Source organism: Equus przewalskii, chromosome 27, assembly GCF_037783145.1.
Source record: "Equus przewalskii isolate Varuska chromosome 27, EquPr2, whole genome shotgun sequence".
NCBI lineage: Eukaryota > Metazoa > Chordata > Mammalia > Perissodactyla > Equidae > Equus > Equus przewalskii.
The window spans coordinates 38,991,658-39,060,139 of NC_091857.1; the positions used below are offsets into that span (position 1 = coordinate 38,991,658).

General features: G+C 53.6%; 2 protein-coding genes across 5 annotated transcripts; one reads left to right on the forward strand and one right to left on the reverse strand.

Annotated features, from left to right (window-relative positions):
* Positions 1-402: 402 nt before the first annotated feature.
* On the reverse strand, positions 403-4,301 carry LOC103545246 (cystatin-B). The gene is made up of 3 exons (XM_070597481.1): positions 3,895-4,301; positions 1,181-1,282; positions 403-733 (listed from the first exon to the last, which is right to left on the reverse strand). Exons 1-3 carry the CDS (start codon positions 3,958-3,960, stop codon positions 605-607), a joined length of 297 nt encoding a protein of 98 aa, XP_070453582.1. The 5' UTR covers positions 3,961-4,301; the 3' UTR covers positions 403-604.
* Positions 4,302-10,876: 6,575 nt separating this feature from the next.
* RRP1 (ribosomal RNA processing 1) lies at positions 10,877-59,554 on the forward strand. Of its 4 annotated transcripts, none has more exons than XM_070597467.1 (14): positions 10,877-12,719; positions 13,907-13,989; positions 15,444-15,501; positions 17,051-17,136; positions 18,944-19,005; positions 21,350-21,479; positions 21,570-21,634; positions 21,865-22,058; positions 24,897-24,976; positions 25,700-25,797; positions 26,054-26,073; positions 51,117-51,190; positions 55,014-55,184; positions 55,270-59,554. In XM_070597467.1, the coding sequence occupies exons 1-14, from the start codon at positions 12,587-12,589 to the stop codon at positions 55,270-55,272; spliced, it is 1,257 nt and encodes a 418-aa protein (XP_070453568.1). In that variant the 5' UTR covers positions 10,877-12,586; the 3' UTR covers positions 55,273-59,554. The 4 variants fall into 4 exon arrangements, with proteins under 4 accessions (XP_070453568.1, XP_070453565.1, XP_070453564.1 ...); XM_070597464.1 differs by having other exon boundaries at positions 55,273-59,554; XM_070597463.1 differs by lacking the exons at positions 55,014-55,184; positions 55,270-59,554 and adding an exon at positions 51,469-53,172.
* The last annotated feature ends 8,928 nt before the right edge of the window (positions 59,555-68,482 follow it).

Sequence of the window (68,482 nt, forward strand, 5' to 3'; positions counted from 1 at the left end):
TGAAACTGATGCTCCAGAATCACAGCTGCTCAGATCCTTTCATTTTATGGGGGAAACCGAGGCCTGGAGACACGACACAGAGGCAAGAGGACAGCATGTGGAGCCACAGTTAGAACACAGGCTCCTGGAATCCTGGGTCTACCGCCCACTTGCTATGACCCTGGGCAGACCCCTGGGCTCAGCTCCTCAGGTGGAAGGGTCTCGGCCAGCTCAGGTCAGCACACGGCCCAGGAGGGGCTCCAACCGGACAGCTGTCACCTGCCTCTGAAAGCCCTTTTACAGATGTCACCCTCACCTCTGGACTCCTCTATACTGTGATTATGCTTTTAGATGAAGAAAAAAAACCCAAAACAGGAAACTTGTAAACATTAAAATATATAGAATTGAGAACAATAAGCACTCTTTGAAAGTAATGTGGTTAAGATTATTGATTGAAAGGACAAAAATCAACACAATGAAATTTAGAAATACAGACAGAGGGCACATAGCACCCGCTCAACCCCATGTGGCACAGCGTAGAGACAACACTCATTTATGATCCCAGACACACGTCCTCAGAGGATGGAGACCCACATGGAACACGGGATCTGTTCAAGCTCAGGAGCTAGAAATACGACAGCTCGTCGTGCCTGGCTTTGTTGGTCTGATAGCTGGACAAGGCCAGGGGCTTGTTTTCGTGTGGGAGGCTTTTAAACACTCGAATGTGCACGAAGTCGTCATCGCCAACCTGAACCTGGAAGGAGAGAGTGGAGTGAGGGGGCAGGTGCAGCCTCTGACCCCAGCTCCCCTCTTGGACGCGACAGTCTGCGAAAGGCCTGGATGTGGGGGAGCCATGTCCCTTCAGGTCATCAGTGACGGGGCTGATGACATTCCCCTCTCCTTCCTTCAAGTGCACCAGACGCCCTGGTTACCCCAGCGACACCCTCGCACCCCACACTCACTCCATCAGAGCCATCACTTCCCCAAGAGGCTCGGTCCTCTCCTCCAAGGAGGCTGGCGTGTGCACACACAGGCACACACACACGTAGACACATTCGTTTTAGAGGCCACAAACCCCTGAAGCAGGGGCTGGCCAGGATCCCCCTTTAAGCACCCCTGAGATGGCACCTATGAGCCCATGCCACCCACTTCTGCACGAGCACCCATCAGGCCAGACCCCCCCACGGGGCAGACACCCCACCTTGATGAAGTGGTTTGTCCCCGCGACCACCTGGCTCCGGAACTCCACAGCCTTAAAAATAGGGAACTTCTTATTTTCCTTCTCCTCCAGCTGTGACTTCACCTGGGGAAGGGGAGAGAATGGAAAAATCGAGATGCCGCTGCTCCTGCCACAGCAACTCACACAAGACCTCGTGTCTGACGTTTGTCTTACAAACCGCATTCAGACACTGCCCTACACAGACGTTCTGTGACGCGACGCGTCTCTATCACGGAGGGGACGCAGTACACTCAGCCCCGACACCGACATTCAGGAAGCGACGCCTCACTTCTCCCCAGGTTCAGCAACACCACCGCTGCACCTCCTTGCCCTCCCTTTTCTAGGCCTGGGAGATCTTTCTATTTTCATCGTCACAACGCCATGTAGAACTTTATGCTCTGTTCTTCTTTCTACCTGACATGCCAACGGTTCATGGATGGTTATCATTTTCAAATTACTGTTTTAAAGTTGAAAACTAGGAAATGCTAAAATTTAAACTAAACGTAGTCTTCCATCTTACGGACGTGCCTTAATTCCCTGCACTGTCCCCTCTGCCCGCTCCGGGCGGTCCTCTCTTCCCCTCCAGCAGATAAGGCTGCAGACCTGTGCGTGCAGGTGGAAGGGCTTCGCTGCACTGGGAGGGGTTTCTTTGGGATGCAGGCCCTTGGGCAGAGGCTGCGCCTGATCTTTGGTGTCAGTCACTTTACTTTTGGTTCAGTGCTATTTTCCAGGGTCTTGGCCTTTCAGGAACAGAGCATCTTTATGGGGGAAGGAGAGACCAAGTGTGTCTCTTTTTTCATTTAAAATCTCACCTGATTTGAAAGAGTTCTGCCTGCTATCTAGACGAACTAGGGGGCACTGGTGTACGCTGACTCTGTGCTGGAGGGATCAGATGGGTGCCAGAGGGTTCCAGGATTTAGTTAAACCAGCTGCAGAAAGATGCCCGTTGCTGGCAGACAAGGGGGCTCTCCCTCCTTACATGCACTGAGTCCCGGCTGCATGGCCTTCCAGTGGCCTCAGGGAGGGCCCTTGCTGGGGGTAAGGATGGAGAGAAGACTGGAGTGTGGGCAGTGAGGGCCAGGAGGGCCGTCAGGCGGGGAGAAGGCGGCCACAGTCCAGAGGCTCCCCTGCTCTGTCCACGCGGCTGGAAGGTTCTCACTGTGGTGTGTGCATCTCCCTGGGGCAGCACCCACCCGGGCCTGGGCACTTACCTGTACTTGTCCATGCAGAGTGCCTGCTGGGTCTGCAGGGAACTGACCCCGCAGACGGTCTACAAGCCCAGGCGGGGCGAGTGACACCCACAGACCTGCCCGGGGGCTGGGAAGGAATGGCCTGTCTCTTTGCCTGTTCCAGGAGTGGAGGCAGGAAAGCCACGGCAGTGTGCAAGGACAGCTGAGACGGAGGCCTGGAATGCCAGCCCAGGGCACTGCCTGTGGGATGACAGTTCACTGACTCCCTTGTTGACCGGGAGTAAGATGGGCTGGGCTGTACCAAGGGAGCACAGAGGGCCCCAGGTCAGTTAGGAAGCTGCCTGTTCCTGGCCCTCAGGGGTCCAGGGTGGGGCAGACAGCCAGGGAAGGCACAAGGACATGGCTGGCGGGCACTTCTCCAGGAGGCGGGTACAGAATGCACGACTCTGAAGCCAGTGCCCAGCTCCCCCACAGCTGCCCCACAGTCTCTCCCAGCAGCAGTGACACTGCCACTTACATGTCACCCTTAAGTGATCAACACCAAGGTACGGGGCCCTTTGAGATGGCAACTCTCTCTGCTGAATGAGCTCACTCACATGCAATGTCCATGGGACAGTGGGGAATTTCTGGGGCCTGGAAAACCAAGAAACATAAGGAAGGGCGGGGCTGTGGAGCAGCTGTGGGGGAAGAGCAGGAACCATGCCCAGGGGAGGCTCACACACAGAGTTCCTGCAAAGTCCCCATTTTCAAAGGTCTCGTGGGACTGACTCACCCCCTTCCCGCCGTCATGTGGTCAAGCCTGGAGCAGGACCCTGGGCTGACCGGCCCTGGCTTCCAGGGGCAGAAGCAGGAGAGGAGGTCACAAGGGAACAAGTCTGTCTTACTTTCCTCTCCAGACTCAGACCTCCAGCCTTCCTGGCCTGCACCTTGTCTTGCTGGTAAAGACTCACCTTGCTGACACGTGAGGATGGGTGGGGCAGCCCCCTCACCCACCCTCACCAGAACCTCCCCTGCAGGTGCCTTCCCCACGCCCAGGCTACCGATGAGGAAACCGAGGGCGGGGTCAGCCAGCCGCCCAGGGTCGGACCAGGCTCTGCCTCTGCCCCCAGCCGGTTAGCTCCCTTTGCATTCCGTTTTCAAATCCTTTTACCTGGAGAGGATTTCACACTTGTGCACACAGTGTTGCAACAACAGCATAGTGAACATCCTGTACTCACTTTCCCGGATTCACCGACCCCACCTGCGGCATGCTCTGCTCTCTCTCTACACGATTTTTCCCAACTACCCGAGGGTGTTCATAGTAGGGCCCTGCCCCTCCGCGCCCCGCCGTGCGCATCCCCAGGGCAGGAGGGCGCTCTCCCGTGACCCAGCCGGGGCGCGGGCCCCGAACCCAGCGCTCGCCTGCACTCCAGCCGCCATCTCAGCGTCCTGGGCGGCGGGTCCCCAGGACCCGGGCAGGACCCCGACCCCATCCCGGCTCGGCAGCCCCGCCGCGGCCCGGCCTACCTGGTCGGCGATGGCCTGGGTCTCGGCAGTGGCGGGCTGAGTGACGGAGGGCGCGCCGCACATCATCCTGGCGGTGGGCGGGGGTGGGAACGGAGAGCGAGTGTGGACACGGAGAGCGGCCGGTGACCGTGGACCCTGAGAGCCACATGAAGTGCGGACCTGGGCCCCTCCCTCTGCGAGCCGGCGCGGCGTCACGTGACACGCGGGCGGGACCACGCCGCCCGGCGCGGAGGGGGTTTGCGTCTGGGTCGAGCTTGGCGCGGGGTCGCAGACCCGTTGAGATGGGCGCTGGGCACGCTCACGGCCGCAGCCCGAGTGCTCCCGCCCCCTCTGTGGGCACAGTCTCGGGACCACGGATCCTGCGCTGCTGGGTCCCCCCGCCCGGGGCTTGGTGTCGTCCTTCCCGCGGCGACGGAGTCACGAGAACGCGGGTGGGGGTGTGACCCTGCGGGGCAGGGGTGGTGGTGAGGGTGACAGTATGGGCTGCGCTGGGTGGGCGCGGTCGGGGGTCCTGGGGAACCGTCGGGGGCGTCGGGAGACGCCAGGCGTCGTGGAGGATGCGCAGGGTACATGGTCCTTGCGTGCAGGTCGCAGAATGCGGATGGTCCAGTCCCTCCAGACCCCACTGTCCTGCCCTGGTCTCCATGTCCCCACAGCCTGAAGCACTGTCCCGTGCGTGCCATGGACAGCGGTGGGTTCTGAAATGGCCGAGACTTTTAGGGCCTGAAGATGAGTGGGAAGAGTGGGGAGCTGGACCCGAGAATTGCCAGGGGCAGGGTCCAGAGAAGCCGCGCCCAGCCCAGCCCGGACCTGCAGGAGCTGGGGAGAGGGGCAGGGGGCTGCCAGGGCGTCCCGGAGCCCAGAGTCAGGCCCTGCCCACCTTGCTCCTCAGCTGCAAGGCGTGGGCCAGCGCCCCACTGTGCCGGCCTGTGGTGTGGGCTGTTGGGGACATCAGAAGCTTGTGACGGGGGGACACAGTAAAGGGCTGATGTGGGTGGCCAGAAGGGCGCAAAGGGGTCCAGCGGTGGGGGTGAGCCTGAGGCTGGGGTGGGGGTAGCGGTGGGATCAAGGACATGAGCAAAGGACTTGTTTCTGGCGGGATTTGTTTTAGGATTTAGAATAGACACAGCCACCTGGGCAGGGAAGGGTCGGTGTCCTACGTGGGGCAGGGTGGGGCCTGTGCCGGGAGCTTTCTGGACAGGACTGGCCTTTGAGAAAGATCCAGCCCCCACCGCTGCCCAAGACTGTGCCTCAGTGGATGCTCGCTGTGCCCTGGGCAGGCTGGGGGCGGCTCTCTACATGCAGGGCGTCCTGTGTGACCAGCTTCAGGGGCATATGTGGCTTTCTCTGGTTGTCCTGAGTCAGAGGCGCGAGAGGCAAAAATGAGGGAGCTGTCTGTCATGGCCAGGCGCTGACCTTCTGGGCCCGTGGCTGCAGCCTGTGGTTTGGCTTCTGGATGGTTGTTACGGGGGTTGAGGGTCAGAGCTCTCTTGTCAGCTGTACATGGTCTGACCATTGTCCGCATGTGGAGTCAGCCTCTCACGCCGCTCGTGGCATCGGCGTTGCTTTATGGCTGCAGGTCTGCGTCCAGACAGATGTTTTCAGGCTGCCATGGAGGGTGAGCTCTGGGGGCCAAATGCTTGAGTGGGGATCCAGCCCTTCCTTGTACCTGCTCTGTGGTGTAGGAGTCACTGCTGAACCTCTCTGGGGGAATAATACTCATAACAAATCTCGGTGCTTTTTTTAAGCACTAAATGTGTTAAAAGTGTAAGTTGTTTGGGACAGTGTGTGAGCCCCAGGGTGAGCGGACAGAGTCATTACTGCTGTCTATAATTAGTTTACTCACATGAGTCTTACCTCCAATTAGCATTGCTTTTTCTATCCAAAGGCCCTGGAAAACCTGACATTTCTCTCTCATTCCGTGATGCCACAGCTCTTGATTTTCCTGGAGCTGAGGAACGTATCCGGTCTCCCCACCCAGAGTCCTGGGGTTGCCTCAGGGGCCTTGAATCACTTCACTTCAAAGTCTGTATTCAGAGGATCAAATGTGAAATTCCAGCAATTTTGAAATCTCACTGGTGTGATCTCTGATTTTCCCAGGGTGAGTAGAAGTCAGGGGTTCTGTCTTTTCTCAGTGTCTCAGGATCCCTTCTTCCCAGTGGGACGAGCCTGCTGTGTTGCTCTCCTGGTCACGCTCTCAGGCAGGTGAGTCACTCACCGGATCCCGGTGCTAATCCGCTGCTTGTGTCTCTGAAGCAATGATGTCCTCATCAGAGTTTGTTGCTAATTAAATACTAGCCAGAGAAAGCTTTTGGAAAAAAAGAAAAAAAAATATGAAACATTTAAACAATTAAGCATGTATCAGATTGACCAATCATCTCCAATAGGTAGGCCATAATAGTGGCAGTAACTGAAAGTGGGTCCCCCAGTGGGCAAGCACTGCCCTGCCTCTGCCCTGGGAGCCAGCACAGGCTTGGCTGCCGGGAATGGAGCCGACAACAGAGGGGACAGTGGGTGTGCCTCTGAGCCTTGGCCCCTAGAAGCCAAGGAGCGTGAGCAGAGACAGCCTGAGCCCTCTCTGGAAAGAGGGAGGAGGCACAGAAATCGGGACGAGACAAGGGAGGGACCAGATGTACAATCTTAAAGGCCATTACTGTAAACTAATGGGGCAAAGGGTTTCCTGAGCTCAGAAGCATCGGAAGCATCAGAAGGGAGAGCCTGCGGCCAGCCAGGTGGCGCAGCGGTTAAGTTCACACGTTCCGATTCTCAGCGGCCCGGGGTTCACTGGTTCGGATCCCGGGTGCAGATCTGGCACCGCTTAGCAAATGCCATGCTGTGGTAGTCATCCCACGTATAAAATAGAGAAAGATGGGCTTGGATGTTAGCTCAGGGCCAGTCTTCCTCAGCAAAAAAAGGGAGATTGGCAGTAGTTAGCTCAGGGCTAATCTTCCTTCAAAAAAAGAAGGGAGAGCCTGGGACCCACATGGGGCAGTGGACACTCTGGGTGCACCTGTTGCACCTGTCCTGGGCAGTCCACCTGTTCTCTCAGTTTCTCCTGGGGACCTGAGTCCTTGTCGGGGTCCCCAGCAGACAGACAGGTGGCATTTTGGCCTGTAACGTAGGAGGCACTCAATACATATTTCACTCCTTACACACTGATCTGAAACACAAATAAAACTTCACAGTTAAAGAAGTCGCTGCCAGTAAATTATCATAAGGAAAATTAATGGACGGACAGAAGATTTGTGTATAGAAAACTGCATTCCAGCAGTGAGAAGCCATCTCAGTGCCCAGCCCGTCCACACAAGGGCAGCATGCAGCTGGGAATAAGCGGCATAGGACAGTGTGTCCTCAGGAACCCCAAGGGGTGCCCCCGAGTGCTTGTTCCAATGCCGACTTCCAGGGTCTGGTCTCTGGAAATGCGATTCCCGGAGCTCGGCGGGTCCAGGCGCCGCGGGATGGACAGACATGCGCTGGGATGGAACGGTGGCCCTCGTGGGGGTGATGTAGGTATCTAATGCCTTTCTTCTCTGAGATGCTCCGTATCTTTCCAAAAGTTACGTGAAGGACTTTTTTAGAAACAACAGTGGTTTTACGTTGGAATACTGCATACTCTTGAGAAGTTAACGATATCATGGAAAATGCTAGGTACGATATAGAAAAACAGCTTCAAAATTGTCAACATAGGGGCTGGCCCCTGGCTGAGTGGTTAAATTTGCGTGCTCCGCTTCAACGGCCCAGGGTTTGGCCAGTTTGGATCCAGGGCACGGACATGGCACCACTCATCAGGCCACGCTGAGGGGGCGTCCCACATGCCACAACTAGAAGGACCCACAACTAAAAGTACACAGCTATGTACCAGGGGGCTTTGGGGAGAAAAAGGAAAAAAAATCTTAAAAAAGAAATTGTCAACATAGTGTGATTAGTGTAATTAATAAAAGATAGCAATATATTAATATATAATTCATGAAACTCCTATGCACAGAAAATGAAGAATAGATATTTCAGAAGTTGTTCCTTTGGGCCCTGAAACTGACTGGTTCCCTTTTCTCCCTTTTCTTACTTCCCTAATTTTCTTTAATAAAAGACTGAGGAAGTAAATATGGGGAGAGAAGCACACAGCACGGAAGTGAGTGAGATGGAGTCTGAAGAGCGGCTCTGGGAGCAGAGGGCAGGGGGCACGGGGACAGGGTGGGGGCAGAGGAGGAGGCCTGACAATGACCAGAACCGGTGCGGGCTGCCTCATTTGCTGGGCCCAGTGCCCAGTGGGTCTGTGGGCCCCTTGATCAGAAAGCATCAGGGATTTCTGGATGGCTGCAGCACAGCCGCCCTAGGTGCAGCCCGTTTGAGCCCGGCCCCATGCTGCCACCTGCACCCGTGGAGCCCTGGGGGGCGGTCCTGGCTGGGAGGCAGGTGCTCCCACTCCGCACCAGGCTCCAGGGCCGGCCTGGGCGCATCCTCCCCTTGTCCCTACAGGCTCTGGGTGAGAGTGTAGCCTGAAGCCTCTTCGCTCACCTGCAGAAGGGTGAAGACCGTCCCTCCCTGGCAGGGTTGTTGGCGGTTTACAAAGGTGTGTGAGTCCCAGGCACACAGTAGGCACTCAGGGGATGCAGTGACTGTTACTTATTTGTCTTCTTTACGCCTCTGTAGTGTGTTCAGTATTGTCCCCCATAGTTGTGTCGCCCTGGAACCTCAGAGTGTGACCTTAATTGGGAAATAGGGTCTTTGCGGAAGCCATTAGTTAAGATGAGGTTCCTAGTGATTAGGGTGGGCCCTCAGTGCAGTGCCTGGCGTCCTCGTAGAAAACAGAGGGCACAGAGAGGCAGGAAGAACCGCACGTGAGGACAGAGCTACACAGGGGAGGAGGCCGTGTGAAGATGGAGGCAGAGCCTGGAGCGATGCTGCCAGAAGCCAAGGGGGGCCAGGGGCCCCGGAAGCTGGGAGAGGCAGGAAGGCTCCTCCCCTGGAGCCTTCGCAGGGAGCAGGACCCTCTCCTTGCCACCTTGACTTCAGACTGCTGGCCCCGAGACCTGTGGGACGACCCTGTCTGCTGTTCTAAGCCACACAGTGTGTGGGGCCCAAGGAAGCTGGTCCCTCCTCTGCACGTCTCACACGCTTCCTGCGTCGGACACAGCACGATGCTTCACGGATGCCACACACATTGGGCCCACCTGTTTCATCACGTTGAGCCTGGAGTTGAAAGACCAAGACTTAGGAAAACACACAGGATCTGTGAACACGGACTTTTCTACATTCTAGAAAACAAAACAGAAACAGGACCGCCTCAGGATGAGAAGAGGCCCCACATGATCCTGTAGGTACATGAGAGATGCTGGTCTTTATCATTTGTGGAGTGAATGAGCGCCTTTCTCTTGCTGGTTTGTACCTAGTGAGCTCTTCACAGCTCTTGTGCACGCTGTCACCACCTAGGCGCTGTCCTGGGGGCAGGGCGAACAAGACAGACCAACCCCTGCCCTCGTGGGGTGAGCATTACAGGGGGCGATGTGTGTAAAGTTGGAAAATACCTTCATTCCCCAAATTCCCATCAGAATTTCTTATTTTGCTTTTCTAATTTTTAAAACTTTTTACTTTGAAATAATTTTCGGTTGCAAAAATAGTGTAGAGATTCTGTAAACTCTTCATCGAGTTTCCCTAATGTTAACCTCATCCACAAGCTCAGGCGTAGCGTCGTTATCAAGACAGGAAATGAGCTTTGAGGTGCAATCCAACGAGCTCCTCTACGGAACTGCCTGTGTCTCACTGTTGTCCCAGTAAAGGCCCCTTTCTGGTCCAGGCTCCCCCTACATCGCGGTCCCCGCTCATGTCTCCTTAGGCAGTGGCGTCTGCCAGGTTGCTCCCTTGTGAAGTTTTCCTACTGTAATGAATACGTACCTTTGAGAGTCTAAAAGTATCATGTTTCTCATCATACTTTTGCCACTCATTTTCGTATCCATTGGTCGTTCTTGGCTTCAACACACAGCAGACTTTGAAAAGGTTACTAAAGAGGGATAACTTTGCATTTAGAATAAAGCACGTTTGTATTTCAATTATGTTGAACAATCTTTCATTAGTGTCGGCATCTACCAGCTGTAGATACTGTCAAGTATATTTCTGAAGTCTATGTTGGTGCATTTCATTGAGTTATTTTGTTGAAGTTTTGTGTCAAGAATTCACTACATGTCTGTGAAAATTGCTCTTTTCTTTGGCCTCGTTGTCTCCTTTCCCTCCTCTCAGCTTTTCCACAGCACGGAGTGCCGGCCTCCCTGTAGTGCGTGTATCTGTTATTTTATAGTTCAGCATTGTCACTGAAATGTGCGCTCCAAGAGGTGGGACCTTGTCTTGTTCACAGCATCAGTGTTGCCTAGAGTGGAGCCTGGCATATAAATGGTATTTAAATAGTCAGTGAAAGAACTAATCTAATTCTAAAACCAGTTTCTAAACTATTTCCCAACTTTTTGTTATGAAATTTTCAAACATAGAAAATGTTGGAAGAACAGGGCAATGCAATGCCTGTGTTCCTGCCACCAGATTCAATCATTGTTAACATTTTGCCATATTTGCTTATGTACTATGTGTGTGTGTGTGATTATCAGTTTATTTTCATCATGACACTTCACCCCCACCATGCACTGCACAGTTATTTCCTAAAGTGAGGACACTCTTCTCCATCACGTATTGGCAAACTGTAGTCCGTGGGCTGAATCTGGCTCACCACCTGTTTTTGAAAATAGGGTTTTACTGGAACACAGCTGTACCCATTCATTTACATATTGTCCGTAGCTGCTTTTGTGTTACAATAGCAGCTGTTTGGCCCACAAAGCAGAAAATATTCCCTGTGTTCCCTGTGCAGAAGAGAGTTAACACAAACCCCGACTGCTCTCCTGAGAAAGTCCTGCTCACGAGGCTGGCCGTTGGCTGGTGTCGGGGAACATGGATTTGGGGAGGGTTCCCATCTCCCTCACTGTGATAGGAGTGCCTCACTGGGTGTACACCCTTTGTACAAACTATATGGCTTGTGCTAACACTGGCTTTCCCTCTGGCAATCTGGAATTTTGGTGCCCATGTGACCAGCCCCAATAAAAACCTTTGCTGTCCATCTCTGACAAGCTCCCTGGTAGATGGCATCTCGAATGCCTTGTCACAGCTCCTTGCTGGAGAATTAAGTGAGTCCTGTGTAACTTCATCGGGAGAGGATTCTGGAAGTTTCCTCCTGGTTTCCCTGGATTTCTCTCTTTTCCCTGTGCTGATTTTGCTCTGTATCCTTTGTATTCACAATACATCATAGCCGTCAGTACTCCTAGGAAATCAGCACACCTGGGGGTGGTCTTGGGCTTCCCTGACACATGGCCCTTTACAAAAAAAGTCTATTGAGCCCATTTTACATAAAATCATTGTTTCACCTAATAAACAATTATCTTGCACTGTAACCTAACATATAGACTAGTGTCAGCTTAAAAACAAATTCATATGTAAGTTTATCCTCAAAATGAGTTTATTCGGAAATAGCACAAAGATTTGCAACTTGGGACGCACCTGCTGCAGGGAACCATAGGCAAACCCAGAGAACAAAGAAAGGGAGCTGCCTTTATAGAGAAAAGGGGGAGAGGGAGGGGCTGTTCTAAAGGAAAGTTCATTGAGGCTCAGGAGCAGCTCGCCAGGGCTGCAGCGTTTCTCATTGGCTGAGGTGCGGTGTTCTGATTGGCTGGGCTGTTGTTTGATTGGGAGAGAAATCTTCCTTCAGTGTAAACTAGTTGTACTTCTTGTCGGAGATGAATGCGCCTGTCTCTTCCTGTTTGGTGTACCTGACCGTGTGTGATGAGGGTGAGAGCTCCTGCTACAGGTCTTCCCGACTCCAGTTTACTTAGGGTTTCTTTTATTAATTTCCACACTATATGCAAGCTTTCCCAGTTGTCCCCAAAAGGACGTTTATAGCTTTCTCTTTGATCCAGGATCCAATCAATATTTGTATGTTGCATTCCTCCTCTTTTATGTAGTCATTCCTTCATTCACGACGTTAACTCTGTGAAGAGTTCAGGACAGTTGTCATGCGGACTGTCCCAGGTCTGGGGTTGTGGCTGTTTCCTCGTCCACGTGGACGACCATCCTTAAGTCCTGACAGCGGCGGTAGAGCTCCAAAGGCTGGACCAGGGTTGGGTAGAGGTGATGCTGCCGCGCAGGTGGGGGCGCCTGCCGGAAGCGGTATGCCTTACGGGGCGGGGACTGGTACTCATGCAATACCCCGGCCCTGACCACCTTTCTCTGGCCCTTGGGACGATTTCTGATAACCTTCGCCTGAATCAACGATTCACTGGGGGCGGCACAGGGCTTTCTCCAATTCTACTATTCCTTCTTCCTGTGCTCGCTGTCATTCTTTGGTAAAGAAGAGCCTTTTCCCAGCAATCGGGGTGCACTACAACCCCCTAAAAGTCGGCCATACGGTTAACGACCTCCCTTTAATAGTTACAAGCGTCCAGAATGAATGTCCGCTCAGACGAGGGCCAGGGGGGGACGCTGTCTTTGCACCTCCTGGCCACTGCGAGGCGGTGGCGTGCGGCTCGGGAGAGGCCGGCGCTGACCTGTGACGTCACGCCACGCGCCCGGGGTCGACCGGCTCTGTCGTGTTTCGTCACGCCGTACGTCTACGCTAAGCGGCGCGGTCGCGGGAGCCTGGGGGGTCCCGGTGGCGGTCGCCATGGTTTCGCACGTGCAGCTCCCGCCCGAGATCCAGCTGGCGCAGCGCCTGGCGGGGAACGAGCAGGTGACCCGGGACCGGGCGGTGAAGAAGCTCCGGAAATACATCGTCGCCAGGACTCAGCGGGCCTCAGGTTGGCGCGGGGCTGAGGCTGTGGGCGGGGGTCGCCTCGGGGGCCGAGCCGGGCTGGGCGGGGGGCGGAGGGCGGCCAGGGGCGGCGGCAGCAGAGGCTAGGGGGTCCTGCAAACCGCGTGGAGCCTCCACGTGGCCGGGCGGTGCTTCCCACGGTCCCCGCCCCCGGAGCGCTCGGCCTTGCGCCCCTGCCCACACCCAGGCGGCTCTGCAGCTGCTCGGCCCACACCTCGCGGGACCGTGACCCCGTGTCCCTCTGCCTGGACACCCCATCCTCAGCCCCGTATTTCTTTTTCCCACCTCAGACCTCCCTCCCTCTGGGAACCAGTCCCCCTCTCAGACCATATACACCGGTACCCCTGTTTGGGGCATCCTGTATTTTTTTCTCAGAGCGGCATTTGTCACTATTTGTAGTTTTCTCTTTATGTAACTATTGGGTTGTCAACTGAACTTCACTATAGTGTACGCTCTGCGAGGGCAGACAACATGCTTCCTGTTAACTGCTGTCTGTAACAGCGGTTCTCAAAGTGTGGAACCCCGCGCACCCCCATCAGCTTCAGCATCACCATCCCCTGGGCATTAATTAGAACTGCAAATTCCTGTGTTCCATCCCAGCCCTGCTGAATCAGAAACTGGCAATCTGTGTAGGGCCATCAATCTTTTTTAAGATGCCCTCCAGGTGATTTCCATACTAGAGTTAACGTCTGAGTTCCAGGAGCACCGTGCCAGACACATAGTTAGGACCTCAGTAAATATTTCGAGTGATTTTGTATATCTGGCTCCCTTACTAGCCTGAATGAGTTAACTTTTTCTTTTAAAATTTGAGGTATAACAGAATGTGCACAAACCCCAAGTGTAATGCTAGATGAAGTCTCAGCATCAGATTCATTGCTGTCACCACCATCCAACTCGGGAAAATGATGACTCACTCAAGTTTGAATCTCCAAAAACGGAGTATGGGGCCTGATATCTGTAGATTGAAAGAATGAAATGGCAGTTGCCTGGGGGATTCCTTACAGCCACAGGCCCCACGGGTTCTGAGTTGGGAGGATGGCTTGAGTGGGGAGGGCCAGGTACCTTCCCAGTAGGAGGAGTTTGGTCTGGCTCAGGTGGCCCCATTGCTCTGGCTTCATTCCTGGCACTGAAGGGTTGGCTTCACTTGGTCTGAGAGTTGCTGTTTTGGTACAGGTGGTTTCACTCATGACGAGCTGCTGAAGGTGTGGAAGGGACTGTTTTACTGCATGTGGATGCAGGACAAGCCTCTCCTCCAGGTGAGTGGATGGGAAGGTGGTGGAAGAAGCTGGAGCAGTGGTGTCAGTGGGAGGACAGACGGGCATGTGGCTGACCCTCATTTTAGTAAAGCCAAAGATACTGGGCGAAGTTTTACAGCTTTGATGCTGTTTTTTTTTATGGTCAGAGGGCCTGGTCCTCTGGTTAGAGTGTGTTCTGCACTTGCTGAGTTGTGCGCCATAGCGACACAGGTGATGCTATTGTGGGTCCTGGCATGGGTGAAAGCCTGGGTTCTCTGTTCTGTGTTGTCAGAGATTGCAGACTGAGCACTGAAATGATGGAAGTCAAGGGACCAAATCCAGGTCTTCTGAGACAAGGATTTCTCCGACTAGCCTTTTTATTTTGTCTCTTTAAAAAATAAACTTTAGGGGCTGGCCCTGTGGCCGAGTGGTTGAGTTCATGCACTCCAGCTTCGGCGGCCCAGGGTTTTTCCGGTTCTGATCCTGGACACAGACATGGCACCCCTCATCAGGCCATGCTGAGGCAGCATCCCACATGCCACAACTAGAGTGACCCACAACTAAAAAATATACAACTATGTACCGGGGGGCTTTGGGGAGAAAAAGGAAAAATAAAATCTTGAAAAAAAACCTTTATTTTTTTAGGGCAGTTTTAGATTCACAGCAAAATTGAGAGGAAGGTGCAGAGTTCGCATGTACCCCCCCCGCCCCACATGTGCACAGCCCCCCACTGTCAACGTCCTCCACCAGAGTGGGACAGTTGATGAACCAACATTGTCACATCATCATCACCCAGAGTCCATAGTTTCCTTTAGGGTTCACCCTTGGTGTACATTCTGAGGGTTTAGATGAGCATGTAATGTCTTGTCTCCACCATTGTGGCATCTCACCGAGGAGTTTCACTGCCCTAAAATGCTAGTGTTTCTAGAGCAGTGTTGCTCAGGGTGTGGACTGTCTGCTCTTCTTTAAAATCACCTGGGTAGTGAGGGTGCTTGTTTAACATGCAGATCCCTGTGCTGTGTTCCATGCCTGCTGAATGGGATCTCTCCAGGGGAGGGTCTGGAATCATCTCTTCAGCCAGTGCGCCAGGCGATGCTTGGTGCGGTGATGCAGGCAGACAGGGAGCAACTTACAGAGTCTGCCCAGCCCCTTCTTTTTGCTGGTCAGGTGCCTCCCTGCTCTCTGGCGCCCCCTCTTTTGACGGTCCACCTCCTACGCTTGGGGCTCGGCCTCTGTCCTGAGGGCACTTACTGCCCTTGCGTGTTTCGAGACTCTGGGCCCCGGCTGTAGGAGAGGCCTTTCACAGTAGGGGTGAACTTGCAGACCTCAAGCTGCTGGGCTGAAAGAGCCAGTGGAAGCCGGTTCTCACGATGAGGGAGTGGACAGTTGAGTGCGTTTGTCTTTCTGCTGTTGCATGTTGTTGTAAGAGCACATTTCTCCAGGGACTGAGGGAGTTTTTACTGTTTCCTGCACAGGAGGAACTAGGAAGGACCATTTCCCAGCTCATCCATGCTTTTCAGAGTGCAGAGGCACGTGAGTATCCTCGCCTTGGGCCAGAATCGCAGTGAGTCAGCTGCCAGACGCAGGCTTGTGTTCTGAGAGCGAGAGCGGTCCCCGTTCTGGCTGGCTTCTGCTGGTGCTTATGTGTAAAACACTGTTCTGAGTGTCCAGCACGTGTTAACTCAGTTACCCAAAATAGGCTCAGCTCAGGAACCTCAAGGGCTGGAATCTTAGGTTTTAAAATTGGAACGGAAAGCTGGTGTGGTGTTACCAAGCTGTTTGACCGAATCCCACCTGCTGCTTGTGAAGTTCCTGCAGTGCGCTTTCCTAACTCTTCCCTTTTTGTCCTCACCAGGGTCAGGAGTTCTCACCCGTGCTGCCTGCCTGTTGGAGTCACTTGGGAGTCTTTAGAATCCTGGTGTCCAGACCCTGGTCCAGTTAGATCAGGCCCTGGGGCTGGGGCCTGGGCACCAGCGTTTTCCACCTCCCTGTGCTGCTCCAGGAACAGCCGAGGCTGGGCAGCGTCTCTGGCATAGACCGCGAGGACTGATGCTATGTGGGAGGGGTGTATTCAGTTATACCTAAGTAGGCAGAGTAGTCAAAATTAGGGGCTGTGCAAACAGTTGCAGTAACTGCTCTCCTGGTTTGGGAGAGTCTAACTCATTTGAGTGGTAGTGGAGGAGATCCATTCTCCATGACTGCTACCTTCTAAGAACTTACGGAGGAGTTTGTTTCTATGCTCAGCAAAAGGCCAAGTACAAAGTGTTCGCCTTGAATGAGTGACACTTGAGCACAGTGACACTTGAATGAATTAGTGGAGCCAGGCCTGTCCATTACTGCACCATCTGACGAACCTTTGCTGTTGGAGAAGCCTGTAACAGGAGATAGGAGACGCCCCGTTTGTGTCCCGAGGTCAAGGTGTGGGCAGGGCTGGTTCTTCTGAGGCCTCTCTCCTTGGCTTGTAGATGCCGTCTTCTCCCTGTGTCCTCACATGGTCATCTTTCTGTTCATGTCTGTGTCCTAGTACCCCCTTTTGAGGGCGCTAGTCACGTTGGGTTAGGGCCCATACAATGACCTTATCTTGTCTTCATTACCTCTGTAAAGACCCTCTCTCTAGATAGAGTCATATTCCAAGGGACTAGGGGTCAGGACTTCAACATATGCATTTGGGGGACAGAGTTCAGCCCAGAGCTCTCTGCATCTGGCATACCCGTTATCAGCAGGGTTTTGTGCTTGATTGGGTTGGTGGACCTCGTGGGGCATCATGAGGTCAGGTGGGTCCTCAGCCTGGAGAAGCACTGGCCCGAGCCCCTCCTGCCGGTGGCTCTGTCTGTTCTTTAGAGGATGTGGCTGCTGCTTGGGGCAGTCGCTGGGCTTTGCTTCTCTCTCTGAGGTTCCTCAGCCTCATTTCGAAGCCAGATCCATAGCACCACTTCTCAGCGCAGCAGACTCTGGGGCTGAGAACCCACAGGTTGCTGGCACAGGACGTCCTGACCAGCTTTCCTCACATTCTCTCACGCCACTTCCCAAAGTGGTTTCCTTGTTCCTCTCTGAGTCTCTTTTGGCCTCCTTTCTCCTCCAGAGCACCTGTTCCTTCAGACGTTCTGGCAAACCATTAATCGTGAGTGGACGGGCATAGACAGACTGCGCCTGGACAAGTACTACCTGGTGAGGACGCTGTGCGCTCTCCTGCTGGGGCCCCCTGCGGAGCCTGCACGGCAGGCGTGGGGAGCAGGTCTGAGCACCCGGCACCCGGTCCTTGCTCCCCTGCAGGGCCAGCGGGGGAGGCCAGGACACGGCAGAGAGGTCTGGCCCCTGAGCCTTCTCCACCCTGGCGGTGCAGAGCGTCAAGGCTTCACAGTGTGGAGACCCTGAGCACTGTGACCTGGAAGCCTAGTGGCGTGACAGGAGCCCAGACCTTGCTTGGGGTGTGTGTGCGCGCAGGGTTCCACGGTATTGGCCCTGTCTCTGAGGGGTGGTGGGTGGGCAAAGACTTCAGTCCTTAAAACACCACACAAAGCAGCTCAGAGGAGGAGGGATAGACTTGCCCTTCCAGGGAGAGTCGGTGGTGAAGCCGTTGCTTCCCTGCGGAGGAAGCCGCGCGGGCTTGCGCCCTGGACAGAGACCCTCGGGTCCGCTGGTGGGGTCCTGGCCTCTGACGGTGTTTTCTTCTGGGCGAGGACAATTAATATCATTGTCATATGCAGAATCCCCTTTTTCCTTCTTTCCGACGCTGCGTTTCTGTGAATTCAGGTTGCTGATCTGCCCTCAGAAACGTGGAGAAGACTGGGTTTTCCAGACTCAGTGTCTTGCTGCCCCCCTCGCCCCCATTGAACCACAGTCTCCTTACTGTGATGGTGTTCACTGGGACTTGGGATGGTCCTCAGATGAAGGGACAGTGTTGCTGTCTGAGAGCTGGTGACCTGATGGGGACAAGGGGCTGGGCCTCACTAAGGGCAGGAGCCCTGGGGGCTGCGGTTACTCGAGATCTGCCGCTTTGGCTCAGCCCCAGGTTAGACTTGGGCCAGCGTTATGTGGACACTGTGTGATGTCACATGTCATTAAAGTGAGGACTGGCTGGCGCTCAAGAGGGAAGGAAGTCAGATGCTGAAGCATGGGGCAGGCAGGGGGCCAGGGCCAGGCTTTGCACTTTCACAAAGTACAAGTTTACAGGAGGGGAGGTCTTAGTGTTAGCACGCAGTTTCCAGGGTGCAGTTGCTGGGCCCTCTGATAGGATGGGTTCTCTTGCTTTTTGAGACCCATTTCGATGTCCCCCTGTGTGACCACGTCTGGCAGCACTGGCCGCTATGAGGGCCCACCCTCTTGACAGCACTGTAGGCAGGGAGTGATGTAAGGTGTGCCCCTAGCGTCCCTGGAGAAGGGCGTCCTGCCTCCTGTGTGTGCTCTGTACCTGTCCTCTGTGGCCTTTTACCACGACCAGATCCCTCTGTGGGCGTTCTGGGTTCGTATCTGGAAGGTACGAAAACCGGGCCAGAGATGCCATGAGCCATTGTAAAGGGGAAGAGGGGAATGGGGAAGTAGGGGAATGGGGCAGAGAGCGTGAACTCTTTCTGTGTTGGGGAAGCGGTCCCTGGGCGAGCTCAGAGGGATGTTCTCAGTCTCAGGCGTGGGGTTTTCCGAGAGGGCTCTCTCCCATGAGGGGACACCTGTGCTTTGGTCCCTGTTCTCGCTCCTGAGGCAGGGGCCCTTCCGGTTCAGCTCTCCTTTCTGGTGCTGCAGTTGCTGCCCGGCTGTTTCCACTGTGAGCCTGACTTCCTGGCGCTCTGGGAAAGTGGGGGCCTCTCAGCCCCAGGGCAGTGGCACATTCTCAGGGCCCAGGGTCCCGAGGGCTTGGTGTCCTGTTCACCAACAGCTCTGGAGAGCCTGCTGTGCATTTAGGGGCACACAGGTGACCAAGGGGTAGAGGGGAGGTCTAGGTTGTGCCCCCACTCACAGGTCTCCTTTTGTGCCACAGCTCATGCGGATGGTCCTGAATGAGTCCTTGACGGCCCTGAAAATGCGAGGATGGGAAGAGAGGTGGGTCCTCACGGTGCGCCCTGAGGGCGGCCTGCTGCTCGCGGGCGATCCGGGTCCCTGTCACAGGGCCGCCGGGGTCACCTGCTTCTCTTAGTTGTTAGTCGTAAAGAGACATCGCCTTTACGTCGCAGGGTGAACGGTGGTACTGAAAACGAAGGCGTTTCCACAGCTGGGGTTTGCTCTTGTGTTCGTGGGAGTGTTTGGGAACCGTCTTGGTGCTGAGTTCTTACTGTGGTCAGAATGGAGTCCTCGCCTTAGAAGAAACGCACAGCTAAGGAGTGTTTTTTGTAAAACACAGTATATTCAGTTATCTTGTCAGAGGTAATTGCTCCCAGTTCTAGGCATATTTAATTCATCCAGACTTCTCAGTTTTGACGGTCGTGCTTGTGGTGGGGTGCTCTGTCCCCCCAGACTGTAAGGGGCCTGGGGTTCCTCAGGCTTCCGCCGCGTGGAGCTGCGCTGGGGGGATTCTGCCACTGCAGGTGGGGCTGGGTGGGCTCCGCTGGGCCTTAGCTCCTCCCCCACCCCTCCTGCAGACACGGGGACCAAGCAGGGGCGGGGAGGGGCTCCTGCCGCCATGAGCTGCTGCATGAAGCTCTGCGGCCACGTCACGGGCAGTCCGAGATCCACAACTCACAGTGCGTTCCTCAGTGTTCACTTTTAAAGTTTTTAAAGTTAATTTAAAAGTTTAGTTCTTTATAAATTTTTTGTAGTTACGAATGAGGCGTGCTTAGTTTAGAGAATTCAGCAAGCTTTTATAAAATGTTAAAAAGCAATTTTAACTCCAACAGATACTTACTTTTAAAGTATTGTTTTCTGTGTGTGCTACAAAAGTGGCATCGTGTCAAACGTGATGTTTTTATTCTATTTTACTGACGATGCATCAGAAACACTCCCGTGTCAGTGTGTTGTTGCTGTGTGGTTTTGGGTAGGGGGTAGGGTGAGAGAAACTGAGAAACAATAAACTTTGCATTGATTTGTAACTTAAAAGTGTACGTTAAAGGAGTTGATTTCAAGTGTATGGATACTAAAACTAGTACCTGACGTGAAAGTAGAGAGTGGGGCCCACAGCCCTGTTACTGTAGGACTTGGTTATCGTCTGGATAGCAGAGTTAACAAATTCTTGCCCCGGTCCACTTTTCTTCCCCCATATGAACAAGATCAGCAGGAGTTGGGGTATAGTTACCTGAATTTTTCTGAGTTTAGAATTACTGTGGGGGACTTTATGTTTGGGGCACAAGGGCCTCTGGTTGTGATTTGCATCCTAAGTTCCCGTGAGGCCCTGAGGCCCCAAGGCCCCGAGCCTCACCCGTTTCAGGACAGGTCTGTGGGTTACCCGGTGGGTACCCGTGACTGAAGAAGTAGTTCTGTTGTCACTGTCGCTAGTAATTCAATGCAAAGGTCATTTTGAAGAAGCTGGCAAGCTCCCGTTGCTCTGAGTAACCAGTGGGACTAGTTTGGTCCACTCTTCTAGCTTTTCTCCATTCTTACACCATGTTAACTAGTTTGTTTTCCTGGTAAATGTCTGTCAGTGTTACTGTTACCCCGGGAGGCGGTCTCCTGCACCTGATCTGGCCTCGGCTCATTTTTCCTGAGCCACAGACAGCATCCCTTTTCCTTTCCGGAATTGGTGACTCCACAGTGTTGCCGTGCATCAGCGTCGTCCAGGGAGATTCTAAGAGAATGCATGATTTAGAGTCAGGTGTAGGGATCTGCGTATTATCCAGCACCCAGGAGTCTCAGGTGCATCCAGACCACTGAAGGCTGGTCTCTGGAACTCTCTGACCTTGGAACTGTGGGCCCCTGAGACCACCGGAACAGCATGCTGGGGAGACCTCTGTTGTGACGTGTCACGGCCTGCGTACTCAGTGCAGCAGAACCAGGAAGCAAGCCCCTCCCCTTCTCTGGCCTCCCTCTGCTTGCTTTGCATTTGCTCTGTCCTGGCGTCCTTACAGAGCAGTTCCCAGCGAGGACAGCAGAGAGACGGGAGACTGGAGGTAGCACCCTGTGGCACCAGGCCTTCCCCCTGCCCTGCGGTTGTGAGGAAAGAAGGGGAGCCTGTGTGAAGGTTTATACACCTTTCACCTTGTAGCTCAGACTCAGTCATGACGTATGTGCTGGTGCTGGTGATGGTCGCATAGATCAGTTATAGCAAGAGTCCTTTGTGCTGGAGTGGACCCAGATTGTTGAGGCTTCGCCTGTGTGGATGTGAGTGCTGGGGTGTGGAAGACGGGACGCCTGCCTGTGATGGCGTTCCCCTCGAAGCTCCCCACTCAGGTAGAGGGGACACCACTGCCTCGTTGCCTGATGTGGCTGCCTGCTGATTTGCCTGTTTCTTTCTCAGACAGACTGAGCAGCTGCTGGAGCTGCTGACAACTGAGATCCTGCACCCTGACAGCCAGGCTCCCAATGGGGTGAAGAGCCACTTCCTGGAGATCTTCCTGGAGGAGCTGACCAAAGTGGGCGCCGATGAGGTGTGGTCGGCTCGGGTGAGGGCAGCGGCCGGGTGGTCACTGGGTGTTTATGAACGAGGAGCTGAAGTGGCCCCACCTCCTTCCCTGTAGCTGACGGCCGAGCAGAACCTGAGGTTCATTGACCCCTTCTGCAGAATCGCTGCCCGGACTGAGGAGTAAGTGGCTGGTGCCCTCCTGTCTGCCTCTTTTTCACCGGGTTCTTCAGGGTGACTGCCTTTGGGACGTCGCTGTTCCCTTTCGGGAAGAGAGAAAGACTTGTGTACAAGTGACAGGGTCACTGGGGGACCGTTGGATAGTGGGTGGGGACAGAGGGGCACAAGGAGTCAGCTTCTTCCCTTGAGTGTCCAGCCTGACGGGCCTGCCTCCCTGCCTGCTGCACCTTCAGACCTCTGGTTTTGCATAACATCACTCGAGGCATCTTCGAAACGATCGTGGAACAGGCCCCGTTTGCCATCGAAGACCTGATGAAGGAATTGGAGGAAGAGGAAGATGATGAGATGTCAGAGGGCGACGAGGAGATGTCGGCAGGCAAGGAGCGGGAGCGGGGACAGGATGTGCCATCCAAGAAGCCGTGGAAAGGTGAGGATCACACGCATCGGGATGTGATGGCACCCGTCCTGGTCTGAGCTGAGAGTGGCTCTCGCTGGGATCCCTGCATTCGCCTCCTGTCGGTCTCATTGTTTCTGCCCTCGTCCCCAAAGTCCACTGTCAGCCTGGCAGCCAGGGTGACCTTTAACAACAAGCATACGTGTCACTCACTCTCCTAGCCCTGGGTCTGTGGCCCCCGGTGTTCTCACAACGCCCTCTTGACTCCCCCAGGCTCCTCTCTGATCCTCTGCTCCTGCCTGGGCCTCTGCTGCCCTGCTCACCCCTCCCCACTGGTCTCTGCCCTCTGTCACTCTGGGCCCTGCCCCCACCACCCTGTGTAAAGTGCAGCCTCCCAGCCCCACCCCCAGTCCTTCCAGTGTCTCACTTCCTGGCAAACATCACTGAAAGTTGTGTAAATCTCTTGTTTGTTGTTCCTGGCCCGAGGAGTCCCCCCACCATGGGATGTCAGCTCCATCAGGACAGGGAGCCCGGTTGACCATAGCTGCATCCCCAGTGTAGCCCTTGGCACAGAGGATTGCCCAGTAGTTGGGGTGGGTGAGTGAATGGATGAGTGGACAGGACATGCCATGGCTAACATCCCACTGAAGGGCTTGGTGGCAGGGCTTGTGCTGCTCGGGCAGCGATGCTGTCTGGTCTGGTCTCTTCTGGTCTTGATGCTAACGTGGGTCCTTGCTGGATGTCAGTTAGTCTCATGTGGCTGACTCCTCTGGGTGACCCGTGCACTGCTTATCGTGTCCTGTGGCTGCAGGGGGCATGTCATCTGCCAGCTTCAGGATTCTTCCTTGCCTCTGCTTTTTAAAAAATTGTGGTAAAATACACATAAAGTTTAGTCTGTTACCCATTTTTAAGTGTACAGCTCAGTGGCATTAAGTGCACTCATGATGTGCAGCCATCACCACCATCCATCTCTAGACCTTTCCGTCTTCCCAAACTGAAACTCTATCTCCGTTGAACACTAACTCCCCATCCCTTCCCCCAGGGCCTGACACCCACCACCTACTTTCTGTCTGTGTGAATATGATGATTCTAGGAACCTCATATAAGTGGAATCATACAGTATTTGTCCTCTTGTGACTGGCTTATTTCACTCAGTACCGTGTTCTCCAGGTTCCTCCACGTCATAGTGCGTGTCAGAATTTCACTCCTTTTTAAAGCTGAATCGTACACATTCCATTGTACGGATGGACCACGGTTCGTTTACCCATTCGTGCGTCAGTGGACACCTGCGTTGGTTCCGTGCTTTAGCTGTTGCGAGTAGCGCTGTGATGAACACGGCTGCACAGATGTCGCCTTGAGACTCTGCTTCCAGTTCCTTTGGATAAATACCCAGAATGGAACCGCTGGGTCACATGGTGGTTCTAGGTTTAATTTTTTGAGGAAACTCCGTACTGTTTTCCACAGCAGCTGTGCCATGTTACATTCCCACCAACCGTGCACAAGGGTTCCACATCCTCGCTAGTGCTTACTGTATTCTGCTTTTTTCGATGGTAGCCATCCCCATGGATGTGAGGTGGTGTCACTATAGTTGTGATTTGCATTTCCCTGATGATTAGTGGTGTTGAGCATCTTTTTGTGTGCTTCTGGCCATTGTATATCTTCTTTGGAAAAAGGTCTATTCAAGTCCTCTGCCCATTTTTGGATCGGTTTGTTTTGTTCTTGAATTGTAGGAGTTCTCTGTATATTCTGGATATTAACCCGTTGTCAGGTATGTGAGTTACAAATATCTTCTCCCTTCTGTGGCTCCCTCTTACTCTGTTGATACTGTCTTTTGATGCCCCAAATTTAAAAATTTTCTTTAAGTCCAGTTTGTCTGTTTTTTCTTTCATTGCCTGTGCCTCTGCTGTCATGTCCAGGAATCATTGCCGAATCCAGCGTGATGAAGCTCTTGTCCTGTGTTTTTTCTGAGGGTTTTATAGTTTGAGCTTCTACGTTTAGTTGTTAGTCTATTGTGAGTTAGTTTTTGTGTATGCTGTGAGGTGAGGGTCCAGTTTCCTTCTTTGCACATGCAGATCCACTTTTCCCAGCACCATTAGTTGAAGGGACTGTCTTTTTCCCAGTGAGCAGTCCTGGTGCCCTTGTGGAAGGTCATCTGACGTAGATGTGAGGGCTAATTCTGCCCCTCTGGCTCTTTCGACCTTGCTGGCTGCTCTGAGGCTCTTGTTGGCCACACCTCCGTTCCCCAGCGTGGGACCCCAGCTGCCGGTGCATCTGACCTGTCCCCCCTCCCTTCTCACTCCCAGTAGCCAGGTCATCCGGCACAGGCAGACCTGGGCGTCTCCTGGAGGGCCCACCTGTGCCGCCTTCGGCCCTGCTGTCCTCATTCTCTGCTGCACACACCTGCCCCTCATGTCCACCTATCGTCCAGAACCTGTCTTCTGTGGGCAGTGACATCCGAGCCCTGGATGCCTGCCCAGCGTCAGGTCCCTCACCTGAAATGTCATCTCCCGCGGTCCCTCGATCCAGGCCCACCCCATGCCTGGACTCGCTGCTCTTCCTCCTCACTCCTGGAACTTCCAGCGCTACAATTTGCTGCCTAAGATGCCCACTCATAATTCTCCTCTTTAAGGACTGGTCAGGCCCCACCCCTTCTGTGGCATCTCGCTTGTTTTCAGGCCTGCGGTGGCACCACTCCCGTTGATCTGAGACTGTCAGTGTCCCTCTCGTGCTGTGGGCTCTCCCCAGCCTACACTTGCGTGCTCTGCTGGGTCGTGGGCCCTGGCACACAGGGCTCTTGGTCCCCAGATGTTTGTATTGGGATCCTGCAACACTAGGTGTGTGTCTGAGTTCATGGGGCCCTTTCTGTTCTAGGCTCCATCCATGGGACTGAACCTGATGTGGACGAGGAGCAGGGAGAAGATGACGAGGACAGCGCTGGCCCTGTCCTCCAGGTGGGTCTGGGTTTGTGGGCTGACCTCTCAGCTGTGCCCTCTGCTGACTCTGGAAGCTGGAGGGGGAGGCATTTGAAGGGAGATGGCAGCCATCCAACTTAGACGTGGGGCAAGGCAGGTGCTCTGGAGCACGAGTCCTTGAAAACAGGCTCTGGGCTGGGAGACCGGGCTCAGGCAGGCGTGCGTGCTTCCTGGTCTGGCTTCACCTCTCCTTGGCCTCCCCACGTCTGCTCCTGGCCCGCCTCATGGGGTGGGGGCAAACGAGATGGCGCATGCTGAGGGTCCCGCCCAGAGTCAGAGCTCAGGGGACAGGGTCTGTGCCTTCAGGAGATCGTAAATGTGGAATACTTACTGATGAGTTTTAAATACTAATTACTTGTTGAATTAAGATTTTTGGTATCTTGGGTCAAGTAAAATTTATCAAAATTGACCATCCTGGTTTCTTCCTGGTTGTTTGTGAGCGGTTCCCCGGGGCTGGAAGCTGCGGAGCTTGCCTTGGAGGCCCTGTCTCTGTCGGGCAGCAGTGCCCCGGCGCCTCTTTGCTGCCCTCGGCTTCTAGATAGTTGGCATTTGCTCAGGGCAGGGCGGGAGGATGTCGGGGCGTGTCCTTGTGATCTGAGTGGGAATCCACACACGGGCCAGGTGTGCTCTCTGCTCAGTTCATGTTCTGGGAACACTGGGAGGGGACTGACTCTGCCTCCACGGTGTCTCTTTATGAAACAGTTTGACTATGAGGCTGTTGCCAACAGACTGTTCGAAGTGGCCAGTCACCAGAGCACCCCTTCTCAGAACAGGAAGCGTCTCTACAAGGTGATCCGGAAGTAAGTGTGTCTCTGAAGGGGGCTGGTGTGCCTCCGCTGCCTGGGAGTTGCCATGTGCTTCATCAGCGCCGGCCGCCTTCGCTTGGCCCCCTCCCTCTCAGGAGGCCTCAGCCGGGAGGGCGGGCAGTCCTCATCTTCGGAGCTCGGCGGGTGGGCTCCCCCAGGGCAGCCCTCATACAGGGGCTGCCTTCTCTGGGTGCACCCTGCTTCCCCCAGGAGCCACAGCTGTGGTGGTGACCGTATCTTGTTCTTTCAGGTTGCAGCACCTGGCAGAAGGTGAGCATTTGGCCGCACACGGAGACGGCCCCCGAGTTGGAAGGCATCTCATCCTCTGGGGAGAGGATTGATCGTGTGTTCACCCTCATGGCGTGAATCATCTCTGTGCACAGAGCCGGTGGGGTTTCTATGGGAGAGAGGCGGGTTGAGGGACGCTGCAGCTCTCGTCGTAGTTCAGACCTGAGTGTGCGTGAGAATCCCCAGGAGGCTTGTGAAGCTCAGGGCTGGGCTCCAGGGGGATGGGGCCCGAGAATCTGCATTTCTGGTAAGTTCCGAGGCAGCGGATGCTGCTGGTCTGCTCTGCAGCCCACTCCACTGTTCGGAGTGTGGCTGATGGAACTGGGATGGCTTATTCTGAAAGGCAGTGTCCTTGATTGACGATTGAAGACATAAGCTTTTCCCCCTGTATTTCATTCTGAATAATTGTAAACATATGGCAAAGTGGATAGATTTTACAGTATGCAGATCCCTGCGTACCCAGCACTTCAGTTCTGCCATCACCATTTTACTGTCCTTGTCTTATCATGGATCTGCCCATGGAGCCCGCCCGCCCTCCCTCGGACTGTAAATACTTCGTGCTTATCACAAACTAGAGTCCAGTGTTCTTTAGGTAAAATCTACATACAATGAAATGCATGGGTGTTGTGCACATCTGGGGGGTTTGACCCACGCAGAGACTTGTGTAATTCAAACTCGTAAGGTACAGAATGTTACCGTTGCCTGGAAAGTTCTCTCGTGCCCCTTTCCAGCATGAGCATTTTTTTTTTTTTTTTATTAATGTTATGATAGATTACAACCTTTGTGAGATTTCAGTTGTACATTTTTGTTAGTCATGTTGTGGGTACACCACTTCCCCCTCTGTGCCCTCCCCCCACCCCCCCTTTTCCCTGGTAACCACCGATCAGATCTCCTTATCAATATGCTAATTTCCACCTATGAGTGGAGTCATATAGAGTTTGTCTTTCTCTGACTGGCTTATTTCGCTTAACATAATACCCTCGAGGTCCATCCACGTTGTTGTGAATGGGCCGATTTTGTCTTTTTTTATGGCTGAGTAGTATTCCATTGTGTATATATACCACATCTTCTTTATCCAATCATCAGTTTCTGGGCATGTAGGCTGGTTCCACGTCTTGGCTATTGTAAATAATCCAGCATGAGCATTTTTAAGAAATAGACTGTGATGTATGGTAAATGCTCCACGAATTGGCTCTTCCCGAGGCACTGACAGCACAGTTCTGCGCTGGGTGTGGCCGTGGCAGGTTAGAACACAGAAGTTGTGCAGCTGTTGCTTGTGGAGCTGTTGGAAGCCGTGAACACCCAGACGCAAAGCATCAGGCCTGCCCTCAGCCTCCTGATTATCTACCTTGGTCCCTAGGCTTCTTCCCTGAGGATGAGGTCCCGGAAAAAGCCTACAGGAGTCTGCAGGGAGGGAGGCGGGAGAGAAAGGCCAAGAAGCGTTTGCCCAAGTCCAGGTTGCAGAACAAGACAGGTAGGACCAGTGGTGTCATCTGACAGGGAGGGGCTTGTTTACCTGCTTTCCGTCTGCCCCCGTGCTTGTGCTCACTGGGACGCCTCTCCCTGAGGCTGGCCTTGAGGCATGAATCCCTCCTCCCATCCTGGCCCTCCCCACTGCCTGCAGCCCACGTGTCCTGGAGATGGGGCGCTCTGGCCCAGGTGCCCTGCAGCAGTAGGGGCTGCCTTGTGAAGCGTCAGGGCCTCAGGCTTCTTCTGGCTGGCCTGGAGGCTCTTGCCAGCTCCCTGTTCTCCTTATCTGCAGCCCTGGCCTGGGCGCCTCTCCCGGAGCCTTTTCCACCCCTGGACTGAGCCCGTCCGCTGCTCCTCGCCTTCAGCATCCTCCAGAGCCCCGTCACCTTGCCGTGCTCTCTTTCTTGATTTCAGAGGCTTCCCTCCCTCTTCCTTCCTCTCCTCTGTCCCCCCAACTGGTCTATTGTACTAAAGGCTCCTGTGCTTCTGTCACACCCTGGGCCTGTGCCCACCACACAGCAGGGGCGTGGGGCTGCCTGCTGCAGTGGGGATGGGCTGCAGAGCCAGGCAGGGCAGGGGCTGGGGGCACCCTCGGCTGCACGGGGATGCACAAGAGGGAGAGATGGTGCCCCCAGCCCCAGCTGAGAGCCCTCCCATGTTGTCCTGCACGTACTAAACCTCCCCACATCCCAGGATCTGTCCTTAGAAGGGTCTCTCGAGCCAGCCCTGCTCCAGCGCAGGCCACCACCCTCCACAGCGTTCCACACCTGGGCCCTGCAACGGGCGCTGGGCTGGCTCACACATTGATGCCAGGTTGGCCCTGAGTGCCGTCTCATAGCTCCATCGTGCACTGAATTGAGTCAAAGCTCTGGGCCCTACTTTGCGAGTCTGCCCTTTCTGACTAGCGTCACCTGCCCCTGCTCCTCTGTCACGCCTTTGCTGCCCACTTTTTCTTTCTCTTGATCCTGTCCTCACGCTGGTATTTCTGACGTCCACCTTCCGGTCAGCCTGCCTGTTGTGGGGAGGCAGCATAGATTTCTCACCTGCCTGACACCCATGTTCTGTGTCAGGCACGTGTGTGTTCTGTGTGCTGCCCTGGAGTTGGCACCTCGGTCAGAGAATCAGTGTGAAGGACCCCGGGCCCTCGCGGTGCCTTGCTCATACAGCCTTGCTGTTTCAGGGAAAGGTGGAAAGGAGGACCCGCCACCAGGCCTGAGCCCGGGATCTGAGAGGATGAGGCAGCGACGGGGCGTGGGGCCCAACCCCACTGCACACCAGGAGCAGCCTGGGGACCGTGGCAGGAGAGGGGCTCCCAGGAAGAAGCGGCGGCCCCAGGGAGGGGCCAGAGCGAAGGTGGCCAGCGGCCAGGAGCCAAAGACGCAGCAGTAGCAGACCCGGGAGAGCGGGAAGTGACGCTGCCAGGGCGGGTGGGCAGGGGTGCTCTCCCCGTGCTCCCCCCTGGGGCCGCTGAGTTGAAGCAGGGACACGGGCACTGGGCCATGTTCCCGAGACTGACGTGACTGCTCCCTGGCTCACTGTCAGGAAAGTGGCACTTAGTGCCCGTGTCCCAGAAACTGCTGCCGTGTGCTGACCTCGGCCAGGCCGGGACACCCCGAGACTTGACCTCTCCTGTCTACAGCCCTCCCCCGCAGAGGACTGGCCATGCGCTCTGCGGGGCGTCCAAAAGCACAGCGCTGCCCCCATCTTACAGACGGAGTCCTGCCCCTGTGCGTTTGCGCGGGGAGCTTTCCGGTGGTGTGTATTGACAGTGCCGGGTTCCCAAGTGGTGTTTCTACTTTATACCCGTTTTTGTTGCAGAAAATCTGTTTATACGTTTCTCAAACAAAATCTGGAAGAAGCTAGTGTTAGTAGTGGTTGTCTGGACGGGCTGTTACTTCCCACTTTGCACACTTGGGCTTGGAGTTGGCGGTGAGCGCAGCGCTGCGGCAGCCCTATGGCTCGCGGCGGACATGTCTGGTACGGGGCTCAGCTCCTCGGCCTGCCCCTCGTCTTCCATGACTTGGAGGCAGAAGTGGATCTGACATCCCGCTGGGCAGACCCATGGGCCCCGCATACCTCCCTTTGGCTCCTTTATGTTTGGTTTCAGCCCTGCTGCTCGTCCCGGAGGGTCCAAGGCAGCCACAGGTTTGCTGGGCCCTGACCAGAGCACCGTGAGGGGGCTCGTTCCAGGGGTGTGTGCTGGGAGGAGCCCCTGGCCCCGGAATGCCAACTAGAAGGAAAAGAAGAACACGACTTAGTGCCTGTGGATGGCTTCCAGGCAGTGCGGCAGCCATGGTCTGGTCTGCCAGCCGGGCTACTGCCAGGCCACAGTGTGGGGGTGACGGGCCCGGCCTGGGGGGGCACCCACAGAGGCTGAGACTGAACCCTGGTCCCCAGAGCCCTGCTGCCTGTGACATGTCCCCCACCCAGGGGCAGTCAGCGCTCAGCGGACGCCCCTTCAGTCCTGATGGTGGGTGGACAGGCTGGCTAGGGGAGCAGGGTTGGGCACAGGGAGAAGGGGCAGCAGCACTCACCTCCTGGAGTTCACGGTTCCCTTTCCTAAAGCACCTTGAAGGTGGGCAGGGCTTGGTAAGGGGCCCTGTGCCCTGGCTGGTGCTGCTGTCAGTGCTGTGTGTGTGTGTGTGCTGGCGGGAGTATGCAGTATTTTTCTTGGAATTCCTTTGGTCAAAAAGTGAGGAAACCACGCTACTATAGAAATTTCTGAGGGGGAAAAAAGCAATCGTACCTGACAGCAGTTCTTTTTCTTTTTTTTTTTTGGTGTGAAAGATTGTCACTGAGCTAACAGCTAACATCCGTGCCAGTCTTCCTTCATTTTGTATGTGGGACACCACCACAGCAGGGCCTGATGAGCAGTGTGTAGGTCCCTGTCCAGGGTCTAAACCCGCAAACCCCAGGCCACCTAAGTGGAGCTTGTGAACGTGACCACTGTGCCACCGGGCCAGCTCCCTGACTGCAGTTCTTAACCAGAGCGCTTCCATGGCTGTGTCAGCGCTGGCGTTTTCTGTTAACTGTTTCAGGCCTGTTCAGTAAACCTCTGTTGTCTTCAGAGCCCTCAGCTCACCAACCGCGGGTGCTCTCGACAGAACCTCGGTGCCCGCCGGCTGTTGACTGACTGGCAGTGTTCCTGCCGCGTCAGGAACCGTACTCCTTGGGCAAAATGGTGAAGCCCCGTGAGGAAACTGAACACACCGCCAACCACTGGCCCCCAGGAAAGCTTGTGTTCAAAATGTTTAAAAGTTGGCATTGTTTTTGTTTCCCCAGATGTTCTTTTTAAAACAGCTTTCTCGATATAGGAGTCACATCCCAGTTGATTCACCCACTTAACAGGTACAGGTCAGGAATTCTTCGTGTGTTTGGAGTTGTGTAACCATCACCACAGTCAATTTTAGAGCATTTTCACCCCAAGACACCTGGTGTCCCTTGGGTGCACCTCCCTCCCTGCCCCTGGCGGCCACTAGTGGGCTTTCAGTCTCGACAGATTTCCTCATTGGGGACTTTCAAATAAATGGGATTGAGCAGTGTGTGGTCCTCTGTGTCTGGCTTCTTCCCTGAGCTGTCAGCGTTCTTTCATGTCGTCGCTTGGTCAGCATTTCCTTCCTCTTGGGGCTGACTCTGGATAAAGCACGCTTTGTCCCTTTGTCCACTGGACGCTCCCCGCCTTGCAGTGGTTGTGGGTAACGCGAATGTACCCGCACAGGTGTCTGCGTGGATGTGTGTTCATCTCGGGCGTGTATCGGGGTGGAGCTGCTGGGCCAGGAGGGAGGGAGCCGTGTTTGGTTGTTGGGAGAACTGCCTGGCTGTGTCCACAGCGCTGTGCGTTCTACGTTCCCGCCTTGGGGGGTGGGCCCTTGGCACGGTGCCGCTTCACCTGTAAGCCCATGCCGTGGCCTCACCGCACTGGCACAGCTGGCCAGAGCTCACGGAAGGCCCCGCAGTGCCCTCTGCTTGTGCGCGGAGACCCTGCCTGGCCCTGCACAGGCCATGCACAGCGAGGGAGACCCTCCCCTGGCCCGCCCCACCCCGTCCCCATCTGCTCCCTCTTGGGGCCCCAGGAGGTGACTTCTAGGAGACGTGGCTCAACCAAGCGTGTGACCTTGGCAGGCAGCAGCCGCCCTGAGCCTTCACCTGCCTACCTGTACAGTGGGAGTAACGGCTGTGATGGGGATTATGTTGCTTTTCCTTCTGAAACAATCTCAAACTTACAAGTTGCAAGTCCAGAGAGCATGTCCTCCCAAACCATGTGAGAGTGTGCTGACCCGATGCTGGTCACCCTGAAAGCTTCAGGGTGCATTTCCTTAGCAGAGATGTTCTCTTACTGCACTGCAGGGCGGCCCTCAGGTCAGAGAACTGGCACAGCGCCCCACTGCCATCTAACCCTCAGGCTGTAGGACCCGTCCTTGTGCCTCTTTAGTCCCCTTTGCTCTGGATCAGTTCCTCCGCCCATGCTTGATGCCTGGGACTCTGATACTGGGGACATCTCAGGCCAGTGATCTTGCAGGACGCCCCCCCATGGGTTTCTGATGGGTCCTCTTATCGAGTGTAGGTGACGCCTCCTGGGCAGGAGCATCATAGAATCGATGTTGCTTGTCCCTGTGTCCTGCCCAGGCTGCAGGGTTTCTATCTGTCCTGATACAGAGAGCTCTCGTGAGAGTGATTGTGTTGGGGGAGTGGTTTTGGGACCCCAGTACTGTACCCAGCTTCTCATCAAACTTTCCATTTATTCATTGATTTACTTATCCCAGTGGCTCATGGTTTTCTGTTTTATGCAATGGGTTATAATGTTACTCTTTTCTTCTTTTTTTTTTTTTTGCGGAGGAAGATTTGCTCTAAGCTAACATCCACTGCCAATCTTCCTCTTTTTGTATGTGAGCTGTCACCACAGCATGGCCACTAATAGACAAGTGGTATAGATCTGCACCCAGGAACTGAACCCGGGCCACCAAAGTGGAGTGTGCCAAACTTAACCATTAACCACTAGGCCACCAGGGCTGGCCCTGTCACTTATTTTAGTACTTGGATATTCCCAGTGTGGCAGTGGGAGACTTCAGGCTGGTTTCGGTTCTCTAATGAGTTCCTGCCACTCTGAGTGCTCACTGGCTTTTGTTACATAAGAAGGCCGGCCCTAGGATGCACCTTACATAATTCATACCATGTTTTGATTTCTGCAAAGCTCAGCACTTTATTTTAAAACACTGGCTGGTATTTGTGTGGGGGGGGCAGAGGAGGGGTGGGTCTTCCCACATGCCAAAGGCCCTAGGACAGCACTTGTCCTGGAGCAGAGAGCCTGAGATGAGTTGGTGCCTGAAATTAGCTTCGTGTCAAAGCTGGTATAAGAAGGAAAAGGCAGAGATGGGGTGCCCCCCACCCTGAGCCTGCCCAGCCTGAGCTCCATGCCCCCATTTCTCATCACAGCATGCCGTGCTGCTGATCTGCACGTCAGGTCCAACAGGGAAACAGACCGTGTGTAGCATGGAGTCCTCCCACTCACCAGGGTGCCTGTCTGCTGGCTCTGCGCCTGGCTTGTGCTGGCGCTCAGCACGTGGGTGAAGAAGCGTCAACAGGGATGGAAGCTCAGAGGAGTGAAACGGCCAAGTGCGTGTGTCTCAGGGTGGTGCTGTGGAGAAGCACGTCACCGTAGACTTAGGGAGGCTGCCGGGGACCGACTCTTTCTTCGAAAGACAGCGAAGGGGCAAGAGTCACGCATCGGCCCTGCCCTTCCTGTCCCGACGCCCCAGACCCCTCCCTGCCAGAGGGTAGTCGAGAGCTCATGAAGGTGAGTTTCTCTTCAGAGAAAAAATAAATGAAGAAGGAACGGTGGAATCCAGATAACACCGTTGTGCAACCCCTAATGAAATAAGGGACCTTGGCGATGAAAATGCACAGGTGCTAACGTCACAAAAAGGAGCAAGCAGACGTACGTGCCTCCTGGAGGAAGAACGTGCCGCTGCCCGTGAGCACGTCTTGGCAAGAAGGAGAGAGAGAGTCTCTGAAGTGGAGTAAGCCTGTAGAGCTAGTGCCAGTCTACAGAAACGCAGGGGACAGAAGCACACGTTAAATGACAGTGGGGACCTGATAGGGAGCAGTGGCTCGCTCTGCTCGCTGCAGTCTGAGCCAGTCAATCACAGTGAGTTAGGGATCGGGGAAGGAAGTTTAATTAGATTAGCTGGCAAATTGGAAGATAGGTGACTAATGTCTCAAAAACCCATCTTCGAGGATTCCAGAATCTTGAGGTAGTTCGTTGGGAAATGGGCAGTGAGGAGGGGTCCAGGGATGTTGGTCTCCAGGCGTGACGGGCTGCAGGATCACATTGTTCCATCCTCTGTCAGCTGTGACGCATGCCTTGTAGGTGTGTTTCCTGCCTGTGGTCAGGAGAGAAAGCCATAGAGCGAACTTTTAATTGATCAAGCTGTCGGGGGGTACATACATAAATCAGGAGAGCACGTGAATGTTTTAGAGTACGTGCAGTGGCAGCAAGTGGTCACACAGAGGAGAGGCTGGGGCCATTTCGCGTAACAAGATGGCCTCACTTTTGCTCACTTACAGGCCCAGACAGTGTCCTCTGGTCTGGGGGAAACTCCGCAGGACAAACAGCCTGGTTCTTCAGCAGAAAGTTTGTCAGAAAAGAAAGCGTGGTGGTGGAGGAACCTGTAGTCAAGGAGAATGGAGATGCCGACTGTCTCAGTCTGTGGACTGTTACTCCAGTAGACGAACTAGGACAACGCGAGCATTGCTAGGACGGCAGGGGAGTGACGATCTCAGGAGACTGGACGAGACTGAGGGGTTATTGCCGATTCTGGCTGTGAGTAGGGTGTTGTTCGTAGGGCAGTCCAGAGACCTGATTCTGAGCAGTTTGCTCTCAAGGATGTCATGGGTCCCCAGGAGAAGAGGAATGGGGACCGAGGGCTGGGGCTCACGGTGCGTCAGCGTTCACCCCCGAGCTCGAGGCCGTGCTGTCAGGAGGTCCTTGTGTGTGTTTTTTTAATTGAGGTATAGTTGACATAGAATATTTGTTTAAAAGGTACCACATAGTCACTTGACATTTACATACATTGTGAAATGATCGCCACAGCATGCCAGGTAACCGTCTGTCACCATATAAAGTCATTATGATGTTATTGAGTGTATTCCCTACACTGTGTGATACGTCCCCGTGACTTTTTGCTTTATGACTGGAGGCTTGTATCTCTCGGTCCCCTTCACCTATTTCGTCCGCCCCGTCGACCCCTCCCCTCTGTAAGCACCACTTTGTTTCCTCCATCTATGAGTTTGTTTCTGTTTTGTGTTTGTTCATTTGTTTTTGTTTTTTACATTCCACGTATAAGTGAAATCATATGGTGTTTGTCTTTCTCTGTCTTATTTCACTTAGCATAATACCCTCTAGGTCCATCCATGTTGCAAATGACAAGATTTCATTCTTTTTTATGGCTATTACTCCATTGTGTGTGTGTGTACATTTTTTTCCATTCATCCATCGATGGACATGTGGCTTGCTTCCATATCTTGGCTATTGTGAATAATGCTGCAGTGAACGTGGGGGTGCAAATGAGAATGTCCTTGTTTGAAGGACATACACAAGCATTTTGAGGGTGGGAACCACTGAGGTTGGTGATTGTGGTTGGGAGTTTATTATATGATTCCTTCTTCTTTTGTCTATGAGATTTTACGTACTTTTTAATAAGAAATAGAAGAAATCTTTGGAAAATATTTTCCAGGTTTCCATTTTATTGTCACTGAATAGGACTTTAGCAAATAGGATGCGTTTTAAAAGCCAAGCATTTATATGAGAACATAGTAGATTTATTGGTTATATTATGTTGTAAAATTTAAGTAGTTTGCTTTAAATTGTCTCTTTCTGGTTTATACAAACAAAAAGTCTAAATCTAGATGCAATGCATGTGTCTTGCATCAGAGCCGGTCCCTAGTTTACTTATGAATGCACCATACACACACCTGGGGCTCTCCTGGCGGGTGCAGGCTGAGGGGGTCCCCTGGGGTCAGGGGGCCTTCGAGAAGGAGCCTGTGGAGGGTTGCACTTGGCAGGCGCCCTCCTTCCAGACCTGACCTGATGATGCATAGGTATATTTTTAGTGTTTACTAACTTTAGCTCTCTCTCCCTTCCTTCCTGCTTCCCTCGCCACGGGCATCCCCACTCTCAGTATCAGCACCACAGTTACGGCCTTGATGGCACTGTTTGCCCTGACCTTTCGCTGGACGCCCTCCCACTGCATGACGTCCCATGTGGATAGCCAGGGGGCTGTGGGGCTTAGTAACTCGCCAGGCTCTGGACACAGACTAGCCTTGCTGCCCACCCCTCCCTGCCTGAGTGTCCCCTGTGACCTCAGCTCCGTGCCACCAGGGCTGGGGCCTGTGAAGGAGCTTCCTTGCCAGTGCCAGTGGACCTCCTGCTGGTTCTGCCACAGGCATCTCAGGACGTGGGAGGCTGGGAGCAGGGCCTGGCCCCGCCTCCTCCTGCTGTCCATCAGCATCTGCAGTCACAGATGCTCCAGCTGGCAGTTCCCTGGGGCTCACACAACCACTCAGATGCCCATAGATGGGCAAGTCTGCCAGAGGCAGGGAGCAGGTGAGGGGCAGCAGAAGGGGGCAACCAGCTGCCCTAGGCAACATTTAGGGCCATTCAGGTGTGGGCGCTCAAGCCTTCAGTCACATAAACCAGATGCAGAACCAGTGTGTGGCTTCATGCAGGATTCTGAGGGGCACTGCAGCCAGGCCAGGCAGTAGCACCCTGCAGTCCCCCAGAAGCCCCTTCGTGTGCCCCTCCCACTCACAGCTCCCCTAGAGCCAACCATCCTGACTTCTGCACTTCCATTGCCTGCGTGCTTCAGTGGGGTCATCACCCGAGTGTCCTTCTCTAGAGCCTGTGGTGTACTCCTGCCTGTGTATTATTTTTTAAACAGTTTTTATTATGGTAAGATACACATAAAATTTACCATTAGTGGTATTTGTACATTCACAATTGTTAACCTAAAAATAGCTGAAATTTGGGGAACCACCTATTCAGGTAGAAACCCAAGTAGTCCTGCTAGGGTTTTTAAAGAGGGGGAGGCTTGCCTGAGTCCCTTAGAAAGAATTTTAACTGGGGCCAGCAGCAGGAAGCTAGCCCTGGCTAATCAGGATTGCTTGCAGAGACTGTCCGGAGCAGAAGGTCCAGCACTGTGACAGGCTGTGGGTGTTCTTGCAGCGTCCTTGGAATACGTGCGGTTTGGCCCAGTTCAGAAGTTCACGGTTCCGCTTGGTGAGGATGTGCACAAGGCCCATTTTCCTAATGGCTCCTGGCTCTATTTTAAAACCCCTGACATAAGTAACTCCATTCGTTTCACGTTTCACGTTTTCCCTTTTGATCAAGCTCTTTCTCTGAAAGCATTGCTGATCGACCATAGGTTTGCTCAGTCCCACGTTGCTGGGCTAGAGCTGTCCCAGAGAGTCGTGTCCGACGCTGGGGAAATTTTTAATCTCCGATGGTTATTCCAAGGAGTCAGTGTCATAAGGGTTAGGCCACATTTGAGTAACAAGGAGGCCATCAGGAAATGGCTCTTGGGCAATTTCCTCATCTGGGAATTTCATCGAGGGACTTGAAGGCCCAGGTGAATGAGCCTTTTTATCGTTTTGATCCACTGAGTGACCGTGATCTGGAGCAGATCTGCGTTATTATTAGCATAAGAAATTTAAACACAATCACACATAGCAATGTTCCGGTAGTAATCATTATCAATATTTGAAGTCCTGATTTTAACCAGGTGCCTAGTCGTGAAGGGAGCCAGCTAAAACTATCGATAGAGAACCAGAGGTGCTATTAAAAGACATTGGACCAGAGAGGTCCTGTGCTCTTTTTCTAGGTTTTGAGTTCTAGTCCAGCTTCACCAGAAGTGTTGACCCAGGCACAGCAGCGGTGTTGGCTATGGCATACATGCCCCTGTTCTGCAAGGAGATAATTGAGTGCTATTCGACTCTCTAATATCGCCCTTGCTGGGGAATCCATGGATCGTTGTCTTGGGCCAAGGCCTGAGCAGTGGAAGTTGCTAGTTTAGCCATGGTTTGGGATAAATTTTTCATTAACAGCTTGTTATGGATTGCCCCAAACTAAGGAACAAATCTCTTAGCAATGGAGAGGAGGTGGGATATGGAAAGGGGGCTGCCACATCTCACCTAACTCTATGACATTGCAGGTGGGTTTCTTCTTTAACAAGGACATGAATGCTGTGGCTGCCCACAGATGTTGTCCTGCCATACATCAACTCTCTAGATGTCCTGAGCCCCGGGTTCCTGTTAGAGTCACTTAGAAAGGTGTACTGGGAAGGGCACGTAGCACACTGCTAGAAGTGCACTTACAGATGCTTCCATTGACAGGTGAACTTAGGAACACGTTCTCACCAAGGGTCAGTGCAGCCACTGCAGCCCATTAAGGGGGCAGCTGATAACCATCTGGGCCCAGTATAACAAGAAGCTTCATGTAGAAAGGTGAGATTACTTTTTTTTTTTAAAGATTCACCCAGAGCTAACATCTGCTGCCAATCTTCCTTTTTCTTTTTCCTCCCCAAAGCCCCAGTACATAGTTGTATATTCTGGTTGTAGGTCCTTCTAGTTCTATGTGAGCCGCCACCACAGCATGGCTACTGATGGACAAGTGGTGCGGTTCCACGACTGGGAACCAACCTGGGCCACCAAAGCAGAGTGCACCGAACTTTAACCACTAGGCCATCAGGGCTGGCTTGAGATTACTGTTTTTTTCCTCTGAGGAAGATTGGCCCTGTGCTAACATGTTACCAGTCTTCCTCTTTTTGCTTGAGGAAGATTCTTGCTGAGCCAGCATCTGTGCGAGTCCTCTTCCATGTTATGTGGGATGCGACCACAGCATGGCTTGACCAGTGGTGCTAGGTCTGTGCCGGGGATCCAAACCCGTGAACCCTGGGCCACTGAAGTGGAGTGCACAAACTTCACCACTACGCCTCCAGGCTGGTGCCGGGATTACATTTTTTACAAGTTTTGGCCAGGCATCTGCTTGATGCCGGAGGTGAAGGACCACTTGGGGGGGTCCAGGCAGTTGGAACATTGTGGGGACAGGGCTTTTCAGAAATGTTTGTGGAGGCATCAGCCAGAAACAAGGTGCTCCCTTGAATAGTTTTACTCTGTCGGCAGTTTTAAGGGCTGGAGCCTTAAAATCTACCCTAACATTGAGGACCGAGGAGAAACTGGTGACGGTGTGACTAGGGGGTCTCTGGGTCTGGATGCTTGTGGCCTTTGGAATCATCCTCCACATTCAGAGGGAATCTCCCAGGCACTGTATTTAAGAATAATTCCCTGGGACATTGTCTTTCCATTTGCTAACAAAAATGTCCTTGAGGGAGGTGAAAACTCCAGTTAAGATGAAATGAACTCCTGTAAGGCACTGACTGGTCCCCATCTTGGGCGTACTAAGGGAAGTTGTTAAGTGGTAATCTAGCATGACCCGTTATTAACTGGATCTTCCTCAGCAGAAGTGTCGAATTGATACTGAGAGGCTCAGTAAAATTACCAGGGACTGTTAATTTTAACAGTAGATCTGTTACGGAGGGTCAGCCCCAAGGTTGGAGGGGTGTGCACATGTGTACTGGCCGGGTCCTGAATCCTGGGGAAGCTGTCAGTGTCAGATGTTGTTTCCTTCACGTCCCGGTTAATTCTAATCTTAATTCTCCAGTCGGTTCAGAAGTGCAGCTGGTCTGTGGGGCCTTCCTTAAATAAGAAACATGAATCCAAGTATCAACCCCCTTAAGTTTTGCAGCGCAAGGATTAGTTAAAAGTACCCTTCCACCTAGGTTGTAAAGAATCTTTGTGAAGGTGTTTCCAGTGGACAAAGCCACATGGCTGCAGACTGTGGTGCTGGTGTCTCGGTCTCCTGGGACCGCACGATGGAAAGACCTCTCTGCCGGGGCCTGGGTTTTATTGGGAGCTCTGATCGTCCCTTTGCAGTCTCGGCGCATGTCCCATTTCATTAACTGAATATCAAAAGCAGAGAGAGCCAAGCGCATAGGTCCGCGGTAATTATTTCTAATGGTGACAGTTCATGTTTTCCCAAGAGGGGAGCTCTCAGATCCAAAAGGAGCAGAAGCAGTGCCTTAGGCCAAGCTAGTTATAAGGTCTCCGTAAATTCTGCCAATGGAGTTTTAATGATGCCATTTGTTCTTTCTGCCAGTCCAGAGGACTCAGTGATAAACACAGGGAAAATGCTGTAGAATGGGCCAGACTTCACAGCTCTGTTTTATAACATGGTCAGTGAAATGCCCTCCCTGGTCACTGCAGTCCTACGGGGACACCCCAGGTGGGCAAAGTCTTTTCTAATAATATTTTTGCAAATGACAAAGTGGTGGCCTGCCAGCAAAGAGATGCTGCAACCCAGCGAGAAAACACACAAACCAGAACAAGGACAAACTGCAGCCTGGGGCGGGAGGCGGGGGCGACATCCACCTGCTGCACTGCCAAAGGGCCTTTAGGCAAGGCAGGCCACCCGGGGGCTGTCTGGATAGTTATCGCTGGATGGTACTGGGGCACACGGTACAGGTCACTTGTACCTCCTTGGCAGCCTTACAAATATTTCCCCACCAGTGTTGTTTCCTAAAACGTACAAGTTCACCTGCTGCCCGGTGGGTCATCTGGTGAGTCGTTGCCATCAGGGGTCTTTTCATGGACTCTGGCAAGGCAGCTTTTCTGTTTGGGCCGAACCGCAGATTAGTTACTGAGCTGAAAGTACGAGTGCTAGTGGCCCAATAAAGGTGCCTTAGACTGGGCTCTTTGGATCATTTTCATTGTCTTCTTTGGGAGCGTAGTCAAAATTCGCTATAACCATTTCAGGTTTGGGGGCTTGTAAGGCAGCTGTCCTGCAGCCCCTTCGGCCAAATCGTTTCCTCTGGTTTCATCTGAATTTGACCCTGAACGCCCGGGCACTTTAATGATGGCCACGGCCAATGAAGGAAGTTGGAGCGACTTCAGTAACTCATCAACCCAGTTTCCATTCTTGATCTCCTGAGGTCAAGAATCCTCTTTGTCTCCAAAGCATGCCAGAGTCACAGAGCACCCCGGAGCGTGGCAGCTGTCTGTGAGGTGACCGCAGACCCAGGGCATTACTTTCCTTCACCATTTTTCAAATGAGAGCCCTCAGTAAACCATGGGATCTCAGCATGAGCAGCAGGGGTTCCTGAGTCAGCCAGGGGTGAACAGTGATGGTCAGGGTCCGACGGTGGGAGGAGTTTGGGGGAGGGGTGCAGGGTTGAGATGGCTCAGCAGGAGGGGTCATATGAGGAGAAGTTAGAATGATGTTTCACGGGAGGTTTGTGGCTTGCAAGAAGGAGCTGAGTGGTGAGTACTGAGCAAGGCGTCCACTGCCTGGAGACAGCGATGGCGAGTGGGAGCCCGTGACTGTTTCCTCGCTTGACTTTGTGATGGTCACTGCTGCTTCCTGAAGTGGCTCCCGTACAGGGAGGGAGGGAGACCCGTGCTCCGGGTCGGTCAGCGTGGCCCTCCGCGCCTTTGAGTAGGCGCTCCTGAGGCATTCCCTCCCTCTTCGTCTCTGACAAGGAGAAAGGGAAGCTGGTAATCGGGAGGTCCTAGAGCCTGGGGATGGAGAAGATGGCTTCCGGGTGCCGGAAAGCCAGGGAGGCGTCCCCTTCCCAACTCACTTTCCTCCGGCTTCGAGTGACGTGTAAAGAGGCTGGCGGTTAGGGAGAAGCTAGGTATCCAGCTACAGCCCCAGACCCTCGAGGATGCCCCTTGGCCCGTGGCTGTGGGAAGCTTATTTGAGTCCCGTCAGAGTCTAAAAGGAGCCCTTGAATTGAGGTCCAGGGTCCCAGTGTTTGACCTTGTCTGAACAATTGCCGTTTCTCCTTAGAGACCTGACGACATTGGTTGCCAGCAGTTTGAGGTGGATGCTGTCCTGCTCACCTGCTTCCTTAGAAGGGGAGCAGAGAGGAAAGGCCTCAACGTTCCGTAGGAGGGTGGGCCCTTGTAGAGGGATGCCGTCTGTTAAATCTGCTTTCAGGATCTGTGAAAAGCAGGAGGGGCTTCAGTGCAGGGGGATTGTCATCCTTCCTGCGTAAAAGCGAATAAAACCTGATTTTCAGGAGCCACAGGGATGCTAAAACAGGCTCTATAAGTACCTATTTGGGTGAAAAATTTAGTTTCTGTGGGTATTGCCGTGGAAAGGGTGACAGCTGGCTGACGAGGGATAACACCATTATTAATAGCCCTCAGATCTTGGACAAACCTCCGTCCTCGCCCGTGGGGTTTCTTACAGGGAGAATGGTGCGTTACAAGGACTAGTGCAGGGGGCCAGGAGGCCTCGTGCCTCACGCTCTCCTGCGATGGGTTTAATTGCTGCGGAAGCCTCAGGATTTGACGGGCATTGCTTAACCTTCAGAAGAGGATTCCTGGCATCGACGTGCATCTCAGTTGGGGGAGCTGAGTGAATTCACTAATATCAGTCGTGGATTTCACCCCAAGTTTCTCAGGGGCTTCTTCCAGGAGTTTTAGGTTTATGTTATTTTTTAAGTTTGTTTTCGGGGCAAAAACTGTTAAGCGGGCAGAGTCGTCCAGAATGCCATTGGTTGTTGAGGTGGTTGAATCAGTTTCGAGGATAACTTCCCCCTTTTGAGAAAAAGAGGTGGCAGAATGATATTCTTCTAGAAAGTCTCATCCTAGTACGTTGGCAGGGGCAGAATGGCCAGTGGAAGGAATGGCTGTCCTGGAGAGGGCCCGAGGGAACGGGGAAGGGGTTTATGAGCTTACGGGGTTCGTTAGATCTCCCACCATTTGAGGCTTCTCTGTACTCTGAGGAGGGGTTGTCTGAGGTCGGTGGGGCTGAGCACGGAGAGTGTGGCTCCAGCACCAATAACGACAGGGAGACCTCATTTCCTGACAAAAGGGGAGTTTCAGCCAGGTCATTAAAGGGAAGGACCAGAAAAACCACGTGTTCGTCCTCAGAGCAGCCTTGGTCCGTGGGGTGCACTGAAGGCTCAGCATGGGAGGGGTAAGGTCTGTAGGCTTAAGGCAGTGTTTCCCCCAATGTCCAGGTTTTGTTGCAAAACTGGCAACCATCTTTAGAAGCCGATGCTCTGGACTCAGGTTGCCATGGCTTCTGAGGGGAAGCAGTCAGTTGTTGAAACTGTAAGTCATAATTTTAGTTGTCTTTTTCTTTGTGGCGTCATCAAGAGTTCTGGCCAGCTGATGAGCTGAACTGACTGGGTGGGGGTGGAGGGTGCCCCGTCCTCTCCTGGTTCTTTCAACAAGGAGGGAGGATCTCGACGGAAGCCGTTCACAAGCACCGAATTAAAGCCGACTTCAGTAGAATCTTCATCTAGAGGAGACCTGAGTTTTCTGTAAAGACGGTCGCGAGCCTATTGTCGTAGTCATGAAGAGGTCCATCAGGCTTTTGGGGACAGGCCTGAATCTTACTCCAGTCAGTGGCTTTGGGAAGAGCCCTGGGGATGGCCTCATGTGTGGCCCTAGCTATCAGCTGGTGACTTCAAAATCTGTCGGTCGGACCTGTGAGAGATCACCTGGGGACAGGTCCATCCAGCTTTAACCTCCAGGGTTGGGCCTGACCTTCTCCGACAAGGAGGTAACTTGATGATGGAGGTCAGAGAACCCAGGCTGCTGAGTCTGGGTGGGAATATCAAATTCTTCAGCAAAACTGTGGAGGTCCTCGGTCACCCTAGGAACTTCTTTAGTTGCGTTTCTTAATTCGGTTTTGGTCCAAGGAGTATAGGTAGTGATGAGTTGGGTGGCATCGTGATGGGTGGCATCAGGTGGGTGTGTGGGGGGGACAGAGGCCACAGCCTTCTTGTTCCCTGGGGCCTGCGGGGCTCAAGGCTCTGTCCCAGCGCCCGGGGCCGAGGGCGGGGAGCAGGCCCCTGGAGAGGTGGTTCTGCTGCAGATGCCGTCGCTGGAAATGGGGTGGGTGCAGTTACAGGCGGGTGAGTTGAGGTGGAGTCAGGACAAATTGGTGAGACATCTAGGAGAGTTCCGGGAAGGGGGCCACGGCTCCACGTGCAAGAGTGCTCTCACTCATGCTTGGCCCTGTGGAAGGGCCCGGAAGCCCTGGGCGGGGGCAGGGCAGGGCAGGCAGCATGCTAGGAGCAAGCTACCACACATGGGAGTGGTGGGGGTTGGAGCGGTGTGTGCGGGTCAAGTGATGGAGGCTCCCGGGGTGTCGCCATGAGAACTGGACGGTGTGGTCTCGGGGCTTCGGCCCTGGGGTTGCATCCGCCCCCGACTCAGCCCAGGGCCCCTCCAGCCACCCCTGAGATGATCACAGGTGTGATTTTATTGAGGTGAAATCCACGTACCATAAACTTAAAGCGTATGACTCAGAGGCATTTAGTCCATCCGCAGCATTGTGCGACCACCACCCCTACCTAGTTCCAGAACATTCTCGTTGTTCTCCCTCCCACCTTTCTGTATAACTCCTGTGAGGTTCTGTGCCGGGGACCTGCCTGGAGCTCTGGCCTGCTGACTGACATCATGTTCACGTGCTCACTCCCATGTTGATGAGGGGGTCTTTTGTTGGCGGGACTGTTGTATTTCCCTGACTACTTCAAGGACAGGGGTTTGGCGCCCCAGGGCCCAGGGCCAGCCCTCTGGGAGGCGCTTTATAAACTCATGGTGGAGACCCCCCCCACCCCCGCACTCCAGCTGTGAGGGCGCCGGCCCGGGAAGCTGTCATGGCTCTGTAAGCTGCCCAAGCCTTGCCAGCAGCACCCTCCCCTCCCTGCTCCAGCCACCACGCTTCCATGTGCAATTTTAAAAACTTCTTATTGTGGAAAATTGCAAGCATAAAAAAACCCGGTGTCCCCAGCACCCAGCTTCTGTGGGTCTCGACTCCTGGCCAGTCCAGGTTCACCCGCTTACCCCTGGATTGTTTTGGGTTAGCGCAATCCTTATAGACCCGCCGTCTGAATTCACTTTCTGTCTGTCTCCCTGCGCGCCTCCTGTACCCACAAGGGACCCTGGGCCGGGTTGTCCGGCAGCGCTTTGACCTCATCGCTGCCGTTGCGGTGGGACAGCCGGAAAAGGGTCTTGTTTTGCTGTCCCTGAGCTTTCAGAGCCTTGGAGCTTCCAGGACGTTCTCTTCTCTGCTATGTTAAAGACGGGCATAAACAGAGAGAAGGAGCCTGCTCGTGAGGACACACACTGTGAGGAGGACAAAAGAGAGAGGGATGGTGTGGGCGGCTGTGTCACCTCTGACGGACAGTGTCTGTTCCTGTGGGGAAGAGAGAGCTCTTGGTCCAGACACTTCTTGCAGGAGCTGGGGGTTCAGGTCCAAGTGTCCTGAGCGGATTCAGATCTCTCTCGGGGTCTGATTGCTCTGTTGGTCCAGAAGGGTTTGGGCCCCAGCACGGAAGCCCTGTCTGAAGATGCAGCAGACGCGGGGGCCCGAGGGCAGCTCAGCTCACAGGAGTCTGAAGGTAGCAGCCCAGGTGCTGAGCTGCTGGCCCGAGAGCTGGGGCACAGGGTCAGGAGGGGGAGGGGAGAGGGCCCCCCTAGCTAGCGCTGTCTTGATTAGGGCTCTCCCAGCAACATCCTCTCCTGCTTAGTGGGCCGAGAGGCGTGTGGCCAGCCCGAGGCCATCCCAGCCACCATCAGGCCGTGGGGGCGTTAGGATGACCACGCTGCAGTTTCATGGACTGTTCCCAAGCAGGTAACCCGAAACTGCTCCCCTTGTTTCTCCCAGCACTGGCCCCCCTCACCTCCGTATCACACGAGATCCAGATGTTGCTGACTTGTCTAAGGTCACCGTGGCCAGGCAGGTGTCCATCTGTCTACAAAGGGAAGGAGCTGTGGCCAGAGTGGGAGGATGTGCCGAGCTGAGTCCCCCAGAACCCGGGCCTTGGGCTCGCACGGTCCTGCTGGCCCCAAGGGCTGGGCAGTCACGCTGTGGTGCTGCCAAGCGTTCTCGTTGACAAGCTTTGTTCCTCTCCCGAGCTGTTCTGGGAGCATGATGTAAGGCATTCTGGGGACAGGGAGAGAACTCGGTCTTCAGAGAACGTCTTTAACCTTTTGCCACTGGCTCTTCCCTGAGAATTGGGGAGGGGGTGTTGTCCGTGCCGGGCTGGTGGCCGTTTGGGGTGTCAGGCGGAAGTCCCCTCTGCTCCAACGCGAGCAGAGGAGGTAGCCACCTCTGCTTCCCCAGAGAGGACTGGTCCTCACCATGTCCCCCAGACCCCATGGCTCTGCTCCTGATTTGGTCCTGCCAGCCACATCTCACCCTGGGGGAATCACACGATGAAACAGGACAGAATGTCTGGGGTCACACAGATTGTGTGGCGTGGGGCAGAAGTCGAGGAAGGAGCCTTACTGATAAAGGTGAACACAACGGAGATCTGAAACGCCAGAGGACACTGGAACCATCATTCTTCCAGAAGGTTCTGGGAGGCCATCTGGCTCTGGTCACTTCAAGAAGAGCTTCCATTGGAGCCTGGGCTCAGGGATCGGCCTCACCTCCTCCTTTCTCATTGTGCGGCCTGGGCAGCCCAAGCCCCAGATGCTCCGTGATGGGGGCTGTTGTGATGTCACGTGAGCGTGGTGCCTACTGTGCTCACATGGGGCCTCTGGCCGAGGCCACACCCCCACTGCTACTATTTCCAGGGCTAATTTCATCAGCCACCTTTTGCCGACCTCCCATTGAGGTGCTTGGGGACATTGATGAAAACTGAAACAATGTGTCCTCACCTGCTGGCCGGCCGGGACTCTCCTCCCACCTGGAGATGCCCTTCCCTCCTTGACCCGAGGGCCACTGGGCTGTGTTCGGGAGCCACAGGCCGGGGAGGCCTCTCGGGGTTCTGATGGGGTGCCCATGGGTGCCCAGGGCCTCGGTGGGGTGCCCTAGGGTGTCAGCCTGAGAGCTGTCTGAGGGCCACCTTGGAGCCCCCAGCATAGCGTGGCAGGAGGGTGGTGGTGCAGCTGCAGCCTCCGACAGTGCGCCCAGTGGCGCCCAGTGTCACGACAGTGTACACAGTGTGCCCCGTTGCTGTGGCCTCGGCTCCAGGTCAGTCTCAGGTCAGGGTGCAGGTGTGGAGGGCCTCCCCCTGTGGCTCCCGTGTGACAGTGCAGGCCTGGAGCAGGGCGTGCCTGTTCGCCAAAACCCAGTAGCAAGAGAAAAAGGGTGGGGCGGGGCAGCCTGGGGCCAGCCTGGGGCTGTCTGTGGGTGAGTGTTTGGTCCAGCCTTGCCTCCCCTCCCCTCACTCCTCATCTAGCCTCTTGGAGGGGGTCTGCCCACCTGCCCGCCTCGGCCCCCTCCTCCCTCTTCCACCCATCACCTCCAGGAACCCAGCTCCCTTTCCCCAGGGAAAACTGAATGCTCATCTCCCTCCTGTCTTCTCCATCCTGTTCCTTCCTGGCCGGTCTGAGCCCGACCCCACCTCCTCTGGGAACCCTCTCCTCCCTTGGTGGTGGATCTGCTCTTTGCTCGCCCTCCTCAGGCCCCCCGCATGGTGGTGTCCCCAAGAGTCAGCCTGCCCACTTCCCAGGAGCCACCCACACAGGGCCTTGGGACGCCCACAGCTCTACTCTGACTCAAACCCCATTCCCATCTCCCTCTGCAGCCAGCTCACCACTGTCTGACCCTGCCCCAGCATGCATCCTCTGAAGGCCCTCCAGAGGCCTTTCCCTTGAGAGGACAAACCTCACACCCTTTATGTGCGTATCTATTTAATAAGCCTGTGGACCTGATACGTCCTGGGAAGTCACTTAAGGAAGAGGCAGAGCTCAGGCCTCAGGCCCAAGCTGGAGAGTTGCAGGACTGTCCAGGCCTTAAGGAGCTTCATGTTGCCGTGGAGTGCTGATCTGCAGGGTGCTGGGCAGGGGGAGGGATCAGAGAGCTGTGCCTCAGTTTCCCTGTCTGTCACGCAGGGATTGGCAATAGTACCTACCTCAGAGGTGGTTTGAGGATCCAGTAAATTAATACTCATAAAGTATTTAGAAGTGTGCTGGGCACAGAGCAGCTGTGGGCAAGCATTAGAGATTTTTTTTTTGTGGGTTTTTTTTTTTTTTTTTCTGGTGAGGAAGATTGGCCCTGAGCTAACATCTGTGCCACTCTTCCTCTACTTTGTGTGTGGGTCACTGCCACAGCATGGCTTGATGAGCAGTGTGTTGGTCCACACCCGGGATCCAAACCTGCAAACCCCGGGCCGCCGAAGTGGAGCACATGAACTTAACCATTATGCCACCAGGCCAGCCCCAGAGATTTGATTTCTTATCATTTCTTTCACTCTGCTTTTGCTACACAGAGGCCGGCCTCTGAGCTTTGGGAAGACATCAGGAGGTGACCTGGGGTCGGAGAACGGAGCCGGGTGGGAAGGTCTGGGATGCTTTCTGAGGCTGTGTGTGTAGACGGCCTTTCTTTCCCTGGCCACAGGCCATCAGAACAGAGCAGCACTGGCCGCCCCTGGAAATGCAGCTGCGCAGTTTGTTTACTGGAAGTTATGATCTGGAGGGGGCCTCTTGCAACGTGAAAGCGCACTCGCCGCTTAAGAGAAGAGAGGAGGTTTTACCGCCACCGCCGGGGAAGCGAGGTCCCTTAGCGAGCGGTCAGCCCGTCTTACCCAGCACCTCCGAAGTGTGAATGCCGCATTACAATGGCAATTTGTGTCTCTTAAATAGTCAGCTATGAACAGTGGGGCCAAGCGAGGGGAGGCAGCACGCAACGAATGAGGGTGCTTGGAGTCGCAATCCACCTGCAAAGTGAGCCACGTGAAAGCCGAGTGACAGCTGCCGGGGGCGCGCAGACGGCGAAGCCTTGGCTTCTTGCCTCGCTCCAGCCCCTCAGGAATCGGGCGCTCCCGGCCCGCGGCTGCCGTAGCCGAGCCAGTGCCAAAGCGTCCACGGAGCCACCTGTGCTCCTGAACCGTCCTCACCTGTGGGCCATTTGGTGGGGCCTGCTTCTGGCCCCGGAGCCCACCTGCCCTCACCCTGGCCCTGAAGAGCCACGTGGCCCACATGTGGCCTTGTCCAGCCCTGTACCAGACCACGGGCCACCCTGCAACATGGGGGCTTCACAGGACTCCCCAGCTGAGAGCTGAGGCACCACTTCCCAGCCAGCTCCAGCCTGCTCCCTTCCTTCCTCCCACCCTCCTTCCCTCCCTCCTTCCCTCCTTCCTTTCTTCCTGCTACAGGCTGTGCTGCAGAGTCCAGGAGTGGGTGATGTGGGAAGGGCTACACCCTGTGGAGGTGACGGTCCAGCTGGGGAAATTGACGCTGATCACACACACACACACACACACACACACACGAGTGGAGGTAAAGCTGGGGAGGGGTCAGTGCTGCCCGGAGCAGCTGCCTGGGGTTCCGCCAGGGGCCGTGGCTTTTGCCCTTCTTGCCCACATGGCCTGTGACCCACATTCAGAAATCTGTGGCTGCTGGGGACTCCTCAGCCACAGTTCTGGGCCTGTGGGCAGCAAGGGGGGCACCCTGGACCCTGCAGTGGGGAAGCCCTTGGGAGGCAGGGGTCACCCCCCCCCCAAGCCCTCTGGAGGCAGCGCTGCCTCCTGCTGTCCTCAGATGCCTGCCCCCGCCTCCAGGCAGCCCATCAGCCTCTGTTCCTAAGAAGTAAAAATCAGATGAAACCCTTAGTTCCTGGCCAGGGCCACCAGGATGCACAGACGGAGCGGTCACACGCAGGCGGGCAGGAGTGTGTTCTCTTCCTTTTTTCCTGCCTCAGGCTCATCTTTGCCCATCAAAGGCAAGGAGCATAAAGGGCCCAGGGGGTGAGCTCAGACCCTAATTGTGAGTGTGTGAGTGTGCAAGCATTTGGGCGTGCGAGTGTGAGTGCAATGGTGTGAGCGTGAGCGTGTTGCTGGGGGGAGAACTGCTGTGTGGGGAGGGCTCCTGGCAGCGGTTCGGTCTCTGTCAAGTGCTGACAGCCACGTGGCGCTGTACCGTCGGTGCGGGATGCCACTGCACAGAAACGGTGCCAGTGATGGTGTCAGGGGTGGTGCTGTCCTCTCCTGGCCGAGGAGACGGAGGCCCGAGAGATGAGGGGCGTGTCCCCTTCCACAGCTGGGCCTGGACTCCTCGTCCAGTGCTCTCTCTGCATGGGGGGTGGGCTCGTGAGGTGCATGGGCTCGGTCCCCAGCTGAGTGTTCCAGGCCGATAGGCCCTGAGACGCCGTCTAATCTCAGGGATCGGGGGCGCCCGCCTGGGCCCTCAGTGGACAGCACTAGAAGCTTCTCTTCCGGTTCAGCTGAGGAGGGATGCTTGAAGGGAAGTGAGAGAGTGCAGAGCCTTGGGGGCTCAGGGACACAGCCGGCTTCCAGCAGCAGCGCCCCAAGCCATGTAGCCCAGCCGCCTGCGCCTGACCACCCACCTGCCTAGTCTGAAGCCTCACCTGGCGCTCCCGAGCACGGGTCTGGGTCTGCGCCTGCCGGGGGCTGGGCACGGGGCCCTGGCTCCTACCCCGGATGGGCGGTCCTGATGACCTGGGCGCGTCCCCAAATGCAGACGGGCCTTTCAGAAGACATCAGTGATAGAAGGGACAGTCTGTGGACACGCACGGACACCTGGATGAACCTCCAGAGAAGTCAGCTGAGCAAGAAAGGCCAATCCCGACGGTGACACGCATGTGATTCCCTTCAGAGAACATCCTTAAAGTGAGGACCTCGTGGGAACAGTCCGATTAGTGGTTGGCAGAGTTAGAGAGGGGCAGGGATGGGAGTAGAGTGGGCGTGGCTGTAGCCGGGCAGCTCGGGGACCCTTGTGTGGCTGAAATGCTCCGCATCTCATCTGCATCAGTGTCCACATGCTGGACGTGACACTGACTTCAGTTTGGCAAGATGTCACCACTTCAGGGAAGCAGGTGAAAGATCTCTGTGTTATTTCTTTTAGCTGCGTATGAATCTATTATTACCTCAAAACAAAAAGTTTAATTTAAAAAAAAGACAGTAGGGGCCTGCCTGGTGGTGTAGTGGTTAAGTCTGTGACGCTCTGCTTCGGTGGCCTGGGTTCGCAGGTTCAGATCCTGGGAGTGGACCTACACACAGCTCATCAAGCCACACTGTGGTGGCGTCCTGTATACAAAACAGAGGAAGATTGGCATGGATGTTAGCTCAGTGACAATCTTCCTCAGCTCAAAAAAAACCAAAAAGACAGCAGGCAGCGAGGACCAGGACAGATCCCCTGCCTTTGGGGCCGCTAGCCCCTTCCTGGCGCCCATGCCCAGAGGCTTCCCTGGGCCGGCTCTTCATTCTGCTCAGAAACTTGCAGACCAGAGACACACACCTGACTGCTTGGGACGTGCCCCAGCAGACTTCTCTCAGCCAGAGATTGGGGGGCGTCACAGGGAAGATGAGCCCGAGTGTGTGACACCGCCTTGCTTTTCCAGGTTCTCACTGTGCCACCTGCCACCCTGTCTGAAGTGTTCAGTGTCGCCGTCTTCGGTGTGGCAGAACAAGGTGATCACAGAGCATGGCGGCCGTGCTCTTTGGCACATCCGAGTGGTCTGGCAGCTCCGAGGCAACATGCTGGATCTCTTACTTTTGCTCTTTTCTCTCCTCCAGTTGCCCGTGTTCCGTGTCGACCTCAGTTGGACTCTGAGCACGTTTGCAAAGAAGAGCGAGCATCCGATCCTCGGGTAGGAGCGGGGCCGGAGGAGAAGGCGCCTCCTCTGCTGCCTTTGGCTCTGGGGCTGCCGTTCTGCCACCCAGCCTGCCGTGGGTCCCGCGGGGGGCTGCTCTCGTGCGACCCTGCCTGTGTCCTCACCTGTGGGAACGCGGCGTCCACCAAATGCAGACCGCTGGGGAGACTACACGTCTCCTGCTCCGGTCTCCCTCTCTGGACTCAGTGTCCAGGCAGACGACTGCCACGGTGTGGGTGACATTTCGGAGTCTGATGCTTGCCTTTCTGCCTCAGACTTACCTGACACGAGAGGGGCTGGAGCCAGAGGCTTGCCAGGGACCACTCACGGAGGATGCAGAGCACGGAGGATTCCAGGCACACTGTGGGCAAAATGGACGAAAACCCAGCAAAGCAAATTGCGTCCCCCGACTTCTCCCGGTGGCTTACAGCTTAATGTGCTCATTTCTCCCTGCTTATTTTCTCCCATTTATACGTTGCTGGCACTGGGTAATTTTACCCGGTTGCAGTCTCAGAGGAGAGTCGAGATTTGGTTATGAACCATCAGTAGAACAAGAAGTGCTGTCATCTGGGCTGTCTGCTCCCTCTGTGTGAGGTGGAACTCACTCGAGCAAGAACTTCCCTGCACTAACAGGGCCCTTTCGTCCCACAAGAAGCTCTCCCTAACACAGAAAGGCCCCCCCCTGGTTTCCATCTCAGTGTGTGTGTGTGCTGGGAGGGAAGGGGTTGGAGAGGGGGAAGAATGTAGGTTTTAGAGTCAAAAGTCCAGTGCTTGGCACTAGGACTTACCTGCTATTTAAACTTCAGTTTCCCAAACACTCTTTGTCGGGGTGGGGTGGGTCACTTCACATCCCAAAGTGGCCCTGGAGCTCCAACCATCACGACCATATTCCAGGCAGGAATAAGGAGAATGGAGGGGCAAGAGAGTGCTTCTCAGCTGAAGCAGCCCTCTTTTTTTTTTTTTTTTTGTGAAGAAGATAGGCCCTGAGCTAACTTCTGTTGCCAATCTTCCTCTTTTTGCTTGAGGAAGATTGTCACTGAGCTGACATCTGTGCCAATCTTCCTCTATTTTATTTGGGATGCCACCACTGTGTGGCTTGACAAGCGGTGCTAGGTCCACGCCTGGGATCCAAACCAGCAAACCCTGGGCCGGCAGAGTAGAGCACGTGAACCGAACCACTATGCCACCAGGCCGCCCCGAGGCAGCCCTCTTTAAGGAACCTTTTCTGGAAGTCTCAGCCCATCATTTACACCTCACTGGCAAACCCCATTGCAAGGGGAGCCGAGAATCATTTTCAGAGCTGCACCACCCATCCTGGGGTTGTGTTAAAAGGGAGGAGGGGGGACTGGCTGTGGCACAGGTGGCCCGGGGTCTCCCTCAGGTGCCCATCGAAGGAGGCTCCCCAGGTCGGTCTGTTTATCTTAGCCCCTATTCGATCTGTTCGTGGCACTGACCAGTTTGTCCCTGTGGGTTCCGTCTGTCTCCTGTAACAATAAGAGCTCCGTGAGAGCGGGGACTGGCCATTCTGTCCCCTGGCCCGGCCCCGGTGGCCACGGAGGAGTGCGGCGTGAGTGTTTGCTGGGGGACGAGCTGGGTCAGGAGACATGGAGCGGCCGCTCAGGGAGCCACCCCATTCACCCGCACACACTGCCTCCCTCCGGCCGGTCTGGTTCTTGTTTCCCGCTGGGGTCAGAGCTGGCGGAAGGTGAGGGAGGGCAGGCGTCAGCTGGTCCTTGGTGAAGATGTGCGCTCATCAGGGCTGTCGGGAGGAGGGTGCTGGGGGGCCGTGGGGCCCGTCACTCCACTGCTTCCGGACCCTCCTGGGGCCTGGGGCCTGGGCCCCCGCATGGGCTGTCCGGAAACACACGGTCTGTGCCTACAGCTGTGACGTGTCTTCATTCACATAATGCCAATGGACGGCCTGAGAGTTTGTTTAGTTTTTATTATTAAATTAACCCATGCTTATTGGGAAAAAATTACCCACTGCCCCTCCCCCCACCTCTGCTCGATGTCTGAGCGGAACCACTGGTTGGTTGGTTGGTTTTGTCGACTTTTCCTCTTTTGCTTTAACCATCCATTTGTGCACTGTTGTCTGAGCACCAACTCTGCCGCGTGCGGGTTGCTGGGGATGCAGGGTGCGCGGCTGGCAGGGAGCCTCCTGTGCCCGGGGGCAAGAGGACAAGGGGCTGATAGAGGGACCAGCACTGGGCCAGGGACGGAGGTGTCCTGAGGAGGGGGCAGTGCCCGCAGGATGGCGGGAGGTAGCAGATGTGCTCCAGTGTCGGGGAAGGGCTGAGGGGTGGGGTGGCTGACAACCACCTGCGCCTGCGATTAGAACAAAGAGCCACCAGGCGGGGACAGAGAGAGCGTGCAAGGAACAGCAGGCTGGAGCCCTGGGCACCCGGAGTGGAGGGACCAGCCCCCAAGCGGGCAGCATGGGCTCCCGGGATGGCAGGGGCCCCGGCGAGTGGGGGACCCTGTTCCTGCTGGGTGCTGGGTCGCCTTGGCCCTGGGATCTGGCCGTCAGATGACCCTGGTCCTTGCTGGCCGGGCATCCTCATGGGGAGCAGGCCTGACGGCACTGAGGTCACAGACCAGGAGCGTGCCGTCACTGTGGCGATTTCCATTACAGGAGATGGGCTTCTAGAACCTCACACCCACACGCCCTGAGGAGGAGAGGAGATGGGTCTGGGGGTGTGGGAGCTGTGCTTCCCTCGAGGTGCCCACGTCAGGGCCAGCCTCAAGGTCTGCAGGGCTGGCGCCTCCCGCATGCACTCTGTCCCCCGCAGGCTGTCGTGCTTGAGCTTGAGGACGTCCCCAGCAGCGGCTCTGTTCCCACTTCCAGGCCCCGCAGGACTCGCTGCCTGACGCCCTCTCCCTGGCTGTTCTGTTCTGAGGTGGTTTCAGGTGGAGGAAACCCTCTTGTTGGGACACTGCTCCAACCATCACACACATATTCCAGGCAGGAATAAGGAGAATGGAGGGGCAAGAGAGTGCTTCTCAGCTGAAGCAGCCCTCTTTTTTTTTTTTTTTGTGAAGAAGATAGGCCCTGAGCTAACTTCTGTTGCCAATCTTCCTCTTTTTGCTTGAGGAAGATTGTCACTGAGCTGACATCTGTGCCAATCTTCCTCTATTTTATTTGGGATGCCACCACTGTGTGGCTTGACAAGCGGTGCTAGGTCCACGCCTGGAATCCAAACCAGCAAACCCTGGGCCGGCAGAGTAGAGCACGTGAACCGAACCACTATGAGCCCTTACTGAATTGAGAGGGGTTCACACCACAACCCCGTCCTCAGCCTCCCTCGTGGATACCCAGGTGGACACAGCCAGGTCCAGGATCCCTGCAGAGGCCCGAGGACCCTCTGGAACATTCCACACGCTCATAAAGAGAACCCGAAATCCCGGGAGAGGTGGCAGGGTGTGCACTGTGCCCAGGTGTACAGGACAACGCTCCCTGCCGCCAGTTCTGTGCCCCTGACAGACCAAGTCTACCCAGGGGCCTGGAAGCACCTCCAACCTGCCCAGAGAGAGGAACGGGGCTGGTTGGTCCAGGCCTGCGGCCTAGTGGGGGAGGACTGAGTCCCAGCAGGATCAGCTGTTCCCTGGCTGGGGCCCCTTGGGGGCTTTCCACATTCACCTGTGTTTCCAGCAGTGGTTGAGAGACCCCTCGAATGGAAGCGTGGACTTCCCAGCACACTGGTGGGTGATGCAGGAGTGATGGGGCCAGACCAAACCCACCCCCATCCATGTACCCCCATTCCCCTGACCCACCCCGCCCACAGGCGCACTCTTGCCTAAGGCTTCCAGTCTCTCTCCTCAGATGGGCAGCGTGCACAGGCCCCTCTGTGATCCAGGGGCTGAATCCACCTTGGGCCACCCTGTGGGTCTCGCCGTGTGTCTCGCTGTGGCTGCACCAGAGGCTCGCCTGAGGGAGGGTCGCCGAATAAAATGCAGGATGCCCAGCCCAATTGGAACTTCGGATAAACCCAGAGTAAGTTTTTAGTATAAGTATGTCCCTTGCAGTATTTGAGACATACTTGTCCTAAAAGACTATTTGTGTTTCTCTGAAATTCCAGTAGAAATTCATCCTGAATTTCCGTTTGCTGAGCCTGGAGACCCTACGGGACCAGCTCCTACAAAGGCGGGTGTGCAGGCTCCACATCAGAACCCCGGGTGGGCCTGGGCCTGAGCCTGGGTGTGCGTGAAAAGCTCCTGCAGCAGCCGTGGGCACAGCCGAGCTGAAAACCATGGACTCATCAGCTCCACGTCCAAACTCTTACCTGCGGCCGAGGAGAAAAACCAACCTCAAAATGTAGGTGAACACCTGAAGATGCAGGCCTCCGGGCCGGGCCGGGCCGTTCCTCCGCGCTGGGCTGCCCCATTTGGACTGCCGCAGGCCTCTGTGGGAGCGTGCTCTGCCATTTCTTCAAAAAGCCTACGGTTAACCCACCAGCGTACAGTGAGGGAAGTGCTGGGGGGCATTAATTGCCCACATTTCCCCTCTGGGTACTAACAGGTGCCATAATGTATGAGTTTCATTCATTGATCAATCCTTCTAAAATAATAATCTTCTCATAGATTAAAAAGTTTAAACAAGAAGACCGTTTTCATCTTGCAATTTAAATCGTTTAATCAATTTAAATCAATTCCATTCACTTTGTGACCGAAAAGAAAACTTCTCATTCCGTTCACCTGATGGTTGACGAGGGGCGGGACCCAGGCAGGCGGGGCTGACCGGGCACCAGAAAGTCAGAAATCCTAATAAAACAGATCAACACCATCAACACCTTCCTGGCTCTTTTAAAACCACTCAAGAAAAAGTGATAATCCTTTGGAAAGAAAGACCAAGGAAATAAACCCCGAAAAGTTTCAAAAAGATGATATGAGCAAAAAAAAGAGACATACCTACAGAACAAAGATTATGAGAGAACTTTACCAACAACTTTATACCAATATAGTAAAACATTTGAATGAAAAGACTGATTCCTGAAAAAAACGAAACCAGATTTATCAGAACTGAGACAAGGAGAGGAGAAACTCTGGCAACGCCGATGACCATCACAGAGACTTCCTCATTGTCTCCAGGAAACGGCAATGTTGAAGCAGACCAGCCAGCCACGGGCAACCTTGGACACACTCGGCTGCTTTCGCAGGTGGGTCCTCTCTGACTTCAGGGATGGGGGACGCACTTGAGGATGAGCAGGGCCGTGCTGACCGTCATGGCCAGAGGCGGGGCTGACCACCATAGGGTGGTGGTTAAACAAACCGTGGTCTCTTCTTACAGCGGAGCATTACACAGCAGTTAGAAACACGAACAATTCCCGTGTGTCAACGTGGACTCAGGCACGGGGCACAAGGGATGGGACTTCACCCACAATTTAAAGCATGTTTTTTAAAAGAAAAGAACAGACATTAAATCAAGGTGTCGGCAGTGTGGCCCACACGTCCATCTCCCCTCAGTGGCCCTGTGCTGGAAGGAACAGTGATCAACACACTCCGTACACAGTAGGTGCTTAATGTCTCTTTGTTGGATGGCTAAAGGTATCGAATTTGGAGCCGTGAGTAGGGGTCCCTGTGAACACGAGCACGTGGACGTGAGATGGCGTCGAGGTCCATCGCAGGACAGCAGGCTCGATCTGCTCCGCCCCCTCCCCCTCCCAGGGGAAAGGGCACCTGGTGTCCACGTGGACGGACATTTGGGATACAGTGTCCTCGATGCTGCTCCCTCCAGTCGTGCAGACCTGCTGCACAGCTAAGGCCCAGTAAGTGGCTGAAGACGTCCATTTATCTTAAACTTAATGCGGAACAGTAGGATCTTTTCTTCTCAGTTTATTGTCACTTTTTGATCTCTGGCACCCTTTCGCCCGCCCCGCCTCTCTCCCAGGTCTGTGCAGAGAGGGGCTGCTTGGTGATGCCGTCCTGGGGCCCGCGGGCAGCACGGGCCCTCCTGGCCAGTGACCTCCGCACAGCTTCGGCAGAGCTGCTGCCTCTGGGAAGATGGTGAATTTTTTTTTTAAAATTAATTATTAATACACTGGACATTGTAAGAAAGTGGTGTTTCTGCAAGAGATCCTCTCATTGAGACATTTTTGTGAGGGTGTTTGATAAAGGTGAGAGTAGAAAGAACCTGTGGTGGTTTCCTGTGGCCGCCATAACAAATGACCACAAACTGAGTGGCTTACAACAACCCAAATTTGTTACCTTACGGTTCTGGAGGTCGGAAATTACACGCAGAAGCTAAAACTGTAAACCTTCTAGGAGTAAACACAGAACATCTTTTTGACTTGGGGATAGGCAAAGGTTTCTTAGAAAGTTCACAGAAAGCAACACCATAAAAGAAAATGTGATTTATTAGATTTCATCAAAATTTAAAAGTTCTACTCACCAAAATACCTCATTCAGAAATAAATAGGCAGGCCACAGACTGGGAGAAAATATGTGTAAAATATGTATCTGTCAAAGGACTGGGGTGTAATATACAAAGAACCCCACAATTCAACAATAAAAAGACAAACAGTTCAATTGAGAAATGGGCAAACGATTTGAACAGACACTTTACAAAAGAAGACGTACGAGAGGCCAGCAAGCACGTGAAAATTTGTTGAACATTATTAGACATTGAGGAAATAAAAGTGAAAACCATAGTGAGCCACCGCACTCACCAGAATGGCCAAGATTAAAAAGATGGAGTTTAGCAATGATGCTGATGGGAGTGTAAAATGGTACAATGTTTTGGTAAAAGATCTGGTAGTTTCTTTAAAACTAAATATATGACGCCCTATAACCCAGCAATTGCTCTTTTAGGTTTTTATCAAGAGAAATGAAAGGTATGCTCGCCAAAAGACTTGTACAGGCATCTGCTTAGCAGCTCTGCTTACTCAGTTGTGGCTGCTCTAACCAAGCCCCGCAGACCACAGCTTATTAACAACAAGCAGGGATTTCTCTAGGCCCGGAGGCTGGGTGGGAGTGCCAGAGGAGGTGGGTCCTGGTGAGAGCCCTCTGCCGGTTGGGGAGTTCTTGTTGAATCCTCACACAGTGGGAAGAGAGCCAACTAGCCCTCAGGCATCTTCTCAGAAGGGCAGGAATCCCATTCTTGAGGGCTCCACCCTCATGACCTCATCGCCTCCCACAGGCCCCGCCTCCACAAAGCATCACATTGGAGGTTAGATTTCAACACATGAATTCAGGGGCGACGCGGACATTCAGTCCACAACGCAGCCTTGTTCGTAATAGCCCCAAATTGGAGAGAGCCCAGGTGTCCATCAATAGGAAAACGGATAAACTGTGGTACATCCATATGATGGAATTCAACTCAGCAATAAAAGGGAATGAATTATTTATACGTGCAGCAGCATCGATGAGTCTGAAAGCCCTTATGCTGAGTGAGAGCAGCCTTGTGCACACGAGCCCCTGCTGTGCCGCTCCATTTATATGAAGGTCTGAAAAGACACACACAGAAGACTAATCTAGAACAGAGCAAAGAATCAGAACAACACTGACCCCGGTAGGGTGAGGTGGGGGCAAGGATCGAGTGGGAGGGGCATGAAGGAACCTTCTGGAATAATGATCCCGTTCCGTATCTTAATAAGGACTTGGGTTGCACAGGTATATGGACTTGTCAGAAATCAGCAAATTCCATGCATTTTATTGTAAGTTTTACTTCAAAAGAACCGTAAGAAAATGAGCCTCAGCTCTAGGTAATGATAGGCATGTTGAAGTATTTTGTGAAGAGAAGTGTATTAATATTTGTAACTTCCTTTGAAATGCATAAGAGGAAGATAGATGGATGAATGGAAGGCAGGATGGCTGGATGGCTGGCTAAGTGGTGAAGCAAGTGTGTAAAATGTTACAAGATGGAGACAAGACGGTGGGTGCACACCATGTAGTTCTTTCGACTTCTCTTTTAAAGTTTGAAACTTTTTATGCAAAAACGTTAAAGAAAAAAATGAAACGACAGGCACAGAACGTATTAGAACCATTTTTAGCAGTTCTGTTGCTTGACTGGGAACTAATCCTACGGGAGTAATTTAACTGAGGTAAAACCCTTTAACTGAAGGTTAACATGAGAAACTTCTTTGCAATGTATTGACAATGGCAAAGTCTGAAATAACCCCAGGGCAGTAAAGAAGATGATTGTTTAGTACGTAAAGTTTTTTCAGCACAGCAGAGACGGTTACAACACTGCTCAGAATCCTCATGGCAAAGACTGCGTGGAAAAAGGGGGAAAAAAAATCTTTGTTGTCCTGCAGCCGGGAAAAATCAGAATACAAAATAATTTTCACACAAGTAATTCTAAAATACATGTCGATATGAGCAGATTCTGGGAGATCATACACAGAAATTAAAATAGAGTTGCAATCACATAGCATCATTTTCTTCCTTTAAATGCCGTTCTATCCCTTTTTCAATAACAGAGTTTTGTGTGTTGTGGGTTTTTTTGTGAGGGAGATTGGCCCTGAGCTAACATCTATTGCCAATCCTCCTCTTTTTGCTTGAAGAAGGCTGTCACTGAGCTAACATCTGTGTCAGTCTTCCTCTCCTTTATGTGGGATGCTGCCATAATGCGGCTTGATGAGTGGGGCTAGGTCTGCGCCTGGGATCAGAACCTGCGAACCCCGGGCCACCGAAGCAGAGCCCATGAACGTAACCACTATGCCACTGCGCTGGCCTCAACAGAGTATTTTTTCAAAAAGTAAATATAAGGACCAAACTGAAAGTTATGCCAGAAAGATATGATGAAATTACACACTAATAGTATTTAAAGAGAAATTCTAAGCCCCCCGATCCAGGTTCGTCCTGTGGGTCTGCGCACACAACCTCTAAGCAGCAGGGCCAGTGGTCCTAGTGCTTGAGGGCTCTGACTCCAGGACTAGACATTTGACATTTCTGCAAATCTCTAATGTCGGCCCTGGTGGAAGACAGCTGGCTTCTCGTGTCTGCCTCTGCGTCCCGTCTGCCGTAACGGGCTTTGGTTGGAGAGTAAGGAGAGACCCGGCTCCTGATGCGTAGTTGGAAACGGGAGGGGGATGTGGACAGCCTTTTCAGAGGCTCATGATTTTCCTCTTTGTTACCACACCAGAACTCAGCGAGGGTTCCTTGCAACGTACAATCTGAGACTATACCATTGAACTTGTCCTTGTCACGTTCTGTTGCATCGAAGTCCACTGTCTGTCTGTCTTTGACTGGATCTTCTGCCAGGCACGGCCGCGCGTGGGCCGTTTGGAAAACGGGTTCACCGAGTTCCTCAGACCCTCCCAGTGTTGACACATTCATTATATACTGCCGGGGTCCAGCCTCAGCTGGACAGGGTCTCCTGAGGGATGGACGGCGTCGGCGAAGGAGGAGGCAGTGAGACAAGGAGTTTGGTGTCCAAGTCTAACTTTATTTTGTGTCTGTATGATTTATATAGGGCTCAGGATATGCAAGGATGATTTCATGAAACAGTCCCAGTACATATTTTTGGCTCGCGTAAACGGGTTTTTGCAAGGTAGACAATAGTCCTAAGAGTAATTGATTGTGTGTAGGCCCCGGGGGGAGTCAAGCTTCTGTAATTCTTTCCTTCAAGGAGGCTACCCCCAGCGGCCTCCTGACTCAGTGGGCCGTGGCAACCGCCGTCCTCCCAGAGAGATCTGTGGGGGCTACAGATTTCTTTGTTCCCTCTCCACTCCCACCGCTTCACCCGACCGAAGGACGGGTCAGAATGTTCTTTCCCTAGAAGATGCTTTTCCCCAGAACTTTCCCTAGAATATTGCATTGTATCATTCTCATTCCCAGGGCCGGGCTGACTTCCCCTGAAATAACCCCAGGTGTAGAACAGAGTGAGCAGAAGCAGAAAAGTTAGAAGTACCGGGGAGACTCATTGCAGGGGCAGCCTGGTAGAATCCCTTGAGGGTCGCCGTGCGTCCCCTCATCTCTCTCCCAGACCGTGTCACAAGGCAGAGGCTTAACTTGTAGGGTGACGGCTCCCGGCAATATACGATCGAAATACCACCTCCATCCGCCCCTCCACCTCTCTCCTCAGGACAGTCCTGAAGGTTTGGAGGCTGTCAAGCTCATGGTGGTCAATCCAAGCTTTCTGGGTTTTGAGAAAATTTTTGCTTGAAAGTTTGAATCATATCATCAACAAAAACTGTCGATTTTTTTCCCTGAAGTGACGGGTTCATGATTCGTTTTTCAGAAAATGTCTCCCCAGCGCCCAAGTCTGAATGCCCAGTTGTTCGTCCAAGGAAACCAGTGCTGCGTGAAAGCAGCGCCTCTCGGCTCGCGGCCGCGCTCGGGCGCTTTCCAGACGCCTGGGCCTCGGTGGCGGGACCACTCCCTGCGTGAGCGTGAGCCGCACGTGTCCTCGAGGGCCCGGGGTTAACAGGCTGTCGTTTGCTGCTCCGTGAAGCACTGCGAGTGCACGGGCTGTGCAGACCAGTGTCTGCCGGCAGAGTGTGGGGCCGCGGCCTTGATTAGTGCTAAGGCACCCGCAGCTGTTTTTAAATTGTGGTAAAATATACACAGAACATAAATTTACCATTTAACCATTTTTAAGTGTAGTTCAGTGGCATTAAGTACGTTCACAATGTTGTGTAACCATCAGCACTATTTCCAGAACTTCATCATCATCCTAAACAGACTCTGACCTCGTTAAGCCACAACTCCCCAACCGTCTCCCCCAGCCCCGGGCAGCCACCCTTCTCCTTTCTGTCCCTGAATTTGCTGACTTAGGTGCCTCATCTAAGTGGGACCACACAGTGTCTGTCCTTTTGTGATGGGCTTGTTTCACTCAGCATAATGTCCTCAAGGTTCCTCCGTGCTGGAGCGTGTGACAGAATGTCAGGCACCAGCAGCTCTACCCGCCATTGCTTCTGACTGTTGACATCAGTGCAAATGTCGACGGAGTAAAATAAACGTCAAGGAGCATCTCAGGATTGTCGCGAAGGTAGTTTTGCCCGCCCAGACCCCCTGAGAGCATCGTGTGAGCCCGCCCTCTGAGAACCACACACTTCGTCGATCTCCCCCCTCCCCCGATTCAACAATGGCTGTCTTTTACCATGTTGACTTCGTGTGTTTCTCAAGAAATTTCACAAAAATTTACCGTTATCATCCAACATCCAGTCCATACTCACGTTTCCCCAGTTGTCCCAATGTGTCATATGGAGCTGATTTTTGGAATCAGCGTCCAGTCAAGGCCCACGTCCTCCTCGGTGCCAGGTCCCCTTGGTCCTGTTGGAGCGGAACATCCCCACTCGCCTCTGAATTTTCTTTCCGAGACGGTCTGAAGATGGCGGATCGGTGTAGAAGGCCCCCAGCTCGGACTTGTCAGATTGACTCCTTGGAGTGTCACTTAGCCGTTTCCTCTCTCCCCAGCATCGCCTGTAAACAGGAAGTTGCGCCTAAAGCAGGTGTTCTCAAGCACGGTGTCGAGATGGGGGAAGTCACATCATTGCTAACGAACTGCTAAATGAAACCCAGCACCTCTTTCAACGATGAGCAGAGGCAGCAAACCAGAGCAGCGCTGCAGCAGCTCAGGACTCTGTGCAGCGGTGGTTTCCAGGCGGGCGGCAGGTCATCCGGGGTTGGCTCCCGGCTGTGGCCGCGGGTGTGATGAGGCCGGCCGGCCCCTGGGCGAGTCCGCCCCTGCTGCTTCCCACGGTGCTCAGAGTGGCGCAGACATCGACTCTGCCTTCCAGTACTCCTCACCCACAGTCGTTTGTCGATCAACACGTGAAAAGACCACCTGACGGCCCAGTGTTCTCGTTCAGCCACGTAAGAGCCTTCAGACTGACGTCCTCGGAAAAACAAACATCCCTTGAACTTGCGTACGTGTTGTATGCATCATCTAGTTACTAAATGCATTCATTTAATATTACTTCTTTAATATTTTAAGGGTTTTTCACTTTTACTGGTTTCCTTTGTAATCGATGTTTCATTTTGTGAATTTAACATCATTCTGTGGAGGGGTCCCTAGGGCTCACCAGGCAGCCGGGAGGGGCCTGGCAGACCAACGGGAAGAGCCTTGGTCGAAGGTATTGGGTTGGTTCACGTTAAAGTGTTTTGCAGGGTCCCATGCCGGCGATAACATGCTTCATGCTGTGTCCCTTTGGGAGGCCCCTGATGAGTCCCGCCAACACGGACACCAAATTTGATCCCTTTCTGACCACTAGATCTCTCCTTTCTAAAGGTTTCCTTTTGCAATGAGCATGTCACCAGCTTAGCACCACGAGGAGCACTCGTCTTCTGGCCAGTGTTGCCCGATGGCCCTGGCGTCCGCAGAGGCCCCCGCCTGCATCAGCTGTCTCGTCCGGGCTCGGGGACCACCTGCGCTCCTTCCACGTTTAGTAGCTGGTAGTGTTCTGTAGAGAAGAGCTGTTCCTCATCGACTAGCAGAGGGCAGCGTAATGGATGATCACGTCCCTTTACGTGTCCACCTTCCGAGTGGGGAAGTCGCATAGTGTCACCTCCCAGTCACAAATGACATTTGCTGTCTTCTCTCCCTCTCTCTCTCTTTGGTATCACTGTGGACTCATGGGTTTTCATTTAGTCAATATTTTACAGTCAATATCATTCATTTCTCCTTTTTATGTTCAAAACGACCTGTGTTGGGCCAGAGGGAGCCCCCGTGCTGGCCTCCACGTTCCTGGTGGGCAGCCAGATTCCCCGCTTTCTGGCGTGACACGGGGCCTCAGGCCCATCTGGACTTTACCTGCCCTGCCCTGGAATCAGCCCCTTGTCCTGGGAGAGGACCCCGAAGCCTACTCTCTGCTGCTTGACAGAAGCCCCTGTCTAGGTCAGCTGTCCCCTCGTCTCCTTCTGCACCGGGCTGGGCGTGTGATGGTGCAGCCATTCCTGTTAGTGGCCCAGGGCGCAGGTCCCCCTCCACCGTCCCACATCGGATCCCCTGCTGCTGCTCTGCCTGGCTCATGGCTGCTTCTCTTTCTCATCGGTCCTTCCAGGCCAGAATCTTCTGGGCTGTCGGAGCTTTTCATTTTTAAGGCTCCCTTTCGACTGTGCCATACAACCTGGCTTCCTGGGCACCTCAAGCTGGGCCAAGAGGTTCCAACACAGTGTGATCTTTCGGATGTTCACACCCACGCCAGCGTTTGCTTTCGGGCTTCATGGTACACACCAGATTCTTCTCTTTCTCTCACCCTCTGCCCCCACACCTAACCCATCAGCAAGTCGTGCTAGCCCCAACTGGAAGGAAGACACTTCCAGATCTGACCATGCTCTCCCTGGACCGCCGTCCCCTCGCCTGGGCCTTCCCTCCCTCGTGCCCTGTGTGGACGGCCCCTGAGCGGTTCTGTGACTTTGCAAAGGGGAAGCTGGGGCCACGCTTCCCCGAGTCTCTCCCTGCCAACGAGGCAGCTGCTGGTGACGTGGGAGGAAGTTCCGTCCTTGCCCCACTCCCCACGGCCCTAACCCCAACTCTTAACTTTCTTAGCTCTCCACGATCGCTGTCTCACTGCTGGCTTGAGAATATCAGATACAGGTTGTTAAAAAAAAAAAAGTGTGCGGCCGTTCCTTAAAGGATTAAACAGAGTTTCTGTATGACCCAGCAGTTCCACTCCTAGGTATGTCCCCAAAAGCACTGAAGGCAGGGACTCAAATTCTTGCTCACAAATGCTCAGAGCAGCATTATTCACAATAGCCAAAAGGTGGAAACACGCCAAGTGTTTGTTGATGGACGAATGGATGACGTAGTGTGGACGTGCACACAGTGAATGGAATGTGCTCAGCCATAAAAAGCAACGAAGTGCTGACACGCAGTACGACACGGCTGACCCTTGAACACGTCATGCTCCTCGAAAGAAGCCAGACACGAAAGGTCACATATAGGATGATTTCATTTACATGAACTGTCCAGAATGGATAAATCCATGGAGACAGAAAGGAGATGGGTGGTTGTCCCGGGCCGGGCGAGGGAGGAACTGAGAGCTACCGCTAACGGGTGGGGTGTTACTGTGGAGGGTGGAGATGTGGAACTGATAGTGGTGGGGCTGCACAACAGCGCGAATGTGCTAATGCCACTGACCGTTCACTTTAAAATGGTTACTTTTGGTTTCTGTGAATTTCACCTCAGTAGTTTTTTTATGTGCTCTGTGTGTGTGTGTGCACGCGCGCGCGCATGTGTGTGCATGTGTCCTTGCTCTGGAGCTGTCCTGAGCACTGGATGAGGGTCTAGCCCTGGGATGAGCACCCCACGGAGCCCCGGGGCAGCATTCTCCATCACTCAGCCAGTGGGCCTCTGGAGGTGGGCAGAGCAGGGCCACAGACTGGCCCTAGTGTAACCAGCCCCCTGAGACCACCCAAGGCCATACCACTGCCCCAGAAGAACAGGCCTGGAGTGTGTGTACTTCTCCAGACTTAGCTGGCCCTCAGATCTCCTTTAGTGTCGCCATGGGTGCCCAGGTCCCCCACTCCCTCAATGCTGGCCACCCTGCTCCAGAACGTAGTGCACCTGCCTCCCCCACACAGACCTTCTGCCTCCTTGCAGTGGACAAACAGCATTGACCCCAAAAGCAGGCCCTGAGAGGTCCAGGGACTGGTCCACCCCTGGAGACCCATCCTCACGTGGGAGCCTCCTTGCTCAAGGAACAGCTATTCTCAGCCCCAACTCTGTCTCCTGGTCCACTGCACATGGTGCTGCCGTGACAAGGCCGAGCCCCAAGGTGCCCTCACAGCACCTGCCGCTCTCTGGCTGAGGCCTGGGGACCGTGTCCATCTCTCTGTCGGGAATGCAATACAGGTCACCTCACATCCAGGGTCAACTCTCGGAAGAGTAAGTTGTGTTCTGTTGAAAGACTTTCCCTGCACACGGCTTCCTGTTAACAAATCCAGCTGACCCCACTGGGCAACGCACCCCCTCCACGCTGTGCTCCCCGCCCATCGCTTTGCTGCATGTGGGAGCCTGCATCAGGACCTCATGCCTTTCTGTGGTGGAATAATAGGACGCTGTACGATACGCCGCATTTTGTTCATCCGTCCATCAGCTGGTAGACATTTGGGTTTTTTCTACTTCCTGGGTGTTGTGAAGAATGCTGCTAAGAACATTCATGTGCAAGATTTTTTGTGAACATGTTTTCATTTCTCTTGGGCATGTACCCAGGAGTGGAATTGATGGGTTGTATGTTAGTTCCATGCTAAACCTTTTGAGAAATTGCCAATCTGTTTTCCAAAATGATTGCACCGTTTTACGTCCCCCCACCAATGAGCGAGGGTTCTAATTTCTTTACATCCCTACCAACCCTTGTTACTGTCCATCTTTTTTATTATAGCCATCCTATCGGGTCTGAAGTGTATCTCGTTGTTGTTTTGATTTGCAATTCCTTTCTGACTAATGATATCGAACATCTTTTCACGTGCTTATTGACCATTTGTGAAACTTCTTTGGAAAAATGTCTATTCGAGCCCTTTCCCCATCTTTAAATTCTGGTTGTTTGTCTTTTTATTGTTGACTTGTATGTTCTGGGTGCAAGTCCCTTATCAGACATAAGATTTGTAAATATTTTCTCCCATTCCACGTGTTGTTTTTTGGCTTTTTTGACAGTATCTTTTGAAGCACGAAAGGTTTTAATTTTAATGAAGCCCAGGGTGCAGATCCTGGGTGCGGACATGGCACAGCTCATCAGGCCACATTGAGGCAGCGTCCCACATCCCACAACTGGAAGTACCTGCAACTAAGATATACAACTATGTATGGGGAGGTTGGGGAGATAAAGCAGAAAAAAAAAAAGAAAAAATAAGATTGGCAACAGTTGTTAGCCCAGGTGCCAATCTTTAAAAAAAAAAAAATTACCAATTCGTTATCTTTACTTGTTATAGGTCTGTTGAGATTTCCTATTTCTTCTTGAGTCAGTTTTTGTAGTTTGTGTCTTTTTAGGAACTTGTCCATTTCATCTAGGTTATCTAATTTGGGGGCATACAATTGTTCATAGTATTACCTTATAATCTTTTTTATTTCTGTAAGGCCAGTAGCAATGTCTCCTCTTTCATTTCTTATTTTACTAATTTAAGTCTTGTCTTTTTTTCTTGATCAGTCTAGCCAAAAGTTTATCAATTTTGTTGATCTTTTCAAAGAACCAACTTTTGGTCAGTAGTTTTCTCTGTTATTTTTCTATTCTCTATTTCATTTACTTCTGCTCTAATCTTTACTATTCCTTCCTTCTGATTGCTTTGGGCTTAGTTTCCTCTTCTTTTTCTCATTTCTTATGGTGGAAGTTTAGGTTACTGATTTAAAATCTTTCTTTCTTTTTTTTTTTTTTAAAGATTTTATTTTTTTCCTTTTTCTCCCCAAACCCCCCCCGGTACATAGTTGTGTATTCTTCGTTGTTCTTCGTTGTGGGTTCTTCTAGTTGTGGCATGTGGGACGCTGCCTCAGCGTGGTCTGATGAGCAGTGTCATGTCCGCGCCCAGGATTCGAACTAACGAAACACTGTGCCTCCTGCAGCGGAGCGCGCGAACTTAACCACTCGGCCACGGGGCCAGCCCCAAAATCTTTCTTTTTTAATGTAGATATTTACAGCTATAAATTTCCCTGAAAGCACTACTTTATTGCATCTCATAAATTTTGGTATGTTGTATTTTCAGTTACCTCAAAGTATTTTCTAATTTATCTTGTGATTTCTTCTTTGACTCACTGGTGATTTAGGAGTGAGTTGTTTAATTTCCACGTATTTGTGAATTCCCCAAATTTCTTTCTATTAATGATTCTAACTTCTAGATTCCCAGGAAAATGTCAGGGCCTTTCAAAGCCCCCTACAGACATCTCAATCCCCAGCTTTTCCCTTTAAGTTTTTGGTCAGTTTCTTGTTTGCCTCAACTAAGGTGATACTGCCTCAGGCAACTGTGATGTTAAACACTTGCCACTGATGGTTTTCAACAATCATCCCAGGGAAAAACCTGTCCACAGTAAGTAAGGTCTGAGTCAGGCCACGTAAAGACAAGCCCTGCAAGTAGGGGTTTTCAGGGAGCTACCAAATAATGGCAATTATCAGGAGATGGGGCTTTTGGCAAGTTCCAGACCCATTCTGACCCCTCCAGGGGGTTCTAGGCTGCTGGTTCTCATGGGTACTGCCACTGCAGAAATGAGGAGGGGGACAGGGAATATGGCAAGCTAAAAAGGCACAAAGCTTATTGTTCTTTTGAGATTCAGCTGCTTTTCTTGAGTAAACGTTTCTCAGATTGTTGCAAGCTTTTGGTTAATTTCCAGAGTTCTGAAAAAGTTGATTTTCATATTTTTTGCCAATGTTTTCATTGCTTTTATGGAGGAACAGATTTTGAAGTTCCTTATTCTGCCATTCT

Excerpts from the sequence above, each read along its gene's own strand:
- LOC103545246 (XM_070597481.1), bottom strand. The coding sequence starts at position 3,960 with ATGATGTGCGGCGCGCCCTCCGTCACTCAGCCCGCCACTGCCGAGACC. Across the intron at positions 1,283-3,894 it reads CCCAGGCCATCGCCGACCAG|GTGAAGTCACAGCTGGAGGA; the intron begins GTAGGCCGGGCC and ends CCCCTTCCCCAG. Across the intron at positions 734-1,180 it reads GGACAAACCACTTCATCAAG|GTTCAGGTTGGCGATGACGA; the intron begins GTGGGGTGTCTG and ends CTCTCCTTCCAG.
- RRP1 (XM_070597463.1), top strand. The coding sequence starts at position 12,587 with ATGGTTTCGCACGTGCAGCTCCCGCCCGAGATCCAGCTGGCGCAGCGC. Across the intron at positions 17,137-18,943 it reads GCCTGGACAAGTACTACCTG|CTCATGCGGATGGTCCTGAA; the intron begins GTGAGGACGCTG and ends TTTGTGCCACAG. Across the intron at positions 26,074-51,116 it reads GTTGCAGCACCTGGCAGAAG|TTGCCCGTGTTCCGTGTCGA; the intron begins GTGAGCATTTGG and ends TCTCTCCTCCAG.